The sequence below is a fragment of the Callospermophilus lateralis genome, chromosome 6, assembly GCF_048772815.1.
Source record: "Callospermophilus lateralis isolate mCalLat2 chromosome 6, mCalLat2.hap1, whole genome shotgun sequence".
Classification (NCBI taxonomy): domain Eukaryota; kingdom Metazoa; phylum Chordata; class Mammalia; order Rodentia; family Sciuridae; genus Callospermophilus; species Callospermophilus lateralis.
The window spans coordinates 105,635,068-105,707,156 of NC_135310.1; the positions used below are offsets into that span (position 1 = coordinate 105,635,068).

General features: G+C 35.6%; 1 protein-coding gene and 1 pseudogene across 1 annotated transcript; both read left to right on the plus strand.

Moving 5' to 3' along the window:
- The first annotated feature begins 22,417 nt into the window (after window positions 1-22,417).
- On the plus strand, window positions 22,418-46,701 carry Crisp1 (cysteine rich secretory protein 1). The gene is made up of 8 exons (XM_076860103.1): window positions 22,418-22,495; window positions 25,299-25,301; window positions 27,475-27,603; window positions 31,192-31,282; window positions 32,666-32,814; window positions 37,939-38,036; window positions 40,123-40,211; window positions 46,574-46,701. The coding sequence occupies exons 1-8, from the start codon at window positions 22,430-22,432 to the stop codon at window positions 46,699-46,701; spliced, it is 753 nt and encodes a 250-aa protein (XP_076716218.1). The 5' UTR covers window positions 22,418-22,429.
- A 1,119-nt stretch (window positions 46,702-47,820) lies between these two features.
- Window positions 47,821-48,904, plus strand: LOC143402553 (CXADR-like membrane protein pseudogene; annotated as a pseudogene).
- Window positions 48,905-72,089: the final 23,185 nt, after the last annotated feature.

Consider the following 72,089-nt stretch of genomic DNA (forward strand, 5'->3'; position numbering starts at 1 on the left):
AGGTGGGTATTTAACTTCTTGATGTCTGTGAATTCAGTGCAGTGTTATTGTAAGAGTTAAAGTGATTGAATATTTAGCACCGAAATATATGCCATGATAGCTTATATCACATTCATTATTACTGTCTTGAAACTATTCCTTCAACCAAAGGACAGCCACTAATGCATTATGTTTTTTTTTAAAGAGAGAGAGAGAGAGAATTTTTTAATATTTATTTTTTAGTTTTCGGTGGACATAACATCTTTGTTTGTATGTGGTGCTGAGGATCGAACCCGGGCCGCATGCATGCCAGGCGAGCGCGCTACCGCTTGAGCCAAATCCCCAGCCCCTGCATTCTGAATATATACTTTGCTTGAAAAACTTTTTGCCAAGCTATATCATATTCAAGACCAAAAACAAAACATTTACACTATAAGAATACTCATGAAGATATGTCCCTAACATTCCTTATAAATTAGTTAGTCTTCCTCTTAGCACCTAAGTTTACGTATAGTAAGCATAACTTTATAAGTTATCTAAAATGAAGAGTGAAAAGCACATTAGAAACTTGGTGACTACAAAAATCCCTGTTGAGAAAAGCTTGGTTCATGAAAACAAGAATGAAGGTTATATATATAATAGATTATTTATATTTAATATATTTAATATATATTTCCCTATAGTCTTCTTTTTTACTTTTTTTAATTTGTTTTAATTAGTTACATATGACAGAACAATAATCTTGACATGTCATACATTTAAATCAGATGGGGTATAATTTCTCATTTTTCTAAGTGTATAGGTTGCAGAATCGCATTGGTCATGCAGTCACGTACATACATACAGCAATAATAATGTCTGTTTTATTCTGCTGGCCTTCTTTCTCCCGTCCCTATAGTCTTCTTAAAAATAACTTTCCTATATTCTATATGAGTACATTATCATTGTAACTGCACACCTTGTACAACCACAAGAATGGAAAGTTATATCCATGTCTGTATAATATGTCAAAATATCTTCTACTGTCATTTACATCTAAAAATAACAAATAAAAAAGAAAAAGTAAATCTGCAATATCATTTTGGGGTTGTATTCTCATTACATAAGAGTAGATTAGCTTTAATTTCTTGATAGTCTTTGAAACTGCTATCTGTAAAGATCAAGTAACTGAGTGTTTTAAAATAATGATGATATGTCATGAGCTTTGTAATGTTTTGAACAACCAATTAAAAAAATAAAATAATGAATTGAATTAATTTTGTGTTCGTGAAAAAAAACTGCATCTTGTAGGAAAGGTATTTTTTGGGATTATTTCCCCTAAAATAAGTGGACTTTCTATAAGCATGCATATGTATCTAAAATCAGAAAAAAAATTAGAAACAAGGCTTATGTTAACTGGTCATAATAATCACCTAGCTCCCCATAGGCATGATTAGCATCCTAAAAGGCATCCTAACTGAAGTATCCTTCTGTCCAAAATAAAGTTCACCTTCACCAAGTCCAATGGTCCTCTGACTATAATTCCTCTGAAGAGGCAGTTTATACATAACATGGGTGTGAAATACAACCTACTCTTTTGGGTATTTACTTTTAAGAAAAGATATGCTCATTAGTGAAGAATAGGCTGCTTATGTGTTAATGAGGAAAAGTGATTTTTCAAGGGGTGTTCTAGCCCAAGTCAAGGCTAACACGTGCTGGCTTCTATTACATAAAGGACTGCCAAGTCTAGTTGGAAATATGACCTGCCACTGTGTCATCACCTCACATCTGCTGAATGCTGACAATAACCCATTTTGGGGCTAAGCATCCTGACAAACAGCACTTTCTCATGATTTATTTTTGGCATACCTTCAAGTTTTCATGAACACTGCCAGAAAAATATCATTTGTTCCTATAGGAATTCTTAGAATGGAAAGTAATTATTTCCTTAGTTATGGTTATTATGTAGTGACAGAAGGTAATGAAGTAGAAAATTTTGCAGGCATAATAAGCTCTTATTAATTGAATATTTGTAATATGTTAACCATAATTTCATAATGTACTCATGAAATCATCAGACAAGAAAAGCTCAAAAGAATTATCACATTAATAAGAGACAAGGGAAAAATTGCCATGCATGACTGTGTGTTATGGAGAAAGTTTTTAATTAATATAAATAAACATGACTGCTTTGTTATGCTTTATTTAGACCTTGTATTTTAAAAGTGGAGGCTTTCTGGTAACATTTTGCTGTTTATGGAGTTATGTTGTGCCTTAAAACTGGTTCTTAAGAAAAAAAGAAGGCATAATCTTTTACCCTCTGGTTTGACCAGTTCGGTTGTTCAGGCTTTAAAATTCAGGAATATAAAAATCTCACTATATTATGTGAAAAGACAGAGAAATTACAGATACCTATATAACATGGATGGATAAATGTCAGAATTCCAAAGATGTCTGTAAATAAGGACTATTTAAAAGATGAGAATTTTTACAAAAATTAAAACAGATTGTGAAGGATTGGATTACATAGTCTAAAATATCTGAAAAGTTGGATTGAGTCCCTCCACCAACTTAAATTCATTTCATTGATATCTGAGACAAAATTAAGATTTGTTCTATGGCAATCCTTTCTTGAAATAATTTTAAATGTAATTTTTTTATGTATATATGACATCAGAATGCATTACAATTCTTATTACATATATAGAGCACAGTTTTTCATATCTCTGGTTGTATACATAGCATATTCACACAAATTTGTGTCTTCATACATGTACTTTGGATAGTAATGATGCTACTGAATGAACAATGGGTTACAGGAGACATCAAGGAGAAGATTAAAAAGTTTTTAGAGGGGAATGAGAACACAGATACAACATATCGAAATCTCTGGAACACTATGAAAGTAGTTCTAAGAGGAAAGTTCATTTCATGGAGTTCATTTATTGAAGTAATTTTGAACTCAATTTTGTTGGTTCATATAAGATTGAGTGACACTGGTGCTCACCAAATATTCCTCCAGTTACTTATCCCTCTTAGCACTCTGAGGTTAGTGTGACCATTAAATATCTCTGGACAGTATGCAAATGTGAAATGATTTACTTCTAGGCTTACAAATAAAAACAGACTGATAAGCAATACTACAGCCCTTTCTTCCAATGCATATTCACTTACTCTTTAGTCGTTTCATTTGCTGATCTATAATAACAGTCCCCAAAGCAGACCTGGGGATTATTGTATCCTGGGGTGACAATATAGACCATTTTAGCATAGAATTATGTTCAGAACTGAATAGAAGAGTTGTTTGGAAGGTAAACTTTCCTGGTCTCTAGAGAGGTCCAGAAAAGACAAGAAGACCTGAGAGATGGATAAGTCAAATTCATTCCGTCTGACTTCCCATACACATAGTCCTAAATACAATTTCTTTTTCTTATAATTAACTATTCATAAAGATTTTATGTTCAATTCTCCCAAAAATATCATTAGTTAGGAACTCTAAATTTAGTGTCCATGAGATTTCCTGGACAAGATTGCTAATAACATTTATGACTTCACTTCTAGAATTTCTGGCTTAATAGTTTTAGGAATGAACCTAGAATCTTGTATTTTTCTAGAAAATATCCCATTTTATTCTCATGCATGTGAAGGTTTTCATATGATAAGAAAAACTGGCAAGAAGGATTAAGACATAATATGTCTTGGCAAGGCTTGAAAAATCTCCACAATAATGCCTGATGCAAATATTAGGTCTCCTTCTTATACCTGTCAGTATGCAAAATTAAATCATGTTTGTTTACTCTATCAGATTGCTGAAAATATTAAATCAATGGCTATATTCTTCTAGTGACATTCTTCTGTTCAATAATCATTGATTGACTTTACCTAACCCTGAACACAAGTGCACACTACCAAATGATCACTGAAATTAATGACCTCATATTGTACTAGCTTCAGGACAGCTGTTCCAGAATCTTCGAACATGAACTTATTATACTCCTCACAGCTGAAGGCAGCCGTGGCCTATGCCATTGCACCATCTGCTCAGCTCTCACTCATCGGCAGCTGCTATTCTTGCCTTGGCACCATCTGCCTGGCTATCTCTGCATCCCATCTGTACTACTTACAGGCTCTTCTAAAATTACAACACATTTCACCCTCTACTCCTAAACTGAGGAATTCCTGAGTCATTTCTTCTTTTAGATTTAGGGAAGCCCTTTGTAGAAAATCTATAAGACTCATTTTAAAAATCCCTTTTCTTCTCACACTTAAAAAATTTCAAACTATAAATAGTTATTTTTAAAAAAATGGAGGAAACTGTCTTGATTGCTGTAGTAGAAATACAGAGCTTCATAACTGCAATTATGATGATACTTGGAGTTCAGATAAAGCTTTTCCTTTAAGAAATTTTACTGCATATAAAATATAGAACGAACTCTTAAGAGATTTTGGCAATTTGGATTATAAACAAATCTGGTGACTGTTAGTTTATCCTATATTTGGTTAGCAAATATAAAGAAAGTATTATGATACTCTCAGTGGAAAATGTAAAATTAAAAAATATGAATTTATGGTCCAATTTGGGGAACAGAAATTCATATGAGGGCTGAGGTTATAGCTCAGTGTTAGAGGACTTACCTCACATGTGTGAGACACTGGATTCGATCCTTAGTACCACATAAAAATAAATAAATAAAGACATTGTGTCCATCTATAACTAAAAAAAAAAAAACATTAAAAAAGAGAAATACATATGAATGATAGAAATATGAGACCAAGATGATGGATTGAAAATTCCATTTAAACTCTCCCCACTCTCCCTTAATGCCCTCCTTTACTTATCCAAGCTAAAGACTCCTCCTCTGCAACCATTAGGAGGCTCACATATTGTAGAAGTTAAACCAGAAGACCTTTGGATTCAGCAACCCAAAGTGAAGCCTGGCACAATGAAAATTAAGAAATAAAAAGAAGAAGAGAGAGGTAGTTACATGTTGTTCTTTACATGATGAATCAAAATTCTCTGCTTGTAGAATATCAGCTGCTAAATCTGTTAACTTTCCTGTATCTTTTAAATTAGAATATTTTTCTCAGATCTGGGGAATTAGGGTGAGGGAGTCTCCACATTTTGCCACTTGAGATAATTCTTTTTTAAAATCACAATTCTAAAATAAATATAAAATGAACTTGTGACATACATGTCAAATAAAAAGCAGATCCAGATTTAGTGAAGACAGACATTTATTTGAAATTATTATTACAAGGGAGATAAAAGGGCTCTTGCAATAGGGAATGGAGACCAGAATTAAGTCTGAGCCAATTATCCTGTAGCAAAGGGTAATGGTGTCTTTGAAGGCTAGGGTGAAATAGTGTCAGAGTATAGAAGACACTATGGGATGGTCATAGGACATTTATATTTTGCTTGGTAGCTTTTTCCAAAGGAAAAATAAAATCCTCATGTCTTTCTAAAAAGGGGCAGTTCTACAATTTGGAGCAAGATTCCTACCAGAGACTGCTTCTCTCACAGAGAAATTAGAACATAGGGATGCATCTGTTGAAATAATTAAAAATAATTCTGGTATGACAGTCAATCTTTTTCCTCTGAGCACTTACATGGAAGGTTAAGTATCATCTTTCTTCTTGTAAGGGAAAGCATTAATTAATAAAACAAAGGAATAAGCCAATTGGAACTGAAAAAAATACTTGCAAAAGCATTAGTATATGTCTTGGTTCCTTTATAGAGTCACCTAAAATAGAAAGAATTTATATGATAACTGTTCTATATTCTTTCACATTCTAAAACAAACTCCTACTTTGAGAGAAATGAATTTGCTCATTGAAAATAAAGGACATAAGCACCTTCATTTCTGTCACTATTTTTCTAAATATAGACTTCACTATCAATATTAACTATTAACTCTTAACCATAATTCTTCAGCATACTATACAGAAAAAAATATGAACAGTAAAAAATGAGAATTGACTGTACCATACAAATATTTTGAAAGTTTAACCAAATGCACATAACTGAAAATGTTGAATTTTATCTGAGCCGTATGCTCATGGAAAGCAACAATTGAGAAACCCTCCCCTGTGAGGATGTGCACCAGTGCAGAGGCCAACCTGCCCTCACACAGTCTTAGGTCAGAGACCGTTCTCATGCTTGCCGTTCTCATGCTTGTGTATCTGGCTCCTTTGTTTACTTGCCCTTAGAAAAACCACACACTCCTCCTTTTCTTTAAGATGTTTCTCATTTATGAACATTCTTTCTTTCACAATCAACTGAATAAAATGATACTCTTAATAATCTCACAAATTTTATGTTTCACATAACACAATTTCATAATAGAGTCATAATAATGTATTAATAAGTTCTGAAGGATGGAAAATATTTTATACTATAAAATGAAGGCCAGAGCATTTCTCCTCTGTTGTCTCCTTGAAATAGAGACTTCATAACATCGACCTGGAGTATAAAAGATGATGAGAAATTGGCAAGGAAACAGTAAAAAAGAGACTATAAAGAAAAATCTGCATACACCACTTGTTAAAGATGGTAAGGAAAATTTCATTCAAGATTATTGTAATACAGGTTTAATTCTATTGCTCCAGAAAAGAGAGAATAAACTTAACTACACAGAAGATAGGAGGATTTTTAAATACTCGGGCCAGCTCTCGGAAAAGCATTGGAGGGTTCACCAGGTAGGTTGGTCAATGTAACTAGACCATCTGTGTTTACTCCTTTTTCATTGAAGTTAGGATCCTTTCTTCCCAGAGAGTCTATAAGACAGGGCCTTTTTTTTTATGATGATATTTCAAAGTGATGATTTCACGACCTTCTACATTTCAAAGAAGCAGAAAAAGAATTTACAATTGCAAGGTCTATAAAATAAATACTCTAAGAAAAGTGAGATAAGGAGCCTATAGTCATAAAGAAAAAGTTTAGAAAAATTGAGAGAAATGTTAAGGCAGTCTTGGTTAGTAGCTTGGTGAGTACTCTAGGAAAACATGAATTTAATTTTATCTACCAAGAGTTCACAACATGTGTAAAACATAATCAAATTATGTTAAAATCCCATGTGTTATAACAAAGGAAGTATAAACCAAATTTCCTTCCCTTTCTCCCTCCCTCCTTTCCTTCTTTCCTTCCTTCCTTCCTTCCTTCCTTCCTTCCTTCCTAACTTCCTAACTTCCTTCCTTCCTTCCTTTTCTCCTTCATTTTTGGTGCCGAAGTTTGAGTTTGAATCCAGGGCACTAAACCACTGAGCCATATCCTCAAAACTTTTTAATCTTTTATTTTGAGACATGGTCTCACTAAATTGCTTAGGGCATCCCTGAGTTACTGAGTCTGGCTTTGAACTTTTGATCCTCCTGCCTCAGCTCCCTGAGCTGCTGGGATTACAAGGCAAGCTCTACCATGCCTAGCTATTTTTTTCTTTCTTTAGTGTTTATTTACTAAACAAAACATTAGAGATTTGTTTGATAAGCAAAATATTCTCTCATAAAAGAATGCATATTTTGAACAGCAGTATGAATTAAACATTAAAAATTAAAACTTTTGCTCAGATCTGTCAAATCCCAAGAAAAAATTTCACTAAGCTATATTCAAGAGAACAATTAGAATGGTGGATTCTGTCATAGGCAATGACCTGGGAATGGAGGTATGGAGGGTCTGTAGTGTTAGATTTCACCAGCCTTACACTGGATTTCAAGGAAAAAGCTCATGCTTACTACTCTGTCATAGTCCCAGGCAAGAGTCTTACACCATGGTATGCTGATCAACATTGGGGTAGGTTTCGTAAGGGTAATCCCTTGTTCACTAAGGCTGATTCTAAGCTGGGCCACATTTAGTCTTACAGCTGTAAGGACCTGCACAGTCTCAGGGTTACACCTGGACTCATACCAAAGCTGACTACGATGCAGATTGAGACATGAATCTGCTCCATCAGGACATAGGTCTATGGCTAGTGCCTGAGCAGGGTCATAGGTTACAGGGCCAGACAGTGGTGGAGACAACCCTAATGTGGCAGATAAAGTATTATTTATAATGTTTGCACAATGACAAAAATTTCTTAATGATTAATATTCAACAATTTAGACTCTGAAGCTAAAGGGCCTACATTCCAGTTCTGCCATTACTATTCTGAGACTTTAGGTTATTCTTAGAACCATAATCAATTTATCTGTAAAAAGGAGATTATGATAGTCCCTATTACCTAGGAATATGCCACTGTAAATAGGTTAAAAAGGCTGATATGCTTTTCTTGTTTTTCTCCTTAAACATAAAATATAAGTTGGCTTGCTTGCTTTTTTTTTTTTTCCTTTTGCAGTACTCTGGTTTGAACACAGGGCTTTGCATATGCTAAGCAGATGCTCTACCTCTGAGCTACTTTCTCAGCCCTTAGAGAGTTTTGTTTGCCTGTTTGTGCTTGAGATAGGGTTATATTAATTTCTTAGGGTTGGCTTGACCTCTGTGTCAAGCAATCCTGCCTCAGCTTCATGAATAGCTACAACTGCATAGGCACATACCCCTCTAACTGGCTTAAGTAATATGTCATACCTTAACAAATTTATGCCTGATCTTAATTATTTGTATAATCAAATTACTAGGATCTATGCTTTTTGACTGTTGACAGATTATTGAGGTTTTTATAATGGAATTTATTTTAGAGTTATGTTATTCAGAACCCTGTCCTCCTGCTTTTGATCTGAATTAAAATGGTCCCAAATTTTATCCAAGGCATGATTCTTCATAAATATTGTTGATAAACACCTATTTTGGAGATGGTAATTTCTGAGGCTACTATAAGTCCAATATCAAATGATTCACATTTGCCCATGTGCCATCTTGGCTTTTGAACTGCTTGAAATTTTTGAATCAGGAAAAACTAGTGCACATGTTAACTGTCATAGGACACCTTCTATTATAACATGAAAGTCATGTTATACAAATTTTGTTTTGAGTTAATCTTTGAAGATCAAAAGGCAAGAAATGAGTTTAAAGGGGGCTCAGATTTAGTTAAAATATAAAAACCTGATTTGTTTTTCTCCTAACATTTATATTCAGAATTAAATGTTGCTACTCTGCTGGTTAACAGTTATGATTTGAGTTTCTCTTGCAGGAGACAGAAAAAATATCAGATTTTCTAAGACTTTCAGATTACCTGAAATTAACTGGTCCATTAAAGAAACATAGCATTGGGCATTAGTAGTAACCTGAAGAAACTGTATAGATAGATGATAGATAAATTATTGACTGTTTGATAGATAGATAGAGCTTCTGAGGATTAAATAGAGGGGTACTCTACCACCAAGGTATATCCCCAGCTGTTTTCTTGTTTTGAGACAGGGTTTTCCTAAGTTACCTAGGCTGGCCTCCAACTTGCTACTGATACTCCTGCCTCGGTCTTCCTTGTAACTGGGATTACAGATGTGAGCCACTGTACCTATAAATTTTAACTCTAATATTATTCAAGATCACTCTAGCTATTTTTCAATAACTACTTAAAGATAATCTGTCACTGGTAATTAAAAAGTTACATCAGTTTCAAATATGCTGAAGTTCTATCATTGATTAAAGTTGTTCCCCTTCATTTATTTGTTTTTCTTTTCCTAACAAGACATGGAAATGCATCAGAAAACTGAAAGCAACTATGTATTAAAAGAAGGAGTAAGCCCAGAAAAAATGTGAGTATTCATCCAAGAACCTAGCACAACTTTTATTTTATTTTTTAATTTTGAAAATATGTGTCTGGAAAGACTTAAACAAAGAAGCAATGATAAATGTGACAGCACAGACATGTCTGGAGATAATGCTTAATTTTTAAACTAGGAACCATTCACTGTATTGAAAGTTCACTACTGTGAATAATGTTAAACTTGGTCTTTATAAAATTTTGAGTTTTCATTTTGGCAGTCAAACCCTGCTAGAAGGCAATCAAATTAAAAGTGCTTTCCATGTTCTCCTATTAGGCTGTGTAGGGAACACAACCCTTGAAAGGATTCCTCCAACTGCAGGTTCAGACTTGATTATTCAGAATAAGGTATATATTATTTTCCAACAAAATAAAGAAGACACTGTACAACAAGGTACATTGCATTTAAAAGACCACTACTCTTTATCGCTAAGATTATGTCTCACTTATGTTGGTGGTGTTAATTAAATCATAGTAGACAGAGACAGAAAATTTATTAAAGTTTTCCAAGTGTGTCTCTTAAGCATTAAAATCTTTAAATCTTCAACCTCCCGTTTTTGGCAAAAAATGAGGTAAGTTGTGATATATTCTTGAATAAATAATCACATTTTTCTGATTGATTCCTTCTTTTAATAGGCAACTTTTTATAGATTTCTGATCAATTTCTATACATTCTTCAAATATATGGTGTGTACAGCCCTGAATAATCAGGCTTTGATTTTGACTGAATTTTTGTTATATTCAAAATCAAATGCTGTTACTTTCTGCTTATGTCCTGTGTAAACCTCTCCATTTTGTCACAAACTGCGGCCTTCTTTCCATTCATACTTGCAAGATTTCTTGGTAACCTAATTCCAGTTTGTGTTGTTCAACATGGGTGATCACCCTGTTTGTTGACATTTTGGGAGCAGCCATCTCTTTGTCCTCATTGCTATACCTATTTCCTTATGCCCTAATATATATAAATAAATATTTATGGCATGTTTTCTGATGGATGGTAATTGATCATTGTTTTAAATTAAACTTTTCTGCACTGTTTTGAGGTCTTTTTTTGAATTTTAAGTCCCTCTAACAGATATCAGACTTATAATAATTATGATAAAAATAACTCATGCTTCATGCTTGGAACAATCTACAAGCCTCAAATACATAAAAATCATGTAATCATTACTGCAATGCTGAGATTTGGAATTGTTGTGACCTGTTCTTCATATGGGAACACAAAGATAGAGATGTGAAGTGTCAGTCATCCTGTAAACAACAGCCCCAGGATTCAGACTCCAGTGTTCTGATTCTGGAGCCTACTCTTTAAGCCACTCTTCTCAGCACTTATAACTACTTAAGATGACCTTTTAATCCAAGCTTCTTCTTATGGTTTGGATGTGAGATGTCACCCAACAGCTCATGTTTGAGATAATGCATGGACATTCAGAGGTGGAATGATTGGTTTATGAAAACCTTAACCTAATCAGTGAATTATTCTCCTTATGGGATTAACTGAGTGGTAACTGAAGGCAGGTAGGGTGTGGTGAAGGAGGTGGGCATTGGAGGTGTGGCTTTGGGGTATATATTTTGTGACGGTGGATGGAGCTTCTCTCTCTGCTTTCTGATCATTATGTAAGCCACTTCCCTCTGTCATCACCCTGCCATGTTGTTCTGTCTCACCTTGAGTCCCAAGGAATGCGGCTGTGAAATTGACTGAGACTTCTGAAATTGCAAGCCTCCCCCCAAATAAACTTTTTTTTTTCTCTAAAATTGTTCTTGTCAGATATTTTAGTTACAGCAGAGAAAAAGCTGACTAAAATACCTGTGCTACAGTTTTTTAGTCTTTTTCCTCAAACTCTTGGGCTTTGGCAGAATTAGGCTATTTTCAACATGGGCCCTAAATGTCTTCTAAGCCCTACACCACAAACCATCTTAAGCAACATTTGGAAATTGATTTCAAGCAGAAAATAACCTCTTTCATAATTTGTGGGCAAAACATATAGCTCTGTCTCAAAGTAACTGAAATTGAGAAATTAGCACACATATACTTTTTATTAAATTATTTATTCTAATTTGTTACACATGATGGCAGAATGAAATTCATTTCATATTAGACATATACAGCACAATTTTTCAAGCCACTGATTATACACAAAGTATTTTCACACCATTTGTGTTTTCATACATGTACTTAGGGTAATGATGTCTAACTCATTCCACCAACATTCCTACTCCCTTTGCCCACCCCCTTCCCCTTCCTCCCCTATGCCCTATGCCCCTTTCCTCCTGTGCTCCCTCCTCGGTCACCATTATGAGTCAGCATCCTCATGTCAAAGAAAACATTCAGCCTTTGGTTTTGGGGGTTTGGCTTGCTTCGCTTAGCATTATATTCTCCAATTTCATCCATTTTCCTGCAAATGCTATGATTTTAGCACACATATATTTACATAATTGTATCAACATGATCTTTGCACCTTGGCTTTGGGATGAGTTTGGTCAAAGTCCCAGGTATTTTTTTTTTCTTCATTTATTCTCTCTGAAGGACTCTCATGAGCTGGCTGTGTTTAAACACTTAAGATCTTAGTTCCCTACAAGGCATCCCTTCCCACATAGCTCTCCTTTCCAGATTTTAGTAATTCCTCCTTCCTCTCATCCACTCAGAGAAGTGGATGACAAATTTACTTATTTTACTTTATTACTGATAACTGCTTTGTCCATACTGGTTTCCTTACACCTTATCCACACCTTTGGAAATGATCTTTTAAAAATTCATTGTTGTTTTAAACTATTAAACTTTAGGATTATTTATTACAAGAAGTAGAGAAGTAAAAACAAAGTTGAATAGAAGGATTAATATGTATTGATTTTCATTACTAATTATAAAAGCTATAAAGTTTAGCACAGAAGGGAAAAAAAAGTTCAACATGCCATAAATCCCACACTTTCTTAAAATGAATTTAAAAAAAAAATGGCTTTAGTTCTCTTTCATATGTGAGATGCATTTGAATTTGAAGGATTCTAAGATGTACGGGCCCAAATTTCTAAGCTAGTCTACACTTCTTGAGTCCTTGCTACATGGAGGACTTTGAAACATAAGCACAATTTTGCTAAATAAAGTGAAGAAGCAACTACCCACAAATGGGACTCTCACAGGTAAGAGTTCAGCCATAGAAAAAGAGAAGAGAGAGGATGTCTGGGGCCATGGAACATAAGTGTGAAGCCACTAAAATGAAAAGACAATAGAAAATTTTATACAGATATATCAGCATGAGTGGCTCACAGGGATGTTACCAAGTTGAATCTTGCTCTCCGGAGGCTGCAGCCAGAATATATGAAACTATTCTTATACACATAACATTTTCAAGTCATATTTAACATGTGGATACTGATTTCTTTTTCACTGTCTTGTATGTTTGTGTTCTCTAAAACTTTTGGTAGCTGATCCCCGAGTGAATGATTGATTTTTTAAAGTTTTATAATGCATGTATTTTAACAAACATTATGTGCTTATAAACACATTAATCTTCATTTATCTCCCAAGGGTTTTCTGGGATAGTTCCAAATTAAAATACTCTATCATGTTGTTATATCATATGTTAGACCAATGTGTCTCAATTTTTTGTTTTAGGGGGAAAAAAAGTCATTGCAGATCATTTCCTACTATGCTAAAAAGCTCAAGCAGAAAGAGAACAATCTATGAAAATAGAAAAGAGATGAACAGAAGCAGCCAACTGGCACCCATGTTTGGGGCTCACATGCAAATCAAGTTGTTCTCTGCTTTCCAACACTTCCCAAATTCTTTTAAAACCATATTTAAAGCTGGATAGCGACTCTATATGAAGTCATCAGTGATATAAATACAGACAGCATTGTGTTGGTTAGAGCAATGCCAAGAATTGACAGGACCAACAGATAAAACCAAAGCAATTAAGTTTCCATAAACACTTGACTTGGTGTTGAATCAACATTCTTCCTTATAAACAGCAGTGTAGCAAGAAATAAATGACAATCATACATTTCCAATATAAAAACCATGCTGGTCTAGTGAAGAAACATTATTCTTTTCCAACTTTCTTCTTGCAATGTAGAGAAAAAAGTCTCTCAGTAATTTGTGACTTTTCCTTCAGAAATCCTGTAAAATTCCCTGTCTTCTTAATGTTAAAGAATTTACAGAGAAGATTTGGTGTGTTTAACTTTAACACTTAAAAGCCATTTCCTAGGCACTCATTGTGAGCTTTTGGTCAAGACCAGAAAATTCTGTCTTAAGAGCCTCAATCATTTAGTTAATTTTTATGTGCTAACTCCTACCACAGCCCTAACACCCAACAACTCATGACTACCTACTTCTTACCTCGTATTCTTCTCTTATAGATAATCAGTTGATCTCTCTCAGAAAAGATATGAGTAAAGTGTTTTTTATTAAATAATGTCTTCCTTCTTCCCCAAAGCAAAATGCCAATCAACACAGGGGGGTGGGGGGGAAGAACACCAGCAAACCATGTAGAGAGACATTTCAATATAAGTACACACACACACACACACACACACACACACAAAGACAGACATTTCCCAAGTTTTCAGAATAATAAAAAACATAAACATCTGATTCAACCAGTGATTTTTCTACTTTCATATATGATTCCCCTTATATATGTGATATGTCCTTTTCTTGAAAATTTCTATTCATTTTTCTCCTTCTAACTCAATTTTACTTTTTCATATTTAGTAGAATACTTCTCATGGTAGTTGTTTCTATATTTTTGTTTGTTTATTTGTTTTTTGTTTTTTGTTTGTTTGTTTATTTTTGCATAAGTTTCTGTTAGAATGTTGCCTGCCACAGACAGTTTTCCTGATAAAACCCAAAGTTCCTTAGGAAAATGAACTATTTTTTTATTAGTCCCAGAACCTTTCAAAGGATCTGACACATTATAGAACCATTTCCCATAAATGCACTGCATGTACCAAATGCCAAGCACTAGACTTCAAATTCTGTGAGATTATACAGATTATGTTTTTGTAGCTATAGTATCTACAAGAGGGTGTGGTACATATTAATATCTAAATAGTTACTGAATTAATAAATGAATCAATAAATGAATGAAAAGAAGCCAATAAAGTGTTCCCCTTTCCTTGTTCATTAAGTCACTTTCCCTTTCAGTTTCCTTGCTGTCTGACTGAAGCTTCACTGCTAATCTTTGCAACTTATTCTCACTGTAAAAGTTTAATATTGTCAAGGTCCCCTTGAAGATGTTGAATACGTTATAAACTAGAAATATATCCACACAAAAAAATCATGATTCACAGTCGTCAGACTTTACATTGGTTTGAAATACCTGTATGCACACTCTTTGTCTCCTGTGAATCCCTTGATCTATTATAAGCATTTCCCTTGTCCTGACTGCCTCATTGAACAAAGCTTCCCAGTGAAGTATCATTTAATGGCAAGAGAACATTAATAGCTAAAGACCTGATTTCTAGTAGGACACAGATTTGCAAGCTGTGTGGATTGGGTAAGTTATGTTATGTCTTCTTAAGTTTCTTTAATGGAAATAGACATTAATAAGTGGCTAATAGCATCATTGTGATGTTAAATAGAAGATTATATGCAAAGTCTTATCCTAACACCAATGTAATCTAAAAGCAAATTCCATGGTTTCCAGTTTTAATAAATGGATTTATATATATAAAACATACTATACAAATCCAAAGTAATACAACTTGTTGAGTTCAGCTTCTTGTGGCAAGGCTTCAGAGAAATATTATTCATGTGAGACCAATTACCATGTCGTTATATAATTCTGAGAGTGCTAGGCTGACATCTTTCATGAACTGTTTGGAGCGTCTTTCAAAACAACCAGCCAGCTGAAGGGGACAATATTCAAATAGGAAGTACTCTGCATCTCTTTTTACAACTGAAGGCAAAACTGGTTATAAATATTACGGTGGACAATCCATAGGCATTTCACGGAAAAGAGGAAGAAAATTTTTTCCTTTACAAAGACTGTAAGGTTGCATGTTCTGGAAAAATTGAGAATTCATAGGGGAGAGGACATTTTGAGCTAATTATATTTGTTCTGCAGCCCTTTTATATTCAGTCTCCAATCCTTCTTCAAGTCTCCAGTGTCTTCATGCGAGGACTGGGATTCCACAAAGCACAGACCATTGTACACATTTGATCTTAGCCTTTTTCAATAACTTCTTCTCTTTGGACATTTCCTTTTACCTAATTCCCTTTTCATTACCATCTCTAGTCCATTAATATTTTATTAAGTATTCTTCTGGGCTCTGCCCTTATAAAATCTTACTTTGAATGTATATAACAAGGCTATCAATAGCTGCCTCCCTCTCCTGTTTACAGGGACCTTTAATATGTAATGCAATGGAATAAATTCAAGAGGAATAGCCAACACAATAATTTCTTTAGAAGAGATGTGACTGCACCCATCAAATAAGATCATCATAGAACTGAAATTCATGACTTAAAATATAACGCAGTTTTCACATTCAGATCTTTAGTAAATAAGGAAGAAGTTGCTTTTAAGTCTATGGCTTATATCAAAATAATTTTTACTTATAGTTGAATATGGAAATCAAAATTCATCTTTTCCCTATTAAATATCTCACTGACCTTTCCCATTCAATTGCATTTGAACCTTTGTCATAAATCAGATAATTATATAAGTGAATCTGTTTCTGTATGCCATAACATTCCATTGATCCTTTGTTTTATGCACATATGTAACTAGCACTGTCTTTGTTATGGAAGCATTATAGTAGTTTTCTTGATACCTGGTAACTTAAGTCCCCCCAGCCCTGTGATTCTCCAAAATTTTGTCAATGTTGAATTTTCTTCTGGAGGAAAATTCCTTCATGAAACATTAATTTAGAATAACCAGAATTTCTGAAATAGAACACACACATGTATACATCACATATGTACATAAGTGAAGCATAAAGGAAAAAGACAAACTGAAACAGACTGAATTTGAGGAATCCCCTCCCTAAATTCAGAGCAAATTCTTCCTGTGAGAATGGAAACTAAATGGCTGAACTCCCCAAACTGACAGGCACAAAAGCAGTTGAAAATGGACATTGACCCCTTCTCAGGCCTATGTAGGACTAGCAATCTAAATCTACATACGAGTATTTCCTGCTTTTTGTTCTTTCTGCCCCCCTTGTCCTACCAAATAAATCTGGATATGCATGTCACCTGTTTTTTGTCTCTGTGAAATGTAACTGCTTCAGAGAGAGAGGCAGGAGAAGCAAATTGAATTGCTTCTCCCCAGTCTGATCAAACTGCATAAAGTTCATTATTCATTTTTTCATCTTTTTCCTATTTCTTATGAAAGTAGGCAGCTGAATCCAGCCAGCTAGAATCCAGGTATGGTCCCACATATGGAAATTACTAACTTTTATTTAAACAAAAGGTATAATTAATACACTTCAAATATAAGACACAGACTAAGAAAGGTATTTGCAACACATCTGGCTAATATCTCATATAAAGAACATTTAGCAATAAGAAAAAGATAGTCAACATAATCACAAAAATGGACATAAAAAATTGAATAGAAACTGCAAAAATAATGGTATTAAGTGGCTAACAGATATATTAAAATGCATTCAATATCATTAGTCATTAGAAAAATATAAATAATAGTACACAAATATGATGGATAATAGTGAAAGTAAAGAAGACTAAAAATACAAAGAGTTGGTGAGGACATAAAACTGGTAGAAATATGAATTGATAAAACAACTTTGGAAAAACATTTTACAATACCTTTTTAAAGAAAACACGTATACAATATGACTGGTTAATTATACTCTGGAGTATATAGCAGATACCAAAAAAACAGTCACAACAGTGTCTGCAGAGAAAATGTTTATAGAAATTTTTCATATCTCCAAACTAAAAACAATCACAATACGTATAAAAGATAATGGGCCCAAAAATTATATGGTATATATCCAGTGGATTATTATTGCAGAGTAAGAATGATCCACAGGGCTGAAGAAAAAACAGGGGTCTGCAACCAATTCTTTGGGACCTCACAGCAAGAATATCAATCTACTGGGACATAGTAGCAGGCAGGAGTTTATTAGAAGGGAAAGGCAAGTGGGGGGGGGAACGGGACACTTTTAAGGGAGAAAGGAAGATAGTGGGTCTTCTCAGAGAGGAGAGAGATGGTGCACCCCCCTCTTGCTCCATTTTTATTGGGGGTATGAGGGAATTTTCCAGAGAGTTCCACCCAGATCTACCTCTCAACTTTTGACTGATAGCAGGATTGTCTCAGACCTTTAAATCCCCACTGCTTATGATTCTACCCCATGGAGGGGAAACTTTTCTATTTTAATGACACACTAAAGATCCAAAGGCAATCCTGGTCACCTTAGCCTACACTGATTGGTTCTAATTGTAACTTGTTCTTAACAGATTTTATGGTTGGTGGGCTTTGCTTCTAATAATTGTCTTCCTGAGTCCTGAAATCTAGTTTGTATTAAGGTCATAAAGTACTCTCTCAGGGTAACTTGTGGTTTTTTTTTTTATTGGCTGAGAGAACTCTTTGGGCCAGCTGTGGATAATAGGTTGCTGCTGAAGAACATAGCGTATCCTATTGACTTAAGACATGGAAGGTCCAGAGTGGGCTCAGGCAAATTGCTTTTTAAAAGCAGTACAGTAGGTGTACACTATAGAATTATCCCCTTAGCCTCATGTTCCCACTACTCAAGTGTGACTACTACCTATCAATATTGAATAGCTATTAACACACAGGAACTTCCTCATAAGCAATATGTATCCAACTCCTAGCCACAATATTAAGTAAAAGAGATTTCTCACTAAAATATATATATTCTACTTATACAAAGTTTAAAAACTGATAAAATTAATCCATAGTTATAAAAATCAGGATAGCTTTTACTCCTCGGGGTTACACCCTGGAGAGAGCACAATGACCTTCTTAGGTATTAAACATATTCTATGTCTGTACCTTGATTTTGGTAGTTTTTGCACAACTATAAACATACTTACGAATTTATCAACCTCTACACTTTTGTGTAATAGATAATGGAGGTTAGCAGATTCACTGAATCAAAGATTTAAAAATAGAAAAAAATATTCTTTGTATAGTTCATTCTTATCAATTCTTTGATCAAGGAAAGAAAAAGACTGTTCTTCATGCAAGTGCTTTTGGAGAAGGTCATGGTCGAACAGTTTAACACAGTAGAATGCATTCCCAGGGCATGCCAAGGGGCAGGATGCAATTCTCCTGTCTTTATCCTCATCCTTGATCTTTCTTTCTACAAAATATTTACTTTCAAGTGTTTGTATTCTATTTGTCAATAATAAACACAATGTTAAACTAAGGGTAAGAAGATTTTAAATAGTTTCTTAAGTTTGGGGAAGAATATTGGCTTAAAATTGCCTTTGGCATTTGAAATAATTGTGCTAAGAAGGAAACAATGCTAATAAAGCCAATAGGCTGTTGCTTCTGCTTCATCTTTAATACTCTTGTTCATAAGAACTGATTTTACCTGAGTTCAAGCAACTACATGATTCATTGGTCAAAATGTCTAAATAGTTTTCAGCCTCCACGAAAAAGAGAATCATTTAGCAAATGCTGCAGGTTTAGCCCTGGCCAGACTCTGCACATATCCTGTTCCAATGTTCTCATGAATAAAACTCAAATCTTCTTCCACAGGATCTCTTACCTGGACCATTTACATTACTTACACCCACAATCTCTGTTCAATATGAGTCCTATTCTCCAATTCTAATTTACATATATGGATCTTTGTTATCTCTGCCTATTGTCTGCTCTTTGTTATTCCTCCTGTCCCATGCTCTGACTCCCAAATTTTTGAGCTAACAAAACACTAATACTTGAACTTCAGAATACTTGATCTCCTATCCAAAAGACCAAAGTCTGTACTCTCATAATGTGGGGTCAACATGGATAACCTCATGATCACCTGGATTCAATCCTTATTCTTCAATGCTTAATATACTTCTTATGTCTGAGTATGAATTTCTTTTTTTTTCTTTCTTGTTTTGACCTAGTTGCTCCAAGTGGCTATTTGAAACTTTTTCAAACCAAGGGGGTCCTTCTGTTTTCCTTTTGATTTTGTTTTCTGAGGAGCTTTAGGATGAGTACACACATTCTACCCAAGCCAAAACTTGAGCTAAAAATTCTGAGGGTGCTTTCGTAGCAATTTCCCTTCTGCATAGGTGTCCTCATCTTTGATCCACCCAAGTTCTTTGAGTGAATCAAAAATTCTAGGTAATCATAATCCCAGTTGATGCCAACTTTCCCATAATCACTTTCAAGAGATCAGAGTGTTTTCTTATAGTTTCTTTCAATGCTTGCAGAGGTTATAAATTGTGGCATTAAATTATCTCTATGTAGTATTGTATCAAATTTCTTATGCATATATTATAAAACAATATTTTTTATCTATTTGTAGCAAAAGATTTTATATTCATAGCTATAGAATCTCAGATATATATATATATATATATATATATATATATATATTTCCAATAATCTGAGTAATATTGTGTGTTTTCCAATGCCTTTTGTCAGAATTAGAGTCCTTTTATAAAGCATAGTATGCTTTCAATTTGCAGTTATGAATTGCATTAAGGATATTAATGTAATTCATAACAATATTAGTTAATGATAAAGAGGTTCTTTTTTTTCTTCTTGAAGTCCGATGAACTTGAATGACATCTGTATCTCCAGCATGTTGGATTTCATTTTAAACAAAAAATAGCTGATTTTCAGAGAACTGTGGATTTAAAATGTCATGGAGAATAAAACGTAGCACAAAACACTAATACTTGAACTTCAGAATCAGTACGCTTTTTATTTTATCACACAGTTTTAAATTGACAGATTGTGATGGAGGAGCATGTGTGTCAGTGAATTCTAACATTTGAAAATACAAAGTCATCTATCACATATTTACAAAGAATGTTAAATATTAGAAATAAATTTAGGGTGTACTTAGAAGTAACATTAGATTTACATTATTTATATAATTCCAGAAAAAAAAAAGCTCACAGACTTCAATAAATTTTCAATTCTGGGCTCCAACTCCATGACAACTAATGAAAAAAAAAAAATCCTAAAAATGGCAGGGGCCTGTGTGCAAAAATGTTGATAATGGCATTAATTATATTAGAAAAAAATCACTTTATCCAAAAATTGAAGTAAATTGCAAGTTGTTCTACATTTTTTTCAAAATAACGCTCATAATGAAAATGTAATATCAATAGAAATTCTAGGAAAGTAAGGTAAAAAATTCATATTGATTATATTTTCATATGTAAATTCAACTAATTTATGAATTTTTACATGATTGTAAATCTCATAGTGTGAGGGTAGTGAAATTTTGGAGAAAGAAAAGAAGGGGGAAAAGTAGATGAAAGTGAGAGACAAAGATGAGATTGTTTGTATCTGTGTGTTCCCTGAAAGAACCGATTTAAAGAGTATCCCTCTTATTAAATGTGCTCTTCAGTGGGCAGGGGAAGTTTGAAAAATGTGGCCAACCACATCATTAGAGGAACAAACATGAGTTCTCTTCACTATTTTATTCTACATAAATTATTGAACTTGCTCATTAAAAATGTGTACCCCATAAAATGAGAACCAAAGTGCTAGGCTTTTCTGCTTCACATTCAGCAGGATGGATGGATTCAGAAATAAATTTGATGTATTTTAAAAAGAAAGTGCCTATACTACTAGAGTTTGCTAACTATATCGTGTAAAAATAAAGGACAGTGTACTGATTTTTCTGACTCACAAAGACAACCAACCATTCTTAGGAGAGTGTCAGATATATGAAACATCTCTAAATCACATACCCAAATTGCTAGCATCAAGATCACATCTCTTGGGCTGGGGATGTGGCTCAAGTGGTAGCACACTCACCTGGCATGCGCGGGGCGCTGAGTTCGATCCTCAGCACCACATAAAAATAAAATCAAGATGTTGTGTCCACCGAAAAAACTAAAAATAAATATTAAAAAATTCTCTCTCTCTCTCTCTCTCTCTCTCTCTCTCTCTCTCTCTTTAATAAAAAAAAAAAAGAAAGAAAGATCACATCTCTTCTCTGTAAACAGTGCTGAATTCAAATCTAATCTTGCTGCTTTCTGGTATTAGTTTCCCCTTACCACTGTGACTAATTATCAGAGACTTAGGGTTTCAAAAATTTAACACAAAATTATTATCTTATCATTTTGGAAGTCAGAAGTCCAAATGGGTCTCACTGGACTAAAATCAAGGTTTCAGTAAGAAAACCATAGGGGACAGGTGTTCCCTGGACTTTCCCTGCTTCTAGGCAAGATGAATTCCTTGATTGCCATCTCCCCTTCACTTTCAAAGCCAGCAATGACTGGTTGAGTCTCTCATACACTTTGTCATGAACAAAGACTCTCCTGGTTTCCCCTCCCACATGTAAGTAACATTGCCATCACCTTGGACCCACCTGGGTAAAACAGCACCGTCTCCCCACTCTTAGTCAGTCTGTGGGTCAGCAATTTGAATTCCATCTGCTACCTTAATTCGCTTTTGCCACCCAATAGAGCATATTCAAAGGTTCAGGAGATTGAGACATTTACAATTTTGGGAATTTCATTATCTTTTCAACCACAATTCTCTATTTCTTTCTGGGGTCCTGGTAACAAACACATACTTTGTTCTGCGGAAATTGCAGACACATGTAAAAGTGGTTCAGAAATGCTTGTTAAAAACATGGTTGTATGAGTTGAGAATAATCTTTTCTTTTCAGGAATGGCAACCAAATACTTCTTAATTTTGGCAGTTGCTGCTGGCTTCCTGCCTGTTTTGGAGGTAAGAGTATGTGAGGATGGTGAGTTACAAAGTTACTTTTCAGATGAGGATAAGCACTAACCCTTTAATATAACAGTGTTTCAGTCTCTGTTATGAGGAGATGTCAACAATTACCCACTTACTTCTCACAGTAATTCTATTAGACAAGTACAGTTTTTCATACCCTATTACTGATTAGAGATTCAAAGAACAATGAGATTAAGTACATGGTAAAGTTTCATGGCTAAGAAGGGGGTGGCACTAAAATTAACCTTGTTCTATTTAGCTCTGTGAGCCCAAGCCTATTTCATTTTTTTTTTTTTGCAGTGATACAAAACAAACAAAAACAATTGAGAATATGCAAAAGGAACTATTTCTTTAAAATATATCCATTTTCCATGACTAAATGAAAAACAAAAACAGACAACACTGTTTTTGTTTATATTCCCAGACAAGTTATTACATCAATATACCAATTGAGCTATATGATTTATTATTATAGTAAAAAGTTAAGCCATTAAATCAAATATGAAACTGGAAAGTACCAAGGACAAAGACAGGTATGAGGGACTGCTAACCATGTTATCAATATCAAAGGACTAGCTCTTTACATGTTAAAAATAAGAACTTTGGACTAGGGATATAACTCAGTGGAACACTTGCCTAGCATGTGGGAGGCCCTGAGTTTGATGTCATTCCTACACAAATAAATAAATTAATTACTATATAAATACATAAATTTTAGAAAAGAACTTCAACAATCACAAAAAAGAAGCAGAACACTCAGTGATATGGTAAAGAACATGTCCCAAATAATTTATGATCTGTCAATAATATTCATCTTTAAAAAACTCCAATGCTATAAAAATATTTTAATTTATCAAAATCCTTTCAAAATAAATAGCTTTGTCAAAGACAATGTTTGTGTGTGTGTGTGTGTGTGTGTGTGTGTGTGTGTGTGTATGTTTCCACAGGCCAGGTAAGAGAAGTCACAAGTAGAAGGTATTTGATTAAAGAAAATCTGTATGCTTTAGGCTGTTGGGTATAGTTTGGAGCTGGGATCCTATCACTCACCCTGGTCTACAAAGGCAGACCAAGTGTCTACTACCCAACAGTCCTCTAGTAATAGGCTGGAAGTAGAGTGTTGAAGATGTTTTCTTCTTCCTTTGATTCACTCTTTCTTTCTTTCTCTCTTCTCTTCTCTTCTCTTCTCTTCTCTTCTCTTCTCTTCTTTCTCTCTCTCTCTCTCTCTCTCTCTCTCTCTCTCTCTCTCTCTCTCTTTTTCTTTCTTTCTTTTGATACCAGGGATTGAACTCAGGGGCACTTAACCACTGAGCCACATCCCCAGTCCTCTGTTGTATTTTATTTTGAGATAGGATCTCACTGAGTTGCTTAGTGCCTTGCTTTTTCTGAAGCTGGCTTTGAACTCACCATCCTCTTGTCTCAGCCTCCTGAGCCACTGGGATTACAGGCATGTGCCACAATACCCAATCTTCCTTTGATTCTTAACCCTTTTTAGTTCCCCAAAGGGGAAGGGCATACTTCACACTTTGCAATGAGGAAAAGCTAACTTGAAGCTGAGGCACAACACCAAAGAAAAAGATGAATGGCAGCGAGTCAGAAATCTCCCTTGAAGACCTAAAATTAGGTTGTTCAAGCCACTTAACCCAAACCCCAGGAGATGGGCTGGCCCAGGTTGCCATAGGAGAGAAGGAATCAGTGCCACTATTTACAAGCCTAGAGCAAAATGTAGATAGGAATATATCCTTCCATTCAAGGTAACCAGAACCTGATCTACTTACTGATCAAGAATCCACAAAGACAATGATAAGAGCAGAAGGCAATGATAAAATGAAATGTATACATTCCATAGGCAGAGTCTCATTGGAACACTTGCATATAATTTTATAGACAGTTTGCTCATAAAATTAAGACTTCAGAATTTTAAATTGAAACAGGAAGATTAGACAAATTAAACACAAACATAAATGTACTATATAAGCTTTAAACATGAATCTCAGTTAAAATAAATTATAAGATGTGCCAACTTGTAAACAAAGCATCTTATGCTTTCTTTTTTTAGATTTTAAGTAGAAAGGCAATAGACTAAATATCAGGCCTGAATTTTATTTTTAAATTATCCTAGTATCAGTTTCCTGGGGTATTAGTCATCTAATAGGACAGCAATTGCTTGACTATGGAGATAAACAGTTTTCCAAGAGAATCTGGAAGACAACACATAAAAAGACCTTTGAAGGAAAAGTATAGGGAGTTGTGGTCAGTTATTAGGAAAATTCAATATTGTCTGAGGAATTCGGCATCTTCTCTGAGAACCTGGTAGACCTGAGATCTGAAGGTGAAGTTGGTCTTGCAAGCTATCAAACGAACAGGCACAGACCCATATTCTAAGGCAGGATGGGAAAAGGCACAGTTAGTATCACTAAAGGGACATCACTGTGACTGAGCTAGAGAAAAGTCAGGGTGCATAACATAAATGGAAGCCAAGAAATAAGCAATACCTTGTTAAAGATTTCATCTTTCTGAGAATTGTAAACTGTTCGTGAGTACAACAGGAAAGTGTCTCCATGGTGCCTGTGCTTTTTATTTGGGTAGGTAAAAGAATAGCAAGGGGAGTGGAGAAAGAAAATAAAACCATACAGTACTGCGGGGTGGGGGGGGCTCTGGGGGGCCAAGAGAAGGCCAACCTATAGTAACAGTCGGTCCAGAAGGAAGAAGAGAAACCTGAGAGGTGGTAGAAGAACAAAAGGTGCTGGATGTGTCTTATACCAAAAGAAAGAGTATTCCCACACTGAAAGCATAATCAAAGGAGCCAGTGGGCAATAGACTAAGTAAGATTAAGCTCTTAAACAATATTGGCTACACAAGTTGAACTTCTATGGAACCTTAACAGGAATTGATTCTATGTAGGGTTTCTCAGCTTCAGCAGTATTGACATATTATTATGGAATAATAATACTAGTTGTGGAGGGCTATCATGGGCCTTGTGGTAAGTTTAGTAGCAGCATCCCTGGCCTCTATCCACAAGAGACATGTCACCAAAAAGGAAAGTGTGGTACAGATACAGAGGGTGGGTTGGTAGACTAGGCAAGAGAAGTGGAAGCAGCTCTCTCATCGCGTCTCTTTACTGGGGAAGTACAATATTTCACAATCCATTGAGAAAAGGTTGGTGTGAATAGAAGAAAATGCAAAAGTTCTTCAATAATGTTGTAGAGAGAGACCAAGTGAGTTAACCAGGTAATTAAGTAGAATCAATGAGAACAAATAAGGGATAATTTGAAATCATTCATATTGATTTGAAGGGACACCATTATTTGTTATTTAATAGAATTTTTTTTTCTGTCAATACTCAACTGACAGTGCCAGCAGAGGAATTGTTACTCTTATCCAAATCTGTGGTGTTCCAAGGTGGGATATTTGTAAGTGTGGGTGATAGATGAAGGATTTCATATTCTAGAAAGTCAGTTATTGAAATGAAAGAATATGGATAGAAAAAGAGGAAAAGACAAAAGTCGACTAGCAGAGACATATGTATGATAAAAAGGCTAGATGACATTGAAGAAAGAGTGGTCAACCATAACAACTTGGAACTAGAAATCCTGACCAGGCAGGGAAATACACTTGATCAAGTCAATTGAAAGGTTTGGTATTTGAGGACAATATGAAATATGTTCTATGACAATCAAAGTGGGGAGATGAAAAGGATTGAAGGAGAGGTTTAACAGCAGAAGAGTTCAAGTGCCTAAGACCGCAGAGATTTGGAGAATTACATGTGGATGTTAGAGTTCATTCAGGTAACTCAGAAATCTGGGTAACAGGATGAATTTGTTTTAGGAGGCACAATCTCTGCGAATGAGAGGAAACAGCAGAAAAACCACAATAGGAAATTACAAATATTCAAGGATACTTGGTAGCAAAAGTGTCATGTATTTTAGTAGAACTAGGGTTTCCAGAAGAGCAAGGTGACTTCTAACCTTAACATAGTATGTGGATTCTTGTGACTCCCCAAAGTCTCCCCTAGTTTAGACCAGAGCTTCATGTTATAAGAGAAGAAAATGGCACCATATGAGTCTACTTTCAATGAAAACGGTGTCTACAGGACAGTCTCTAGAGGGGTATTCTGGCTTCCATATTTACGCCCTCTTCCCTTCCACAAACCTGGTAATATAAAATAATGACCATCTCCCTCATTTTTTAAGGTTATGAAGTATAGACTGATATATGCCCCCCAAATACTCTTTATAACAATTAATACTAACCTAGAATATTTTGGCCACGTTTTTTTTTTTTCTTAGTGAGTCGCAGAATAAAAGGTAAGCAAACTCAAAGAACAGTCATGTGACGCTTTGAATTCTATTTTATACTTTCTTACATGTGTGCAGACAGACATTGTTATTTTCTCACATAAAAGAGAAAAAATACAGAATGTGAAAGGATAGCACTTAAGGCTTCACACTCAATAACGAATGTATACTTTTGAGTTCTCCCAGAAATGTACCATTAGATAATTTAAGTGCAAGTTGTTTATTTGGAAAGCAAATAAAATAGTGGGGTGAAGGGTGGTGGACTAGATGCATAGAGAGTGAGCCTAGGAAGGGAAATAAGTTGTAAATGGGATAATTTCAAGATGAGTTCCATTATGTTCCCTGTTGCCTAATAAAAAATGTACTTCAACATGTACCAATATATAAGTCACATAGTAGAAAAATTTTAAATCACAGAACAATCATGCACTATTCTGAAGATTACTGAAACCTCAGCCTGACATTTAGAATTCCTTAAAACTCACACTGGAGAAATAGAATATACTAACTACACATAACATGAACTAACATACTAAGGCACTATAGATTCCAAAATGCCCTGGATCACTGTTTATTCAATATAAATTCTAAATTTACTTTGTGCACAGCTGTGCAAATAATGTGCCATGTGCAATAAGTTCCAGTTGAAAGAAGTAACATTAATAAATTATTTTCTGATAACAGACAAAAGTATCCAAAAACCTCTACACTAAACTCAACACAGAATTAACAGCTGTCCAAGAAGAAATCGTCAATATACATAATGCCATCAGGAGAAGAGTGGTTCCACCAGCGAGGAACATGCTGAAGATGGTAAGATCCAGCAGTAATGTCCCAAGTGAGGGATTAATACTCATGGTATTGACCAGGATCTTGTTGGGTTCTTGAACTTTCAATATACTAAATATACATTTGTCACAACAAACCTAGCACTTAGCAAAAGAAGGAGGTAAGTAACCTTATAACAGATTGTATAGTCAGAAATGATAGAGCAGCAATTTTGACTCAGACAGTTGAGCTTCAATTCCTATGTACCTTTGGACAGTGTTCCTCAAATATTAGTGCGTTTGAGAATCACCAAAAGAACTCAGTAAAGTGTCACCTGAAGAACTTGGTAACACACAGGGTCCTACCTATCTGATGTTCTGATTCAGGATGTCTGACATGGAACTATTTCAAGCCCTCAGCTGAACTGATGCTGATAGTACATAATAACTTGGATTAAATAATTATTCAGGCATTGCATAGCTTTCTTCATCTGGAAGATGCCCAGAGGCTATTGGACACTTATTTGAGGATTAAGATGTCCAGATTCAGTGCCAGTTGATGCTGCCAGTGAAGTACTGGCAAATCTATTTTCAGTTTTATTGTATTCCATAAAGGGTTAGAGGAATTGTGCTTCCACTATAAACCTGGTGTCTTCTGCAACAAGACAAACTTAGGGAAGTCTTGGGTATATAAAGTGAGTATTCTCAACTTTACTACCCAGAAGTATCCTCAGGTTTGTGGAAACCTCAGCCTGCTCCCTTGCAGTGCAGATTGTGGAGGGTGATTCTAACAGACAACTTTCTCTTGAAAATGAGGAAGAGGAAGAAGCAGAAGAATACTGAAAGGATTTTGCAATTTATTTCTTGGACATCGTAATATTGAAAATGTCATTTGAAGAAAACAAATCCTTAGCTTTTATAGGTATACTTGACTCGTATTGCGGCTACCAGGAGTATGATGTTGTTAATAAGCATTTTTTAGTACTTTATTACATTAACTTATTTAATTCTCACAATAAAATCATCTCCATTTAAAAAATTATAATACAGAGCCCCAGGAAAATTAAGTAGCTTATCTAAAATTCCAAGTGCTGGAGCTCAGATTTTGTTGCCATGGGGCTAGCTCCAGGGACTCTGCTCTTTATCACTTCCCTGTCTTAAGAGAAACAGGATTCAAACTCCTTAGCAGTCAGATGAGCAAATAACTAAGAGATCCAAAACACATTAAGGAATGAATGGAAGTTATAATCTCATCTTACAGAGACCTTACTACTGAAAATGAAAGGTGAATACAAAAGAAACTTTAGAAAAGTAAGTAAGAACACACATATTTAAGTATTAAGGTTCAGTTATTCAAAAAGTAGTAAATTAAATGTATTAGTAAAACTGATTCATGTTTTAAAGGAAATATGGGGGTTGAGATGTGCCTGAAACCATAAATAGGACATACATAGGAGAAAATTAATAGAATTAGCAGCAGCAAAATTAAGGAATGAAAGAAATAGAAAGAGTCAAATAAATGCCAGGAAGACATTTTCCAAAAAGAAAATAAAAGTCATTCAATTTAATTTTATGTTTAAACATAAGATTTTAGCATTCATAGCTTTGGACAACAACCATGGGAACTTATTTGTGACACCATCATTAATCAGAGTAATGTCCCAGACAGCTTCAAAGTGATCTGAACTGAAGAATGGGCAATGAGTTTTGGAGGTAGTTTTCCCAGATAAGATAAAGAGATTATGAGATGGGTACTATCATGTAGGATGCTCATGGAAACGATATCCAGATTTACACCTGCCTGTGGCAGTAGGGAGAGATTCTGTATAGGGAGGATTTTGTTGATGATATCATTACCAATAAGCCTCAGCTTATTTCATGGGAAGCTGAAACACTAGGAGGTTTCATTGAGTTGTCCCAAGTTGGAGAAAGGTGGCCTGGTATTGGCATCTACCAGCTTTTGGAAGTGTGCTGCCCCAGAATGGGAATATGTTCACAGATAAGGACAATTTTCAGAATCAGAAAATAGAGCTCCTATCAGAAAGATTCCTACCTGCTGAGCGTTTGATTCCTTAAGATTGGAAAGGAACCTCTGTAGAGCATCACAGCATTCACTACAAAGTGTTACGTACGATCTTAGTCAAATGAGGTCCATTTCTAGGCATTTATCAAAATGATCCCAATAGACAAGTTTTTTTTTTCTTTTCTAGTCGGTAAAATGGCATTCCCAGTGCCTAAAGCTACTATGCTATGCACTGATCATATCTGTGGTCACCTCTGTTCCTTCAATGAGACAATGTCTCCTCCTCCTCCTCCTCCTCCTCCTCCTCTCCTCCTCCTCCTCCTCCTCCTCCTTCTCTCTCTCTCTCTCCCCCTCCCTCCCTCCCTCACTTCTTCCCTCTCTCCCTCCCTCTTTGCATGAAATAATTAAACCCAACAAAACCATGTTTTCCCACAGTGCCAGTCTGAAGTTACTCCGTGAAGTAGTAAATTCAACCTGAAGATTAATTCTAGAAAAGTACCACGAGGTGGCAGCATATACTCATATAATAATAAACTTCTTCCCATGCCCAGGACAGTGTTGCAAATGAGAGTTTCATCTCAAGAATAATTGAATGATTACAAAGAAGTTCATTAGGGAGTGGGGGTGGGGAGAACCTTACATCTTTTGTTGGTAATGTATTATATGTGATATAAGGACAATCTTAAATGGATGTATATCAGTAAGGATGTGTTAAGGATCTCAGTTGTTATAGTGTCACACCTACTGACAGCTCCTGCCTTAAGCCTTACTTGGAGAATAGCTGTTCCTGAGCTTCAGCCAACAAAATGTCTTGATTCTACACACCTGACCTACATTGATATCTCAGAGTGCACACTGGAACCAGACTAGTTGATACAAATTCCTTGTCACTTGCTGGTAGTGTGATCCTTAAGAGTTATTCAAAATTTCTGTGCCTCAATTACTTTTTACTTACAGGGAAAATAATAGTACCTCATTTGTAAAGTTGCATCAAGATAAAGTGAGAGAAAACACATGCAGAATTGGTAAGAGATTCTAGCATATGATGTTATCTATTGTTCTGAGATTACTTATAATTTCAGGTAGAGATGTATGACTGTATATGTTTCTAATCATATCTATAATTTGTTTATGGAACACACAGCATAAAATTTATAATATTACAATTGTATCGCACAGATTATCACACTAAACTTTTAAAACATGTCTTAGGACATGAATGATGGGTCACATTTACAAATACAGAAACTGAGATGCAAAGAGGTAAAATAACATGTTGAGGTGAAACTATCAATAAATTATTGGGCTAGATTTTTAATTCTTGTTTGTTTTCCTGAAAGTATTCACTTAATTTTTTTTATTGCTTCTGAGATAGAAGCTACTGCTGAGTGTTATTCTTAATTTTAAACTTTTGAATTCAAGGGCCAATATATTGAATTGTAATTTTTTCCCTTTTCCCTATTAGAATATTTAAGAGTAATGTAATTATTTAAGTTTTAATTTACACAAAGATATTACAAGTCTTAAATTCTTAGAAACAATAAATAAGCATCTTATGATGGAAATGTGAATGACATTGTGTGCTTTTTTTTTTTTTTCTTGCCACTTTAGAAATGGAGTGAAGAAGCTGCAGGAAATGCTAGAATTTTTTCCAAGTATTGTGATAAGACAGACAGCAACCCCCTTGAGAGGCGAATTAAAAGTACGTATATATGACCCAGCATCTTATAAAAACCGGAAAGTAATCTCACCAAGCACGTGGATTCTTCTGTCACCTGAGAAGAATAACTTACATCATCCAGGCTCGGTGGCGCACGCCTGTCATTTCAACAGCTCAGGAAGCTGAGGCAGGAAGATTGTGTGTTTAAAGCCAGCCTCAGCAAAAGTCAGGCATTAAGCAACTCAGTGAGACCCTGTCTCTAAGTAAAATAAAAAATAGGGCTGGAGATGTGGCTCAGTGGTGGATGTATATCAGTAAGAATGTGTTAGGGACGTCAGTTGTCATAGCATCACACCTACTGAGAGCTCCTGCCTTAAGCCTTACTTGAGTTCAATCCCTGGTGCCCACCCAACACCCCCCAGCCCAGCAAATAAACAAACAAACAAAGAATAAGTTACATCATCTACTCTGTATCTGTACTTGCCCATACATGGAAGTAAACTCTGACCTAGTGTAAAGTTTTATTTTTATTAATTTTTTAAAAATGTGCATATTCTGATTTCCAAATATTGAGTTCTATCCATAAGTAGAAAAGAACCAAAGCCCTCGTTATTATAGAAGACTAAGTGCAGCTAGGTACCCAGAAGGTTTGTACCTTAAGAGTTACCCCAGCTACCCAAATATCACCCTGGGAATTTCCTTAGCAGTGGAACCCTAACATAGCTGAGAAATGAGTTCTGTGAACTCTGTTGCGCTACAGAACACCCTTAGGTGATCAACAAGGAGCCTGTTTAGGCATATCAATTAGATGATTCCTACACAGTTATTAGTACTTCCTACATAACTAAACATTCATGAGAATCTTTTAAATACTAAATAGTAAAAAAATATGAGTGCAACTTTACATCTACAGATTATTAGGATTTGTAGTCCAAATTCTATTGAGCAGTGAAATAGCAACATGGGTCTTTCTTTCCCTGAAAGAAACAGATTATCCTTCAGTAGTATGTCTGGTCAATGGATATGCCTTAAGTAGGTGGCTAAATAAACAAATATTCATGTCAAGATCCTATGCAGCCTAGATCCTGTATGTGGCTGCTTTGGAGCCAAGGCCCTTTTATAACTCACAGGCTTTTCTTTGGTTTCACCCTTTTCCCTCAGAAGTAGCAGAGACTGCAGTGTTGATGGATTTGATTTCAGAGCTCATTATCTCGTATTCTCAACTTCTCACCAAACCCGACACCACATGCCCAGCGATCTATGAGAAGGAAGACTGACAGAAAGGATACAATTGCCTTTACCTTCTCTTATAAGATGCTGCCTAGATCATCAGTGAACCAATTACCAAATAAAAATGAGGAAAATCTCCTTATATGACGTTCTCAAAATTTAAGAGTGTAACTCAGCCCTGTTTCCTCTTTTCAGATACCTTTTGTGGAGAAAATACACATTGGGAATCTCATCCTATCTCCTGGTCTCACATAATTAAAATCTGGTACAATGAGTCTAAAAATTTTGTATATGGAGAATGGACACCAATAGATGAGGAATCAAGAACTGATCATTACACTCAGGTAATCTGTGTTCTGGAAGATACACACAGTGTTTAAATGCCTTTAAACACTATGAATAAAAGTCAGGTAGGAAACAAATGAAAATCATCATACCTGATTGCTAGACTATTAACTCAATCTCCTGAGTTCCTTTTATAATTGAGAACAGAAGGAAGTGCAATGTGCTCCATACCTGGTTTAGAGAAGTTGCTTACCCTCTTGGTTTCCGTCTTCATTCATTTGATTTTTCAGGAAGTTGCAACATCCTAAAATATGAATCTCCTTTATAAATTATTTGTAATTTAAAAGGTGTAAATAATAGCACCTTGTAATAAAAGAATCCCCTTATTTCCAACGTTAAGCTTTGTGGTGAAATATTTATAACTAAAATATCACCACTTTAACCATTTTCATGCTCTGCAGCATTAATGCCCAGTAACATGGAGTACATTCAAATTTCTGGGCTTCCATCACTGGAACATTCCATCTTCCATACTGGAACTCTGTACTCATTAACTCTCCTCTTCTCTCTCCCACAAACATCTGGCAACCACCATTCTCCTTCCTATTTGTCTGGATTTGACTCCTCAAAATTGTTCATGTATTGGAATGATTCAATATTTGTCCTTCTGTGGCTATTACTCAATATAATATCTTAAATCCATGTTCATCTATGCTGTAGCATGTGTCAGATTTTTTTTCATGATGTATATATCACATTTGGTTTGCCCATTCGTTTATTTGGTTTATTTACAACTTTGGGGTATTGTGAACAATGCTGTTACTAACATTAGTATACAAATGTCTGTTCAACTCCCTGGGGTCAATTCTTTTGGGCTTATAAGAGGAACTAGTAGTTTATATGCTAACTGTATGTTCACTTATTTGAGAAATGAGCATACTATTTTCTATAGCAGTTGTACCATTTTACATAACTATTGTAATAGCCTATTTGGAATGCCATAATAAAATACCACAGGATTATGGATTGAAAAATAGCAATTAATTTTCCCACATTGTGGACACTTAAAGACTGAGATCTTAAAAAGCAGAGTTTCTGGTGGAATCTCTCTTTCTGGATTATAAACAATCACTATACCCTGAAATGGTCTTTCCCCAGTGATGAAGAGAGAGAAACAAAAAGGTAGGGGAGAAGGATCAAGGGGAAAAGAGAGAGAGATGGATCTAGTGTCTTTGCAAGAGGGTCCAACTCTTGTGATTTCATTTAAGTTCTTCCTTAGCAATCACATCCCCAAATACAGCTATCACGCTGGATATTAGGACTTCATAATGTGAATTTGGGGACCAGGGGACACAAACATTCAGTTCATCACATTGCATCACTTCCCTTCTCATAATTCATGTCTTCCTCAAATGTGAAGTTCCATCCTAACCGCCCCCAAAGTGCTAACCCATCTAGAATCAATATGAAAGTTTAAAATTGAGTCTCATTTGAATCTTATCTAAATCAGATATTCATAAGAGTAAGGCAAGATTCATCCTGAGGCAAAATTTCTCTCCAACAATGAATCTATGAAATAAGATTATCTACTACCAAAATATATAATAAAAGAACAGGAGAAAGAAAGAGATACTTCTATTTTAAAAGGGAGAAATGGAGAAAGAGGAATGGATGATGGATCCCAAGCACATGCAAGGATTCCAGATCAAGCTGCCTTCCAGACCCACTTGGGTGGCAGCACCTCCTCTTGGGACCTTTCATTCTAGTAGGGCAGCCTCATTGCATGGGTCTCAGTAAAAGGTCCTGCTGAAGTGGCTGTTGTCAGAAGTCACTTGAGGAGACCCATCCTTTAAAACCAAGCAGGAAGCATCCTTGTCTCCCTGACCTGTAGTGGGGATGGCAGCCCTGGTGATCTTGGAATCATTTTGGGGGATCATTCTTCCTCTCCCTTGAAAGATAAAGCATGTCCATGACTATACCATCCCATGGTGGGAGCTCATATCAGAACAAGTACTCACAACGAAATCCAGGAAGCTGAGAGAGAGGGAGAGGGACAGGGATCTCAACATCTCCTCGGGGGCATGTCGTATGCCCCAGCACTTAAAGTTCCACAGCACCTCCCAACCTCCACCCAGGGCACCAAGCCTTCAACACAGGGCCTATTGGAAAAAGCTATTCTTTTTCAAATGACAGTTATTTTATTCCTTTCAGTCAAGGATTCTAGTTCTCAGTGCACAAACACCTCAGGTTCAGTCAAGGATTCTAGTTCTCAGTGTACACACACCTCATGTCCTTGGTTAAAGGTTTCTAAGTGTTTCTGACTTTTGATGTTTTTAAAATCAAAATCACTTTCTTAGTTTCCTGTTCATAAAACTTATCCTTAGTGTTATGGAAGGCTAGGACAGTATTAACAGGAGAGTAGAAGGAGTTCAGAACATGAAGGAAGGGGGGCTATAACAACTGAGGCTGTTAGTTATCTACTGCAGTTTACATTTTACTTTAAATGAAGTGACAAATAATTAGATGGTCAATGGAGGGGGAGGATTAATCTGATTCATGTTTTTAAAAGATCATTTGGCTGCCATGTAGAAAACAAGTTCATGTCTAGAAATAATTTTAAATATCGGAATTTTCCAATAACATATAAATCAACAAAATAATCCCAAAAGAGATGATTTAAACATTAAAATGAAAAAATAAAATTCTAAAAGCATTATTATTCTAAAAGCAAGGAACTTTAGATGTATCCATTGCTAAGTTTCATAAAATCTGAAGTAAAATCTGTTTAAAATAAGCCCAAATTAAAATTAATGTTGAACACTGACAAAGTTAAAACATTTAAAAATAATAGACTTAATCACATACGAATATCAATGTCTAAATTCCTACAACATCTACATTCCTATCAATATCTACAATACTAAAGAAAACATTAGCTAATAGCATTGCTCTTTGAAATTGATAGCCTGGACATAAAATATATATCTCAATAATCCAAGAGTATCCTAACATATGGCTATTTAGTCATATAATTTTTGTCATTGAAGGATTAGCAGATGCCAATAGAATGGATTGCTAAAAATTGACAAATTTGAAACATCAGTTTTTACCTTTCAATTCTTTCCTATGACAGTCAACTTGACCCACTAATTCTGTAAGGAAAACGTAATCCCTGCCGCTCTGATAGAGCAACTTAAATTCATCAACTCCAAATAATCTTGCTTTACTTTTGTCAAACTCATTCAACGCCCTTTAAAAATATTTTTATTGAAATTATTTCTCTCATTGCTTTTTTTTGAAGAAATTAAGAGAACAAATCAAAGAAATTTGCCTTCATTTGCTTAAAATTTTAAACAATAGAAAACAATAACATTTTTCAATTGTATGCGGCCCTGTAGAATGTATTAATGTAATCATAGAACATGAAAACTTAATGAAAAAAGTTACATCTTCACTTTTTTCTTAGCTATGGGTGGAAGGAATGAATAAGTTAAATTCAGTCATCTTACCGATAATTAATGTGTAATGAGAACATGAGAAAAATAGACATTCTACTCTATTTTCATTATCAAATTACTTCTCTAATTAATCCATTAGATTCATAGTTCAGAATTTCTTAAGAAACAAAGACACGTGTTAGAATGAGAGGAGAAAACTGCACACATTGAATCTGCATCATGAAAGTTTTGTATCTAAGGTAGAGCAAAAGTTTGGGTAAAGGCATGTCCTCACTAGCAGTAGATAATTCAAAGCAATATGGTGGAGAGAGATGGACAACCATAAAAGCTTTTTCTTAGGGGAAGAAAAAATAATTCTTTATCAAAATATGTCATAGAAAGTCATTCTGACCCAGAACAGGAAAAAGGAAACATGAGCAAATTGTTCAGGACTTGCTGAGTGAAATCCTATCAGGCTCACATAGACACAGTCAACAGGGAGTGGAAGCAATCATATTTTTAAAAACATCTCTTCCAACAACCTAAACCTTTGTTTCTGGTTTTGTCTTGTTTCTTTTTTGCGGTGCTGAGCACTGAATGCAGGGTCTTGCACATGCAGAGGAAGTTCTGTACCACTGAGATGCCTTCCCAGCCCAAGGATAGCATTAATATACACTTTTTTAAAAATTATGAAAAGACACTTTGAGACAAAGCAAACTGCCAAATATCACCCAGCCAAGAAGTGATAGGGATGGAATTTAAACCTAGTCACTTTGCCTTAGAATGCTAAGTCAGTATTCTACACTATTCCTGCTCTCTGACCAATAAGAAAATGTCCTTCCCTTGATGATTATTTATATAACCACCAAGAAGAATTAACCATAGTTGATGGTAGCCACTCATGTTGATGATAGTCCAGTCATGGACATATTAGTTCCAACAAAAATAAATGAGGGAGGGCTGACCTAGAGTCATGCACTGGAATATACTGGATAATATGATGAGTGTCATGCTCAGCCATATACAGTCCATGTACACAATGACATCTATGTCCCTTTTGAAGAACAACCTATCCACTGCAAAATGAGTAACATCCCTTCTCCTTTTACCTATACTCCTGCTCTACCCATTTCATTTCTCAGAGAAAATGAATATCAAGGGCTTTTTTTTTAATTAGAAAGAACATTCAGAAATGCAGAATACTTCTGAAGAAAACTGCCGAAAAAGAGAGAAAACACAAACAATCAAGTTACCCTTGCTTGCCTATCAGATGTGATTTCCTCTGCCTGGCTTCCATTGTCTATAACCATGCGTGTGCCTATGTATGTGTTAATAGAAACAAGGGACCATGTTTCTATGGCTTCTGAATAAGCCATGCTCAGAGCAAACCTAAGGCAAACATGTTGATTTTTGTTTGTTTGTTTGTTGTTGTATTTGTTTTTGTTTTATGATATTGAAGATTAAACCCAAGAGCAATCTACTACTGAGCCACATCCCCAGCCCTTTTTATTTATTTATTTATTTTATTTTGAGACAGGATCTTAGTAAGTTATTTAGGGCTTTGCTAAAATGCTGAGGCTGGTCTCAAAATGGTAATCCTCCTGCCTCAGCCTCCCCAACTGCTGGTATTATAGGCATGGGCTGTGGCATCCAGCAGTTGTTCACTTTTAACCATGGATAATAGCGCTGCTATTGTAGTCATTTAGCTGAATGTCAAATTTGTAATAAAATACTCTATTTTTGCAGGTAATTTGGGCCTCTTCTTATGTCATTGGTTGTGCTGTCTCATTATGCCGCAAACAAGGTGTACCTCAGTATCTCTACACTTGTCATTATTGCCATGAGTATGTATCACTGCTTCCCACCACTTTTAAAAATGTATCTTTCTTTACAAAATATAACTGAGTTTTTCAAACATTATGAAAGAAAACCTATTTTTTTCCAGTTAGACCTTCACAAACACAGCCAAAAAACTCACAAACACATCTATATTTTACATCATATTTTACTAAATAAGTTTATATTTCATTAAGAGAATAGAAAAATTAAAAACAATTGAGCAGTAGTCTCCCTATGTGTCAGTGACACCTAGGGTAAGTATTATGTTAGGGAAACAGATTTGAAGTAGCTCAGGTAGTTTTAGAATTCAAGGGCAGAAATGGCAGTGGAATCTCAATAAAGTAACAAAGAAAAAAGCCGAGTGTTATTCTGCGTTCTTAATTGAATAATATTGTATGTTTTCTCTTCAGAAATTAAGTTTGTATATCATAGAATCACAGGTACTAAACACAATTCCTAGAAAAGTTAATCTAATTGCTTCAGCGAGAGGCAGGTGTACTTCTTTGCCTTATCAACTTTGGTTGTGGAGTTCAATCTGATAAGAAAAGAATGACTGTAGGAACTCACCTGAGTGACTCCAGGGATAGCTATCAGAATAGGGGACGTTACTCACAGAAGCATATAGCCCTCTGATACTTGACCATAAATATCACCTTGTATCACTTCTGTTGATGGAGTTGAAAACAAATCTGCAAGATTCCTTCAGCCACTTGCATTATCTGGGTCAACACACTTGATACTGTGAGCTCAAACATAGCCTTTAATCACTGTCTCCCACATGTGGACCACAACAAAGGATTGTTTGATGTGAATCAATGAATGTGAGTTGGTTGATAACATGTTCCATACTTAAATTCAAATGGGACCTATAATATCATTGTATATTCACCAGAATATAATATATAATAAGATAAAATATATTCATATAATAGGCCTATATGAATTACTATGTCTTCCATGTCTTGATTTCATTAGTTAAAATTTATTGGGATTTTTTTCTAATAATTTGATCTGAAGACCATAAGATCTATTTATACCTACAACATATCATTTGCACTACTTCTTTGCAGGAGTTAGTGGTCTATGATGAATTTCCAACAATGTAAAAAAAAAGTATAATATGTGAATAGCTATAATGGGAAATTTTCTCTATAAAACATTAGTCCATATTGCTGACTAAATCCTTTATTAAATTTAGTAATAACTTTCTTTAATAAAGTAGAAGTTTAATAGTTAATATATTAAAGAAATAATTATAAATTCAATAAGGTTTTTAAACCAGAGCACACAACTTTTTTTAAAAGTTGTATTAATTAAGAACCAGACATTATCTACATTTTAAGTTTTTAGACATCTACAGGTAAGAGTTGCATTTTTTTGAAATTTAAAATATCTCAGAACTGGAGGGTTTTTGTCTCCTTTTTCTTTCCTTACCTAAACACTTTATTAACACCCACACACATTTTTATTGTATAAGTATAATTGTACATAATGATGGGGTTTGTTGTTACATATTCATACATACACAGAATATAACAATATGATATGTGCTAGTGTACATTCCTCCTTTAATATCCCAGGCATTTCTACCAAAGTCACTAACATGTTTCATAATTATAATAATATAGTGCAAGCTAAAATTCAAACACCTCTCATTCAAATTAAGTAAGCTTTTTTTTTTTCTTAATAGTGTTAAGGACCATGCCCTTTTCCATGATGAGTTCCTACTTTCTCATGGTTATTAATAAAAAATAGTATTTTATTGTAATTAACTCCAAAGTCATACTGTTTGTTAGGATTTAACCATTCACCAGTCCCAAGTACTGTTAGGACTAGAATATCAAAAGAGAGATGCACATTGCCTGAAAAATATTCTTGTGATCCTCAGAATTGCTAAGTGGTATATGCTAAAAACATACTCCTATCTGTAAGTCTAGAAATCTCATACCCACCTTAAAAATTATTGCTCATTGCTTAAAAGAATGTTTACAAAATTTGTTTCTAAAATTGGTTGTATTCACTTAGTAAAATTTTATGTACATTGTACAATGATGCATTTTACTAAACAATATTTACTTTCTCTTCTTTCAGGGGAAACGATCCTAACACAATTAATGTACCTTATAAGAAGGGCAGCCCATGTGAAGATTGTCCAAATAACTGTGAAGACAGACTTTGCAGTAAGTTTTGCAAATGCTGATTGCTTAAAGTTGACCCATGGGTTCAGGAACCATGTGTTCCACTTTTGTACAACTTTGGATTCAACCTAATGACAGGATACATCAGCATTATTTCTCCTTACCCTTCCATCATTCTCAGAGTGACCAAAGACCATTGATTTAATATATTCCTATGAAAATTAGAATGTCTGAGTATGAGAATTTGAGTCCTCATTAAAAGCTTAAAATTCCCAAGTAGAACCAATGTGCATAAAATATTAACATTAGTATAGAATGTTCCCAGTTCTCTAAAAAGCTCCTGAGCTCCCTTCCTGCAGCCCATAAATTATCATATTGCTTTTAGTTTACTAAAATTCTAGAAAAGGTACTCGCTTTCTGACTTTTCTATTTTCTTGACTGCTTATTATGGCATGCAGAGTTTTACTGAGTAATTCTTGTTCTGCACCTGCTCTGAAACATCTAAGAGTATCTGTTTTGTACGCAGTGATGAACTTTTCCCACTTATCTCTCCTCTTGCTTTCCGTAGTCTCTGGTAAAACCACTCTATTTTCAATTACTTTAAGAACAAGCTTTTTATTCTATATATGAGGAAGATCATACAGGATTTGCCTTTCTGTTCCTGGCATGTTTCACTTAGCATAGAGAACTCAATTCCATCCACATCATGTTGCAAAGAACAGGATTTCACTCTCTTTTGTGGTTAAGTAGTATTCTCTTGTATAAATGTACCATATTTCCTTTATTCACTGATTAGTTGATTGACACATAGATTGTTTCCCTTCCTTGGCTATTGTGAATAATACTGCAATGAACATGGAAGTCCAGGTGTCTCTTCAACACACTCATTTCATTTCTATTGGATATGTACCCAATAGTGGAATTGCTGCATTATAAAGTACTTTAAAAAAAATAAAAAGAAATGAGGAATCTCCATACTCTTTTGATTAATGGTTACCTTAATTTACATTCTTTTCAGTGCATAAAGTTTCCCCTTTCTCCACATCCTTATCAGCACTCATTTTGTTGTTGGAGCATCAAATAATTTTTCTTCATTTTCTTCACATTCATTCAGTTTCTTTAAAATAACTGTTTTAACTTCTTTATCCAAAAGTTTTCCATACTAATTACTGCCTGTTCAGTTTCTGGTACCTTATTTTTGACTGTTAGGTAAGATTGGTTTCATAAAAGTCCTTCATGCTTACTGGCATATGACATTTTCTTGACATTGAAGGAGTGGATTTTTATCCATCTTCCTAATCTGACTTTATGCCTCTCCTTCCAGAAAGTCTAAGCATACTGCTAATTTTTACTATAGTTTCTGTTACATCAGCACTGAGTAGTACACAGATTCAGATTGCCAAGATTCTGCTACTGCTACATGATCACTGTTTCAGTGCTAGAGGGTTTGTCCCAAATCCATGTGTTGTTCTGAACCAGTCTGGGGAGTACCTACAAAAGCAGTCAGTCCCCACAGGCATCTCCCTGTCTAAGGTAGCTCAGATGCCTACTCCACAGTTACTGGCCCTCAAGTGTCATGGGAGGCTGCTTGTCACTTGACCATATCATGGAGGCACTGGCCACAGGGTCCTGAGTCATGACTTGGTGCTATATTTCCTGTCTTTTCTCAAACAAAAGTCTAGTATAGTCCTTCTCCAAGTCACTGAAAGATGAATCAAGTATGTGACTTGCTGGGTTTCTGTTCTCACGACTAAAAGGCTCAGGGGTTACTCTGGTTGAACTGGGCTAACTGGGCTGCATGAAATAACCACGCAAGAGACACAAGTACCTTTTTCTTTGGGGTCACTGTGATGGCTCCTGTGACCTTAAGGGTCTGCAGAAAGAGAGAGAGTGAGCACATGCTGATCCCTTTTATTGAGGAGAAGCTATTCAAATGAGGCAAGGGGTCAGGTTTCAGGGGGCTGAGTCTATCTTCATGATGTCCACTGTTAGCAGGTTAACTGACATCTAGGTAGCCACACCCAAGGGAACAGTAAGAGAAGGGGACACACACAAGGTATTTCCATGGAACATTCCATCCTAAATAGGGCAAGGGGTAATCTTACAAAGGAACAGGTGAGCATAGCTCTCCCCATGGAGCTGTAGGAAGACACGGCCAGGCACAAAGACACAGTCACTCCAACCCTAGAAGAGCAGGGAAGTCTAGCAGCATGGGTGCCTGATGCCACATCGCCCAGCAGGGGAGTTAACTCAGTCATAGTGCAAGGTTGGTCTCCCACGGTGACTTAGAAAAGAAAAACCATGACACATAAAAGTAAGCATAAAATTAAAGAAATATATGCATATACGTATAGGCATTATTTGTCAAAAACAATGCTAAGAATTTAAGACCTGGATATGCAGACATATTGTTTAATTTTTACCAATAAAATTTATGAAAATATCAATTTCTATTTATTAAATTGGGAGGATTATATAAATTAAAAATTAAAGAAAAATATGCATTAAAACTTAACTAAGCAAGAAACATGTTACTTATAAATTTTTTAAAAATCTCTGATACTATATTTCCCAAAGTGTATTACATTTAGAACATAATAGAATAATGAAAGGCAGCTAATTTAAAGGGTAATTAGTAATAATCTTGGCAAATTATTGGTCATAAGAAAAAGAAGCAGAAATACACTGCCAAATACACAATGGTTGGGCTATAAAATGACATCTACATCTCCCTGTGGCACTTCCATAAGTCTACTATAGTCCTTCTCCAAGACACTGAAAGATGAATCAATTATGTGACTTAAGAAAGAGAAAGCATATGACACATAAAAGTAAGCAAAACATTTTACACATTCTTATAATCTTAATGCAACAATCTCATCTTTTAAAGAGATGCAAAATCAGTATTTTTAACAAGAATGAGTGATGGATTTTGATGAAGGCATTTTCTGCATCTATTTAGATGATCAAGTGATTTTTTTCCCTTAGTTCTATTTACGCAATGAATTACCTTTACTGATTTGTGTATGTTGACCTAATGTTGTAACCCTGGGATGAAACCAATTTGATCATGTTGTACAATCTTCTTAATATATTTTTGAACGCAGATCACTAGTATTTTATGGAGGGATTTTTGCATCTCTGTTCAATAGGGATATTGGTCTGAGATTTTCTTTCCTTAATGTGTCTTTATTTGGTTTTGGTAGCAGGGTGATATGGGCTTAATAGAATGAATTTAGCAGTGTCTCCTCCCTTTCTACTTCATTGAGTAATTTGGAGAGGACTGGCATTTGTTCTGTAAAGGTCCGGTAGAACTCAGCTGAATATTTATCTCATCCTGGGCTTTTATTGGTTGGTAGACTTTTTTAATGCTTCAATATTGATATATTTAGCTTTTCTATATCCTATTAAGTCAAATGAGTAGGTCATATGTGTCTAAAAATTTATCAATATCATCTAGATTTTCAAATTCATTAGAATATAACTTTTCAAAATATTCCCTAATAATCCACTGGATTTCAGAAATATCTGTGGTGGTACCTTCTTTTCATCTCTAATTTTGCTGATTTTACTCATCTATTTTTTTTTTAATTTTGGTTAGTTTGGCTATGGGTTTTTAAATCCTGTATATCTTTGAAAAGAACCAAGTGGTTATTGCAATGATTTTTCTTTTGTAATTTTTAAAATTTTCTATTTCTTTAATTTTGGCTCTGATTTTAATGATTTCCTATCTTCTACTTGTTTTGATATTAGTTTGTTTCTACTTTTCTAGGTATTTGGGATATATCATTACATTGGTTTTTTGGTGGCTTTTTATTTTTTTTAAGTGTGGGCACTTAATGCAATAAACATTCCTCCTAAAATCTGCCTTCATAGTGTCTCAGAAATTTTGGTGTGTTGTATCACTATTGTCACTTAATTCTAGTATTTTTTTAAAAAATTTCTCCTCTCATTTCTTCTATTATCAATTCCTCATTCAAAGGATTATTATTCAGTTTTCATATGTTTATGAGGCTTCTATAATTTCTTGCTGTTGATTGCTAATTTCATTTTATTATGTTCTGGTAAGATACAAAGAGTGATTCTATTTTTTTAAATTTTCTAAGATTTACACTGTAAGCTCAGATATTGTCTATTTTGGAGAAGGTTCCATGTGCTACTGAAGAAAAGTGAATTCAAATTTTGTTAAATGAAATATTCTATAGATGTCGTAGGTTCATTTGGTTTGTAATATTTAGGTGAGAAGTATCATTATTGATTATACATCTAGATGACATATTGATGACAGGAGTGTTGAAATCACCCAGTGTTATGGTATTGTTGACTATCTGAAAGTTAATGTTGAAGAGTGCTTGTTTTCTTGATTGTGTGTACCAAATTTGGGCATAAATATTTACCATTATACTTTTTGTTGAATTGTTACTTTTACCAGTGTATAGTGATCTTTGTTGTCTCATCTGAGTAATTATTGCTCAAAATCTATTTTTTTGGATATCTGTTTAGTTACTCCTTCCTGTTTTTAAACTCTATTTTTCAAGAAATATCAGTTTTCTTTCCTTTTACTTTCAGTGTATGAATGTCTTTGTCTAGAAGATGAGTCTCTTGCAAACAGCATATTTTCAGAGCTTAATTTTAATTCACTCTGACAGTCTATGTCTTTTAACTGCAATATTGAAACCATTTATATTTAGTGTTTCTATGGATAGAGGTCTAATATTTTCTGCCATTTTAATTTGTTTTGTATTTTAATTAAGTCCTAATTTTTATTTGCTTGACACCTCTTCTAGTGGTTTCATTCATTTGAGAGCACTTAGGTTCGTTTTTAAGTTCTTCTATGGATAGAAATACTTTCAGTTATTTTCTATAGTGGTCATGCCTTCTATTAGTTATCTTGGAAAATCTTTATTTGTCCTTTAATTTTTAATGACTGCTCTTCTGGATATAAAAATTTTTTTTAGCAATTGTTTTCTTTCAGAGCTTTAGTTCTTTTTGTAGGTCTTCCTGGATTTTAAAGTCTGAGTTGAGAATTCAGAAATGAGCCTTCAAATATTTACCTTTAAATGTTCTCTGTCATTTTTTTATGCATAGCATAAAAATATTATATACTATATAATTATATCTATATAGACAGCATATCTATATTAGATATTTTGATTATAATGTGTCTTGGATAAGTTCTTTTTTGATTCACTTGAGGTTTTATATGTTTTCTATATGTGGATTCCCATCTAACTCTTAAACCTTGGAAACTTTTCTGCTATTACTTTATTGAAAAGTTTCTAAACACCGCTATCCTATATCTCCATGCTCTCTTCAATTCCAATAAACTTTTAAGTTTGACCCATTACTGTTGTTCCTGAATTCTTGTATATTCTGATCATGGTCTTTTATTGTATTTTATTTCTCTTGACTCTTCACTGAGTGTTCAAATTCTTGTACCCTGTCTTCAGAGACTGGAGTTCTGTTTTTTATCTAACTAAACAGTTAGTGATACTTCCAAGTGAATTTTCAGTTTAATTATTGTATCTCACTTCTTTCCAGGAGTTCAGATTGGTTTGTTTTCTGAATCCCTATCTCTTTATTGGAATCATCTTTCATCTTCTGTGTTTGCTTCAATTCATTTCTGAGATATTCTTTAAATTTATTAATCATTTTAATATTCTATAGTCTTTCTCTGAAATTTCATCTAGTTCCACATCTGTGGGGTCCTTTGAGGACTTAAACATTTGGGAAGACTTGTTTGCCTGATTGCTCATGTTTTCAGAGGTTTGGGATTTGCATATCTGTTTAGATAGAGTCCTCTTCCTCTTTCAGTATATCTTAGTTTCAATGCATAGGTTCAGTATAGTACAAGTATTAATTTTTAACTTCCAATGCTTGTAAGTTTGCCACTGCAGAACTGTTGATTAAATTCATACTTACCGAGCTGCTCCAGCACTGTGGACTTATCTAAGTTGCCATCTTCCTTTATTGCTCTTTATTCAGTTTTTAGATACATTGTATGTTATCTTTAATAATACAAAGCAAATCCATAATCATTAAGAAATATAGTGTAAATTAATAAGAATGAATTAAACTTTTATCATTTATTTTATATTGTTAATACTATTGGTACTTTCAAAATGACAGGGTAACTGGAAAATTATTCATCTCTGATGTCTTTGAAGGTAAATGTATCAAAAAGTCTGTCATGGAAAAAACTCATTTTAGATTAAGACAAGAATTTTATATTTTCCTTCATGGAGATCTCATTTAAGTCATCGCTTATTTTCTATTCAGAATTAATTATTCTTGCTTATCAAATTTAATTAGTTACTATTAATAAAATTTATCTATGTCTCTAAAAGAATGATCTCTTTCTTCAGTGACTGTGATTTTTTAAAGACAATACTATTTTCTTTCAGCTAATCCCTGCCTCTACTATGATGAATACAATGACTGCGAGACAAAAGTAAAAATCCTTGGATGTAAACACCCAACTGTTAAATTATTCTGCAAAGCTACCTGTCTGTGCAAGACTGAGATAAAATAACCCTTTGTTATGTGCAACTAGTCTGTGTTTTGAAAATTAGATGTTTTCTGGATCCTCTCTCTCTCTCTCTCTCTCTCTCTCTCTCTCTCTTTCTTTTTGAAATAGACATCTTAATATGTGGCCCAAGCTAGTCTCAAAGCCTAAAATCCCTGGAGTCAAGTAATATTCCTGCCTCAATCTCCAAAGTTGCAGCATCATACATTTTTTACCCTATTTACTCAAGTGATGCCTGCTGAATTTAATTTGTTTTTAATTGCACTCGAGGTCCTAATTTTTAAGATTTATTTATAGATATCAATATATTTTCATCAATGCCACATTACTATTCTGATACATCAGGAAACAAAGCTAGTTTAAAGTTTCTTATTACTTGAGGGAAAGGTCAAGAATAACATATTCCTCAAATTTTAAAATGCGATTTACATTTCCTACATTGACATAATTCAACTAATGGTATAACTTCATCTCTTAACAATTATCTGTGTTAAAGCTGTGTATTACTTTTTGAGCGTCTTTCTATTTTCTCCACTGATATCAACCAACCTGATGCTTGTCTTCCTTACAGAATTAACTTAATTCTTTACTTTTAAATTTTACCTCTATTTTAAATCAATCATTAAAACAAATTCCACAAAGTAAAAAGAGTCAAGTCTCAAATTGCAGGGAAAACATCACTGTTATGGTTGAGTGCTGGGAGCCATCAGCCAAGTAGGTATGACAAGTTCCTTGCCAGCGTACCCCCATGTTTCTTTAGTGGAAGGACTCGTGGAAATAGGACATTTTGCAGCGACATTGCATGTAAGGTGACCTTGCTCAAGGACCAGGGCGGATCCGTGTTTAGGGTGTTCCCGGTTTAGGATAATTGAGTTTAGGGTGTTCCCTGTTTAGAATAGGGCGTATCCTGCTGCCTGAGTTCCCCTTGAGTTCTCACGGGACTCAGAATATATTTGGGAGATAGAAGCCCAGTGGAGTGTGGATTTGGGCAGAGAACGTGGATTTCCCCAGAACGTGTTTGTAGAAGGCCGGTGTGAGTTTGGGAATAAAGAATTGCTGTTTGAATCTACAAAGCTGTGAGTGGCTCGTGATTTGTGCCCAGCCAGAATGCATCTGAGAATCGGGATGTCCCTCCTCCTGTTCCTCTTGCTAGTTTCCTATTATGTTGGAACCTTGGGAACTCACACTGAGATCAAGAGAGTGGCATCGGAAAAGGTCACTTTGCCCTGTCACCATCAACTGGGGCTTCCAGAAAAAGACACGCTAGATATCAAATGGCTGCTCACTGATAATGAAGGAAACCAAAAAGTGGTGATCACTTACTCCAGTCGTCATGTCTACAATAACTTAACTGAGGAACAGAAGGGCTGAGTGTCATTTGCTTCCAATTTCCTGGCAGGAGATGCCTCTCTGCAGATCGAGCCTCTAAAACCCAGTGATGAGGGCAGGTATACCTGCAAGGTGAAGAATTCAGGGCGTTATGTGTGGAGCCACGTCATCTTAAAAGTCTTAGTGAGACCAAAGGAAGTGATCTGACTCTGCAATGTGAGTCATCCTCTGGCACAAAGCCCACTGTGTATTACTGGCAGCGAATTCCAGAGAAAGAGGGAGAGGATGAACATTTGCCTCCCAAATCCAGGATTGACTACAACAACCCTGGCAGAGTTCTGTTGCAGAATCTCACCATGTCTTCTCTGGGCTCTACCAGTGCACAGCAGGCAATGAGGCTGGGAAGGAAAGCTGTCTGGTGAGAGTGACTGTACAGTATGTACAAAGCATCGGCATGGTTGCAGGAGCAGTGACAGGTATTGTGGCTGGAGCCCTGCTGATTTTCCTCTTGGTGTGGCTGTTAATCCGAAGGAAAGACAAAGAGAGATATGAGGAAGAAGAGAGACCAAATGAAATTCGAGAAGATGCTGAAGCCCCCAAAGCCCGGCTTGTGAAACCTAGCTCCTCTTCCTCAGGCTCTCGGAGCTCACGCTCCGGTTCTTCTTCCACTCGCTCCACAGCAAATAGTGCCTCACGCAGCCAGCGGACACTGTCAACTGAAGCAGCACCCCAGCCTGGGCTGCCCACCCAGGCATACAGCCTAGTGGGGCCAGAAGTGAGAGGCTCTGAATCAAAGAAAGTTCATCATGCCATCCTGACCAAAGCAGAAAACACACCCAGCATGATCCCCAGCCAGAGCAGAGCCTTCCAAACTGTCTGAATTACAGTGGACTTGACTCCCATGCTTTCCTAGGAGTCAGGATCTTAGGATTCTTCTAGTCATTGGAGTTCAGTCACCAGCCACACAACCCACTCAAATTAGATAAGAGGTCATTTAAGTACCAGTGAACATCACATGGAACAGATTCAGATGAGCACTTTACTTATACACCACCAAATGAGCAAAAGGATGTAAGCTGATCATCTCCAAAAAGGCACCTATTGACCTTTAGACCAGAGTTGGGGGGCAGAGGGAAATAGGAATACAAATCTGTCTACTGACCAGGACCTGTGGTGAGGAGGTTGGGGAAAAGTGAAGTGAATGCTCCTAAAACTACTCACCAGGGATGGTTTGTATCAATACTTCAATTCACTACTGTCAAGAAGAAATGATGTGTTTTTCATAAATTTTCTATGCATTTCTGCAAAATGTCCTATTTCCACGAGTCCTTCCACTAAAGAAACATGGGGGTACGCTGGCAAGGAAATTGTCATACCTACTTGGCTGATGGCTCCCAGTTGAGATATGAGGTGTCCACTGAAAATTCATGTGTGAGATAATAACAAACATGTTCAGAAGGGAAATTATTAGATTATGTGAATTGTAAACTATCAATGGATTAATCCACTAATATGCATTACTTGTGTGGTAGTTCTGAGGCAGATAGGATGTGTCTGGAGAAGACAGATCAGTGGGGTCATGCTTTGTGGTTTATATTTTGTCCCTGGTGATCAGAATTTTTCTCTGCTTCCTGGTACTTGGCCTGAGTCCCTCTTTTCCTCCATTACCTTCCATCATGATTTGGCCTAGCCTGTGTGCCCAAGCTATAGAGTCAGTGAACCATGAGCTGGGTTTCTGAAACCATGAACCAAAAATAAACTTTTCCTCCTCTGTGCTGTTCTGGTCAGCAAAACTGACTAACACAATTGCTTACCTGGAAGTGTATTAAATGTTTCATTGCCATTCCTGGGTAAACTTTTGTGAAGCATGGAGAAAGACAAGGTTTATGGGCCATTAATTTAACAACATATGTATTTGGCAATGATTAATTACAAGGTGTACTACATATATAGGGGATAATATTTTCCTCATTTCAAAAATTGGAAAAGATATGCAAAATATTATGTAGTATTTTCAGGAAGATAGTCATCCATGAACAGGTGTGTACAGTGAGGACAATGAAGAGAGATAATTTACAGAGGAAATTAAACATATACATCAAAATGAGTATGTATGTTATGGAACTGGGAATAACAGGGAACTTTATCAATGAAGACAAGCATCTGGAAAGTGGAGACTGGTTTGTCAAATCTCTCCCATAGTTTATTATATCCCCTTAAAGAAACTATTTATTTCAAATGTCAAGTCATAGCTATATCATATGATCAGTCTTCATGACCCATATAGAGAAAATTCACTAAGGGTTATACAAACACTCAAACAAAGGGCAATAAGCCACTAATTAATCAAAAGCATGTATGAGAAGTAAGACAACAATGAAGGGACTCAATCTGCTTAAAAACGCAGACTGTGTGAGACGTATGCCCTTCTCCCTGGAGACAATTCACTCAGTGCCTAAGCTGTGGGAACTCACCTTCACCTTTTCCAATAAACCCCTGCCTCTTACTCTGTCTAACTCACTTGAAAGCCTTCCTGTAAGATCAGAAAGACCAATCACTGTGGACCATTGTGGTTGCTTCACATGTGCAGGACCTCTCTAGAAAAGTACTAGAAATAAATAAGTCCCTAAAGAAACATGAATAATATATTGTTAGTGCCAGATGAACACGAGCAGGTTCTGTTTGTAAAATTAGGGAAGACTCGGGTTAGAGTGATGAATTATTGATGAATAAACAAAGTTGTAAAACTATGTTGAAGGTTTAAGGTTGTTTTTTTAATGTTTTTATTAGTGCCTTGTAGTTACATATAATAGCGGGGCGTTCATTTTGACATAATGTTTGGCATTTAAATTGCCCCATTTCAATCCCCAATGTTATACTTTCCCTCCCCTCCCCACTCCCCATATTTCTCCTTTTTAATTGGTGCTTTATGGGTATATCTAAATGTGAAATTCACCTAGTATATTCGTATATGTACATAGTATGATTTTATAAAATTCATCCTGTATTTCTTCCCTTTTCTCATTCCTTCCCCCTTTCCTCAATATCCTTTCTCTGTTTCACTGATATTCCTTCTATTTTCATGATATCCACCTCTCCTTTTTTTTTTTTAACTTTGTTCTAGCTTCCTCATATAAAACATTTGACATTTGACTTTCTGAGTCTAGCTTGTTTTACTTAACACAATGTTCTCCAGTTTCATCCATTTACTAGCAAATGCCCTTAAAGGTTGTGTAAGACTCCATTATGTATATATATCACATTTTCTTATCCCCTTCATCTGTTGACAGGCACATGGACTGGTTCTATAACTTGGCTATTATGAATTGTGCTGCTATCCACATCGATGGGCCTGTATCACTGTAGTATGCTGATTTTAGTTATTCTGGACAAATAGTAAGGAGTGAGATAACTGGGTAATATGTTAGGTCAATTCCTAGTCTCCTGAAGAATTTCCATCTTTCTTTCCAGTTGTTGTACTGATTTTCATTCTAACTCATACCAACAATGTATGAGTATGGCTTGTTCCCAGCATCCTCATTGACATTTATTGTTATTTGTTCCCAGCATCCTCACCAACATCTATTGTTACTTGTATTCTTGATAATTGCCATGCTGACTAGAATGAAATGAAATCTCAGTGCCGTTTTGATTTGTATTTCCCTGATTCCCAGGGATAATGAACATTTTTTTTTAATATATTTGTTGATCATTTATACATTGTTGAGAGCCACAGCCGAAGGGGCCCCAGCAAACTTTCAGACTGCCAGCTGATGAGCTGAAGGGGCCCCAGCAAACTTTCAGACTGCCAGCTGATGATTGGCTCACAGCAGCCCCAGCAACATCTAGCTGATTGGCTCCTCTGCGGTGATGCTCATTGGACTGTTTCCCTGCCCTTTCAGACCACGGAGCTGCTCATTGGGGGACTTTTTTGGCTCCGCCCATGTGACCCAGCCAATCGGCCTCAAGAGCAGGAGGATTGTGGGAGGAAGAGGCTGGGTTGGGGTGTGGCTTGTGGGAAGCTGGTGGTGGCAGTTGGGGTCTGAGGGTTTTTTCCTGAGGAGCTGTTTTCTTTGGCTTGTGTGGTTCTAAAAATAAAGTTAGTTTCTTTTGACAAGTGGCTCCTGAATTGTGCCCAGCCAGACTGCGGCAATACATCTTTTTTTTTAGAAATAACTAAATTATTTTACCTATCTATTGTTTGAATTATTTTTGTTATTGTTAAATTTTATGAGTTCTTTTTGTATTCTGGATATTAATCCCCTAGTCCAGGAGTAGCTGGAAAAAAATTATGCTTTTGTTTCCTTTGTTGGGCAGAAGCTTTTTTTATTTGATGCCATTCCTCTTATTAATACTTGCTTTATTTCTTGAGCTTTAAGGGTATTGCTAAGGTAGTTTGTGACTATATCAATATGTTGGAGTTTTGATCTATTTTCTTCTAGCAGTTGAAAAATTTCTGGTCTCATTCCTAGGTCTCTAATCCACTTTGAGTTAACTTTTGTGCAGGGTGAGAGTTGGGATCAAGCTTTGTTAGTCTACATATAGATATCTAGTTTTCACAGCGCATTTGTTAAAAAGGCTATTTTTTTCTCCAACATATATCTTTGTCACCTCTGTCAAGGGTCAGATGATTGTAAGTATGTGGATTTTTCTCTGTGTCTTGTACTCTGTTCTTTAGGTCCTCATGTCTATTTTGATGCTGCTTTTGTTAGTATAACCTGTAGTGCAATTTGAGTTCACATATTGTGATATCTCCAGTGTAATTTTTCTTGATTATGATTGCATTTACTATTCTGGGTCTTATATTTTTCCAAATACATATTTAAGACTCTTTATCCTAGTTTTGTGAAAAATGTCACTGGTGTTTTCATGTGGATACCACTGAGTCTGTATAGCACTTTTGATAAGATGGCCATTTTGACACTATTAATTCTGCTTATTCAAGAACATAGATGGTCTTTTCATTTTCCAAAGTTTTTGTAATTTTTTTCCTTCAGTTTTTTTCTATAGTTTTCCTTGTTCCATAGTCTTTCACCCCCTTAATTATATTAATTCTCAAGTTATTGTTTGTTTGTTTCACTTTTTTTTGTACAAAGGATTGAATCCAGGGGTGCTTGACCACTGAGCAATATCCCTTTATTTATTTATTTATTTTATTTTGAGATAGAGTCTTGCTACATTGCTTAGGGCTTTGCTAATTGCTTTGAACTTGCAATCCTTCTGCCTCAGCCTTCCAAACCTCTGGGATTATAGGCATGAACCACTGTATCTGGCTTGTATTTTTTTTGTTGAGACTATTGTGAAGAAAATAGTTTTCCTGATTTCTTTCTCAATATATTCACTATTGGAATATAGAAAATCTATTGATTTTGTATATTAAAATTATATCCTGTTATTTTGTTGAATTTGTTTATCAGCTCTAGAAGTCTTCTGGTGGAGGTTTATCAGTTTTGTAGATATAGATAGGATCATGTTATCTGCAAATAGATAATTTTACTTCTCATTTTCCTTGTTGTATCCCTTTGATTTCATGATAGAGTTTCAGAGGATATGTTGAATAGGAGTAGTGAGAATGGGCATCCTTGTCGTGTTCTTGTTTTTAGAAGAAATGTTTTCAGTTTATCTCCATTCAGTATGTCATTGGCCTTGGGTTTGTCATATATAGTCTTCACATGTTGAGGTTAACTTCCTTAGTTTCTCCAGCATTTTAAACATGAGTTATACTAGATTTTGTCAAAGGCCTTTTCTACATCTATTGAGATAAATCACAATTTTTGTGCTTTATTTATGTAGTGAATTATCTTTATTGATTTGCAGTTGTTGGACCAAACTTATCTCCCTGGATGAGCCCTCTTGATCATAGTGTACTATCTTTTTAATGTGTTTTGAAAGTGGTTTGCTACAGTTTTATTAAGGATATTTTTTTTTTCATCTGAGTTCATCAGGGATATTGGTCTGTAGTTTTCTTTCTTTGAGGTGTCTTTGTTTTTAGTATCAGGGCTATACTGCATTCATAAAATTTACTAGAAGTGTTCCTTCCCTTCTATTTCATGGAATGATTTGAGAAAAACTGACATTAATTCTTCTTTTAAGGTCTGATAGAAGTTGGCTGAGAATCTATCTGGTCCTGGGATTTTCTTTGTTGAAAGAATTTTAATTGCTTCTTCAATTTCATTGCTTGATATTGGTCTGTTTAGGTTTTCTGTATCTTCCTGGTTCAACTTGGACAATTCATATGTGTCTACAAAGTTGTCAATGTCTTCTAGATTTCTAATTCATTAAAAAATAAATTTTCAAAATTGTTTCTAATGATCCTCTAGATTTCATACATGTATGTTTCTGTGATGATATCTCCTTTTTCTTCTATTGTTTTGTTGGTTTGGTTCTTCTCTCTTCTTTTAATTAGTATGGCCAAGGGTTTCAAATTAAGGAGTCTTTGTTGCATTGATACTTTGCATTTTTTTTGTTCTCTATTTCTTAATTTTGGTTCTGATGTTAATTATTTTTTGTGTTCTACTGATTTTGGAATTAGTTTATCCTTCTTTTTCTAGGGACTTGAGGTATAGCAGTAGAATAATTATTTGGGATCTTTCTTTTTTTTTAATGTAGGCACTTAATTCTATAAATATTCCTTTTAGTACTATTTAGTATTTTCCTTTTAGTTTTATCCTTTAAGGTTTGATATGATAAGTGAAAGCTAAATATATTTGTTAAAATTTTGATAATTAGTTTAAATTAGTACAAAATTATATTTTTATAATTTTGTACTAATTTATAATTTTATAATTTTTTATTACCATTTCCATTCAATATTTTGGAAAAAAGTACAATTTAGGCACTTTATGAAAGCAAGCCATGCCATTGACTCCTTCTGTATCATACAATAGTGTCTAGCCCAGATGCATAAATTCTATTTAGTTACAAGAAAAGAAAGTATTAACAAATGATTTTGAAGCAGAAACAATACTGCTTCGAACAATGTTGGAGTCTGCTATTTCACAGTAGTAAACTGATTCTAGGTTTATAATGAAGAAGTTCATGGCTGGGCAGTAATATCACCCAGTGGTGTGAAATCCGGGAACAGCATGTACTTATGTTAGAGGAGGTAGCTAGGTAGACATCAGCAGGAGAGATACGAAAAGAAAATTCAGGGTCTGCTCCTGAGCAGCACACAACTGGCCATTTCATTGCTCAGACACTACCTTTCTTGTGGCTAGAGAGCTCCCTGTCAATCTGGAAAAAATGGGCAAATTCTATTTGGGAAAATTTCCAACAAGGCAAAATTGGTGCAGGTGCAGTAACTCTTGGCAAGAAACCTCATCCTTTCTTGAAGACAGTCCACTCCACACACTTCAGTGTCATATTTCACTAAATAAACCCCTCATGTTTTTTTTTCTGTCTCCAGACTGAAATATTTTCAAGGAAGATGTGTCAGTAAACTTTGCATGCCTGTGGCCAAAATACCTGACCAGAATAACTTAAAGGAGGAAAAGTTTATTTTGTCTCACAGTTTTAGAGATATCAGTCCATAGATGATCAACTCGATTGTTCAGGGTCCAAGGTGGTGCAGTATATCATGGACAAAGTGACCAGAAGAGGAAAGCTGCTCACTTCTTGGCAGACAAGAAGCAGAGGGGAGGAAGGGAACAAAGAGCACAGGAGCTTATGGGGGGGCACCTCACCAAACTATCACAGAAAACAAGAACCAAGGAACCTGTTCATCTCTTGAGAATTACCCATGACTATAAGCAAGACAATTCTTCTTTGTTCTCATCTGTAATCCAGATATAATTATAGAATCTACTGTATAGATTTATGGTAATGGGTAAGTGAATTAAAATGTATAGAGCTTAAGAAAATATCTGGTGTTTAAAAGGTGCTGTTTTTGTCCAGCTAGTAATTAGTTAAATAAATGGTTAAGACCCACCATCAGAGAAGTACAGAGAAACAACCACTTGCATACACCACTGGTGGACCTACAAATTTTAAAAAACTTGCATAAATACAATTTAATAATATCAAGTTTTGTAATTTTATATGAGAAAAAAGGGAAGTAGAAGAAAAATTTAAAATTATGAGTTTTTAGTGCTGTAAAGTATCAATATATTCAGTGATCAAGAAGCCCAAACTCTTGCCTTTTTCAAATGAGGACATATATATTTATGAATGTGAGCATTAGTGAGACATTGTAATTAGTGTAAGGACACTAAAGCCTAATACATGATCTCATGATCTTTGTTGTGTCAGTGGGATTGTTTTTCTTCGATAAATGCACTCTTTCCTTCTGAAAGTATATATAAAAAAAAGTTCTTTAGGTTTCTGTAATGTCCTTCCCTTAGAAATAACATGAAACATAAACTACAGTTTGCTTCAAAGATGAAAATTGGGTGACCTTAAATGTGCTTTATTGACTAAAGATCTTCATGAAAAGATGAGACAGATGATGCAATTATTTTAACGTTCCCCAATACCACTCCCGTGACCACAGCTTATCATGAGTGTTTATAGATCAGCAGCACATGGAGAATCCTATAACATACCTCAGGGTCACTGTTGGGTAGAGATAATGTGATCATGGGACAGGTGCCCCAAAACTGGTGTGTGTGTGTGTGTGTGTCATGTGTGTACATGAATTAATCAAGGCCAACAAGACCTGTGGAGAAAACGTAGAAAAAAACAGCAGTTGGGATCAAAAATTGATTAGGTTATTGGGTCACAGTGGGTAGCAGCAAGACATGAAAATGGACCTATATCACAAAGAATGGTGAATGAATGCCAACATGATTCCCTGAGAAGACAATACACTTTTAACTCTGTTCTAAGAGCACTATCATATAGTGCTATATTATAATCTATGATACACTATATATATTGGTATTTTATAATCTATGTAGCTTCATAAGGAGACAAAATAATGGGATCTTCCAAGATGTCCACACTGACAAGTGCCTATAGTAGGGTTAATAATGAATTTTCAAAATGTACTCAAAGCCTAAATATTTGGGGCATCATCGAAAGCACTTTATTTCCCTTAATGTAAAATGGCTCAACTGTCCCCTCATTGCCAAGGGAATGGAGGTATCAGATCATTTCTGGGCTCATACATGCCAGAGTATGCACAGTGGTGCAACCTCTACATTTAGATCAGCCCAGAAGTCTAAATGCTGGCTTCCTCATTGCCACACAGAATGAAATAGAGTTTTCACCAAGGACATCTCCTACATTTATATCTGCTTATTTTTATGGGAAGAAAGTGACAAAGCAGCATAGACATTTTACTAGTGTGGAGCCAACAGTCTCACATAGAAATGGGATAAATTTTCATTCGTATTTTCTTGAATTTAAAAATCAGAATTCATTACCCCTTAAACACAGAAAAGTGACTCCACAAGACCACAAGATGGCAGGATATACACACTGCATTTAGTAAGGCTCAACAGAATCATCTGGTGGTTTACTTAATCGGTATGGTACCTTATTTGTTTTGTTTTGTTTTGTACAGGAGATTGAACCTAGGGTGGCTTTACCACTGAGTAACATCCCCACTCCTTTTTATTTATTGAGACAGGTTTGACACAAGTTACTGAAAAACTCTCTAATTATCTGAGACTGGCCTCAAAGTTGAAATGCTCCTCCCCAGACACTAGGATTACTGGCATGAGCCACTGTGCCTGGTTTAACCCATGAAATGTTGATGAGTCATATACATAATTGCCTTTTGTGTATTAACAACTCTACAATTATTTGTAAAATTTTACAAGTACTGGAGCTTCCCTAAATGCAAAATGAACGAAAATCTTGGAGATTATCCAGTGGAGAATGTCTTTTAAAAATGTATATACTTTAAATAAAGCCCAATAGTCTCTGAAAGGTATGAAAATTATTTAACACCAACAAATATCAACTATATTTAAGTTTCTGGCTTGAAATTGTGCATGGTGAAAATCACTGTTTCAAATACTTGCTGCCTTTAGGTGTTTAGACATTTTCAGTATCTGAGGTGGGGAACTGACATCCAACAATTTCAGATGACTTCCTCATTGCCACACAGAATGAAATAGATTTTTCACCCAGGCCTCTACTTCTGAAATTCAGTGGCAATTAAATAATGGGCCACTAGAGGGAGTAATAATTACATGTTTAAAATATTCTGACACTAGCCTGTAGTTATTTTCTTTTTCATTTCTTCTTATCATTCTACAAGCAGGATTTGTTGTGGGCCGATCGCTCAGAAAACACTCTCAGTCCAAATTTTGTCCAAATTGGAGTCTTTATTAGCCATCTGTCATTGCTCCTCAGCAAGATGCTGTTCAGGGCGCAGTGCCCCACTCCGTGCACATAAGCCTTTTAAAGATAAAAAACACTTCCCCCTGTGCAGGGATCTGCAAAGCAGAGTTGGTTACAGAGGCTAAAGTTAGCAGTTATATGGGCAGCTACAAGGTTGCAAGGGTCTGTCTGCAGTCACTGGGGATTTTTTGTTGGCAGTGGTGTTGACATTTGTGGTTGGGTAGAGGTTGTAACAATTAAAGTTTCTTAATTGTGTTAACTGCCCATTCTAATTAAGATAGTTTCTTTTAAGATGGAGTCACTGAGACTAAGTTCTTAACAACTACTTTTAACTTAAGTGACTTATAACTAGAATAGCTTAACACTACTTATCCTATAATTCTACCTTATCTTATTGTTATCTTATAGTCTATAAGGTGCTTACTGATTAGGCCAGGCTATTGTTATGCACTTTTTAAAATGGCGAACACACAGAGCAGTCCACTGGCCTGTAGTTACTTGTCTCTAGTGTTGCTTCTGTTTCAGTAGAGAAACTATCAGTATGTGCACAGTGTCCCGGGATCCATTCTACTCTTTTTTTTTTTTTTTTTTTAATGAAAATTTCTTGAAAATGTATCCCTGTGATATTGTCCAAGATTCAAACTCAATTTACTGAACTATGGCATTAATCTTCCCCTTCCTCGTTCTAAAGCTATTAATATTTAAATCTAAGTGTGCTGTTATATTTTTTTTTATTTGTATCATCAGTTTGATGTTCCTCTGCTCTTTTTCCTTGCCTTCCTCTGAAGTAGTTGAATATTTTTGATGATTTCTTTTCAATTTATTTTCTAAAGTTTATGAATATATACCCTGGTGTAATTTTCTTAGTAGTTTCTCTCCTTCTTTCTATACATAGGCATCTAACATATATGAAATAGAAAATTATACATCAATCTAGTGGTAATGAGGCTTTAATACTTAAATGTAGTATAGAAAGTTCCCTTTCTTGGAATTCTAACAATGATTATTTGCTCTATTGACACTAAACACCTCTCTAAAAATTCTTACAAGTTTTCTTTCAACCAACCAAATTTAAGAAACTCATGAGAAGTATACTCTAGTATACTTTACCTTATTTTAAAATCTATTTCTTTTGCTGTTCTTTCATTTGTGGGATTCCAAGCCACCTTCTGTTAGAATTATTTTTCTTTATAGAGAACTTCCTTTAGCCATTATTTTAGAGCAGGTTTGATATTAGCAAACTATAGTAGTTTCCCTTCATCTGAGAATGTCTTTTTTTTATCCTCATTTCTGAAGGATATTTTCATTGCGTATAGAATAGGGTGATGGTTTCTTTGTATTATTAGTATAAGAAAAAGGTTGTTTCTTCTCTCTTGCTTTTGTAATTTCAGAATGTAAGTCTCCTTCATTGAATTAATGTTTCCATATAATTAATGTCTCACTTTTGATGCTTTCAAAGCTCCTCTTTGCCATTGTTTTCTAGAAATTTAATTGTGATGTGTTGGGGGCTCTCAATTGGACCCCAGAGAAACCATAAGTAAGTGGGGAGGTCTTCTCTCTGTGTAGGACTAGGTTTGGGCAAGTGTTGACCAAAATGTTTCCCATTCTATAATTCCATGCTTTTGCTCCTCTACTTCAGAGAGTGTACTATGCTTGGTAATTTTGTTTGTTTGTTTGTTTGTTTGTTTGTTTTGTACCTTTTAAAGATTGAAGTAGAGGCTTCGGCTGTGCCAGTTGTGTATAGATACAGGACTCAATTGCTATGTTCTTCCTCGAGTTTCAGCATTCACAGGCACCTCTTCTTATACCTTCAGGAGTCTTCTGTTGCCGCAGTCTGGCTGGGCACAATTCAGGAGCCACTTGTCAAAAGAAACTAACTTTATTTTTAGAACCACACAAGATAAACAAAACAGCTCCTCAGGAATAAAACCCTCAGAGCCCAACTGCCACCACCGGCTTCCCACAAGCCACACACCCAACAACCTCTTCTTCCCACAATCCTCCTGCTCTTGAGGCCGATTGGCTGGGTTGCATGGGCGGAGCCAAAAAAGTCCCCCAATGAGTAGCTCCGTGGTCTGAAAGGGCAGGGAAACAGCCCAATGAGCATCACCGCAGAGGAGCCAATCAGCTAGATGTTGCTGGGGCCGCTGTGAGCCAATCATCAGCTGGTAGTCTGAAAGGGCAGGGAAACAGCTCAATGAGCATCTCCACAGAGGAGCCAATCAGCTAGGTGTTGCTGGGGCCGCTGTGAGCCAATCATCAGCTGGCAGTCTGAAAGTTTGCTGGAGCCCCTTCGGCTGTGGCTCTCAACATCTCCCCCTCTCTGTTTAAACAAGAAGCATGTGGCTTAGGGACTGTGTCTGCCTTAGGTTGTCCAATAGTACATATGGTTCTTACCCGTTATTGGATGAGCTGACCTCAAGGCGTCAGCCTCCTGTCTTAGGTTGGTACCATAGTAATTGGATCTTACCCGTCATTGACTACCAGTCCAGTATACAGCCACACCTGTGTAGAGGTCTTCGTACCAGCGGGGGGGTGAGGTTCTTTGCCTCACCTCTGTTGGCCCCCAAATTTTAGCTGAACGATCATGATAAACAGAAGGGAGGAAGATACACCAAGCCAGCTGACGGCTCCTTTTGGAAAAATTGTATCACTGATGACACCATCAGCATAAATACCCCAACACTACCAGAAGTTGCTGCACCAACAGATAGTTCACAATGCATACAGGTGAGTTCACAATGCATATAAGTGATACATAGTCCAGGCAAGTTCTGCAAGCAGTTCAGTGATGGCTATTGCAGAAGCTGTAGATTGGTTTTATCTTTGTCTTCATGCACTGGGATGAAGATAGGAATTCTGACAATAATGGCTAAAGAAAAAATTATGTAACATTCCAGAAAGCACTAAAAGAAAACAATTTTCTTAACAATTTACATTGTCTTCACCGGCACTGGGATGAAGATAGGAATTTTGGCAATAATGGCTGAAGAAAAAATTATGTAACGTTCCAGAAGGCATTAAAAGAAAACAATTTTCTTAACAATTTACATTATCTTTAAGAGAATTATTAAATATAATGAAAAGGAAAGGTGAAAGTAAACAAACAGATCTGTTAACCTCCTTTTTTGTTCACATTTTAAAACAATCTTCAACAGCTGTTTACCCAATTTAAATTAAACCATTTAAATCACGTGAATAAAAAAAAATTATTTGGATCCATTTTTTCATGAGCGCTCATCATATATGACATATGGACATACGTACATTCAAACACAAAACACAAGTGTGCACACATAATACATATGACACATAACATAATAGTAAAGGCCTTATAACTTTTTACAGGTGAAATCTCCATTGCAATGTTTAAAAACTCTATAGTCAAAAAATAGAACTGATCAGCAAAACATTAACCTAGGTCTGTATGAGCTCAAAAAAAAAATATGGGAAAGGGCAATAATAAAATAGATATTGAAAAAAGCATTCTGGTTCTGTCACAGATGTAAGAATAACCAAACTGGAGTTCTGGATATCACATCTTCTTTTTGGTCTGTAGAAATCGCTTTAGTTAATCTGTCTGGAATCCAAATCAGCTGCTGTTCTTCCTGTGGAAACACATAAACAGACCCCCGATTCCAGGCAATCACTGGGTCAGGATCTTAGTTAATCTCTCTGGAATCCAAATCGGCTGCTGTTCTCCCTGTGGAAACACACAAACAGACCCCCGACTCCAGACAATTACTGGGTCAGGACCTTTCCATTGTCCTGTTAGAATATCCTTCCAAAGTACCTTGGGCTTATGTACATTTTTTGGACACATATGCCTTTCCGCAGCACTAAGCCCTGATGAATCCAAATTTAAAAAGTTTAGAGTAAAAAGGGTTATTTTAAGTTTATCTTTGGGGAATATATACCCCTTCCCAATTCCTTCTTTTTGCTTTAATAAGTACATTTTAATAGTTTGATGAGCTCTTTCAACTATGCCTTGTCCCTGTGGATTGTATGGGATTCCTGTTATATGAGTAATGCCAAATGATGAGCAAAATTGTTTAAAAGAGGTAGAAGTATAACCAGGGGCATTATCTGTTTTTAACTGTTTTGGAACGCCCACAGTGGCAAAATTTTGTAAGCAATGAGCTATAACATCTTTAGTTTTTTCTCCGGCATGAAGGGAGCCCATCAAAAATCCAGAAGAAGTATCAACTGTAACATGCAAATATTTTAATTTTCCAAATTCTGGCAAGTGTGTGACGTCCATCTGCCAAATATGGTTAGGTGTCAATCCTTTAGGATTGACTCCAAGATTAACTTGTGGTAAAAAGGTCACACAATTTTGACATTGTTTTATTATTTGTCTAGCTTGTTCCTTAGTTATTTTAAAACGCTTTTGTAAAGTATTAGCATTGACATGGAACTTTTTATGAAAATTTATAGCTTCTTCTAGTGTAGAGAAAATATGTATGTCATGTGTAGTTTTATCTGCTAAATCATTGCCCAAACTAAGGGCTCCAGGCAATCCTGTATGTGCCCTGATATGTCCTATAAAGAATGGATCTTTTCTGTCCCAGATTAGACTTTGTATAGTGGAAAGCAAAAAGAAAATAGTAGAGGAAGGGGAAATCCTACCAGCATCTTCAAGGGATACTATAGCATTAACTATATACTGACTATCGGAAAATAAATTAAATACAGAATTTTTAAACATCACAAAAGCCTGTAATACTGCCTTAAGCTCTACCTTTTGAGCTGATTGTTTGGGTACTAAAAATGTAAAAGTTTGATCAGGTGTAACTATTGCTGCTGTACCATTATTTGATCCATCAGTGAATATATTTGGAGCATTCCCGATAGGTGTTTTTCTTGTCATTTTTGGAAAAATTACAGGATGCGATGACCAAAAAGACAATAAAGGATTAGATGGTAAGTGGTTATCAAATGAAACATTAGATTTGCACATGATTATTGCCCAAGTATTTAACTCATTAGCTAACTCATCAATTTGATTCATAGTATATGGAGTAATAATTTTATTGGGAGAAATTCCAAACACTCCTTTTGCTGCTTTTATTCCTTTGAGTATTAATTGTCCTACAGCCTCAGGATACCTAGTAAGAATAGTGTTAGGAGAATAAGATAAATGTATCCATAATAATGGGCCTTCTTGCCAAAATACTCCTGTAGGAATATTTTTTGTTGGTAGTACAATAAATAATAAAGGCAAACTTATATCAATTCTATCCAAATGCATATTTTCCATATATGTTTCAATGATTTTTAATGCCTTTCTTGCTTCAGGCGTTAACATTCGGGGTGAATTTGGATCTGATGGACCTTTTAGGATATCAAATAAAGGTCCCAACTCTCCTGTTGGTATACCTAGATAAGGCCTTATCCAATTTATGTCTCCTAATAACTTTTGAAAGTCATTAAGTGATTTGAGTTGATCTACTCGTATTTGAATTTTTGGTGGACGGACCATGGTTGAGGATAATAGAACTCCTAAATAATTAATTGGAAAATTTAATTGTACTTTATCTATTGCTATCTCTAGATTATAATTTTTTAATAAGTTTGTAAGTGTGGCATAACAGTCTAGCAATGTGTTTTTAGCTTTGTGTGCTAATAATACATCATCCATATAGTGAAATATTTGTAGTTCAGGATTTTGATTTCTAAGTGGCTGGATTGCTTTGTTAACATAAATTTGACACATAGTTGGGCTGTTAGCCATCCCTTGAGGGAGTACTTTCCATTCATATCTCTGATCAGGACCTTCATGATTCAGAGCAGGGATAGTAAATGCAAAACGTGGACTATCCTCAGGATGAATTGGAATTGAAAAAAAACAATCTTTAATATCTATAACTAAAACATACCAAGTTTTTGGCAAAGCAGACAATTGAGGAATCCCCGATTGAGCAGGTCCCATAATAACCATCTCATTATTAATGGCTCTTAAATCTTGCAATAATCTCCATTTACCAGATTTCTTTTTGATGACAAAAATGGGAGTATTATGGGGAGATACAGAAGGTTGTATATGTCCTTCTGCTAATTGTTGTTTGACCAGATCATGGGCTGCTAGTATCTTTTCTTTAGTCAGGGGCCACTGAGGAACCCATACTGGTCTTTCTGATTTCCAAGTAATTTTTATTGTCTCAGTGGCCCTTTCTGAAAATCCAACCCATGTCTGTCTGTTCCTTGATCTATTTGTATTGGTGCTGCTATACCTTGTTCTTGTTTTCCTAATCTTTTTCCTTTCCTAAAACCTTGTCTAGTCATAATAGTGGGTGCATTTTGGTTGATGTTATTTGTTAATGTCAAACCTAATTGATCTAGGACATCTCGTCCCCATAAATTTATAGGAAGATAATCCAATACATATGGCTGTATAGTTCCTTCACATCCTTCAGGATCCTTCCAATCTAATACCATTGCACTTCTATGGGGATTAGTAGCCACTCCTAGGCCTCGAAGCGTTTGAGTGGCTTGTTGTAATGGCCAATGTTTTGGCCATTCTTGACGAGAGATGATGCTAAGGTCTGCACCTGTATCCAGTAGCCCATTAAATTCATGTCCTTGAATATTTAGTTTTAGCATGGGGCGAGAATCTAAATTTAAAGACAGCATAGCCCAATCTACACCTGTGGAGCCTAATCCCTTGGAACCTCTTTCTATAGCACGACTGGAAAATTTATCATGTAGGCTTGGTATTATTAGTAACTGTGCTATTCTATCTCCTGGTGAAATTACTGATATACCATTTGGAGAACTGGCTATAATTTTTATTTCACCTTCATAATCGGGATCAATTACCCCAGGACTTATCATAAGTCCTTTTAGAGTAGAAGAGCTGCGTCCCAATAATAAGCCTACTGTTCCTTTGGGAAGAGGTCCTTTCACCCCTGTGGGAATGATTTGAACTCCCATCTCTGGAGTTAGTACTGATCTGGCGGAGGCGCAGATGTCCAACCCTGCGCTCCCTCTGGTTTGTCTGATGAGGGATCTGATGGACCATGTGTCCTGGGCACTACCCTGATGGGGTTGCTGGGTTCCTCCAGTGCTCCGTATATTTGTGGTTTTGGGCCCCGGAGCATTGGGCCCCCCTGTCCATTTTTTGGCAATGGAGCCCAGTACCTTTCTCCACGATATCGTGGATAAACACTTGGTCCTTGTTCGTTTTTTGATAATGGAGTACCCTCTATGGTGGTTTGAGAACGGCATTCATTAGCCCAATGTCTCCCTCTACGGCATCGTGGGCAAATACCCGGTATTCTACTCCTTTGATACCTAGTTTTGTTAAACCCTCCTCCTATGGGGCAATTCCTTTTAAAATGTCCTGTTTGTTCACAATTGTAGCATGTTCTTGGCCTGGAATCTAAAGCCTGTTTTACTGCAGCTGCCACAATTTGCCCTTGTTCATTAATGTCTCTGGCATCTAAAGCCTGTTTTACTGCAGCTGCCACAATTTTCCCTTGTTCATTAATGTCTCTGGCATCTAAAGCCTGTTTTACTGCAGCTGCCATGACTTGCTCTTGTTCATTAATGTCTCTACATAATTTAATATATGTGTTTAAATCTTCATGTTTCCATGGTCTAATGATATCTCTGCACCAACGATTCGCTTGGTCATAAGCCAGTTGTTTTATTAATGGCATTGCTTGTTCTGTATTCCCAAAAACTCTGGTGGCTGTTTGAATAAGCCTATCTACAAATTCAGCATAAGATTCATTAGTTCCTTGTATTATCTTAGATAATTGACCTTGTAAACCTCCATGTCCTTGTAAAGTCTTCCATGCCTTAACTGCATCTACAGCAATTTGTAAATATACACCAGGATCATATGCAATTTGTTGGTGCTGACCCTCATAAGGTCCCTTTCCTAACAACATATCTAGATTTCTCTGAGGATAACCAGCTGCTGCATTTCGCCTAGCCGTCTCCTTGCAAAATTCCTCATTGGCAACCTTCCATAACAGGTATTGTCCTCCATTTAGCACAGCTTTACACATATTAGCCCAATCTGCTGGCGTCATGTTCAAGTTGGTAATGGATTCGACCAAGCTTACAGTGAAGGGTGCTTGAGGACCATAGGTTGTTACAGCCTCTTTTAGCTGCTTCACTGTTTTGAAATTTAAAGTATGGTAAATTCGCTGCCCTCCTACCTCAAATACAGGGCATGTTAATACTTGAGATCCTGTCTCAGGATCTGAACTATCCACTGCGTGGGTTGGGGGCCTCTCAGCATATGAAGGTGGCCTTGTCAGTTGGACACTTACGCCCTCTGGTGATAGAAAGGTGTTAGTAGCAATCTCCTGTAGAGGTGGTGCTGTTGGTTGGACACTTAAGCCCTCTGGTGATAGAAAGGTTTTAGTAGCAGTCTCCTTTTGTAACTTTCCCCCTGATGGCTTTTTCTGCTCTAAACTTTCTTTCTCTGTCTGATTAGCTCGAAAGACCTTCTCTTTTACTTGAATCTTTTCCTCTTTCTGACTAACTTGAGAGACCTCCTCATTTACTTGAATCAATATATCTTCTCCTTCCTCTACCTTTGTCTGAATTGAAGGTTTTGGACTAAGAAAACCAGATACCAACGCCCACAATGCCAATGTGCCAGCTGGCAGAGTTCCTGGGCTGTTCTTTTCTATTCTTTTTAAATCTTCACCATGATGGTTCCATTGTGATATATTTAACAACTCCTCCTTAAAAAGCCATGGGCTACATTTTTGCATTGTATCAACGTATGCCCTGACTGCTCTTGATTTTACTGGGATGCCTCCTTCCTCTAACAATTTACTTAACACTCTTTCGGTTTGTTTTTTACTAATTTCTGATCCCATATTTCTACTATAATACAACCCAACAAGATGACGCCAAACAAAACCGAGACAGAATGAAATAAAAATGGAACAACAAAAATTCATTATAGCCTTTCTATCCTCCTTACATGTGCATCCGTCCTTTCTCCCTATCTGTTCCTCAGACGTAAATAGTTTTTCCTCAGAAGTGAGCGGTTTTTCTTCCGTCTCACTCATCTCCAGGGACAGGCAACTTAAAACAAAAATGAAGCAAAACAAAAGAGGAATCTTAAAATGGCTCCCCATCCTCTCACCCTGCCCTCAGGGGCGAGCGGTTTACTTACCCTCAGTCGCTCCCCGTTCGAGCCACCAAATGCTGCAGTCTGGCTGGGCACAATTCAGGAGCCACTTGTCAAAAGAAACTAACTTTATTTTTAGAACCACACAAGATAAACAAAACAGCTCCTCAGGAATAAAACCCTCAGAGCCCAACTGCCACCACCGGCTTCCCACAAGCCACACACCCAACAACCTCTTCTTCCCACAATCCTCCTGCTCTTGAGGCCGATTGGCTGGGTTGCATGGGCGGAGCCAAAAAAGTCCCCCAATGAGTAGCTCCGTGGTCTGAAAGGGCAGGGAAACAGCCCAATGAGCATCACCGCAGAGGAGCCAATCAGCTAGATGTTGCTGGGGCCGCTGTGAGCCAATCATCAGCTGGTAGTCTGAAAGGGCAGGGAAACAGCTCAATGAGCATCTCCACAGAGGAGCCAATCAGCTAGGTGTTGCTGGGGCCGCTGTGAGCCAATCATCAGCTGGCAGTCTGAAAGTTTGCTGGAGCCCCTTCGGCTGTGGCTCTCAACATTCTGTAATTGTATTTGAGTTATATTTGGTATTTTCTCTTTTAAGAGAGAGAACCTGGAAGAAATGGACCCATCTTGCTCACTATTCTGCAAATAAGTCAACTTTTTTAAACTTTCTGCAGACATGAATAGAGATTTTTTTCCTGAATTCACTCTGGAAATGGGTCATTTATCTGCTCACGAAAAAAGATAGATGTTTGATAATCTTCTGTTTATATGATTTTTAAAAAATTTCCCAATCTCATTAGTTGATTAAGACCGGATACTTAAGTTGAGAATATCTTCTCTTTGGGTATGCGTGATATCCTTCATCTTATAATATATCTTATATATTTGGAGATGATTTAAACATGTTTAAGAAGGAACAAACCATGATGGCATGTGATATGCATAAAATCTTCCAGTGGAAAGAATTTTAGCAAACAGTTGTTTTCTTCTGAACAATGAAATATGAATTGTCTGAAAACTTTATTGGTTTTACCTACTTTCATTTATTGTGATTGTTTGTTAACTTTTTAAAACAATATTCATACCCTGCATAATATATTTGCATATACCTGGCATGGAATGCTATAGTCCAGATATTCTAAATTGCAGATATTCTAAGAGGAAGTTCTTACAGTATGTGATCATTTATAAATTAATCTATTTTCTCCTTTGTAGTAACTTTAGAAAAAATTCTAAACACCAAAGCTAAATAGATTTCCATTAATGGTACCCATGGCATAAACACAGACAGACAGGATTGGAAAACATAAGGCACAAAGTGACACAACACCACAGAACAACAAGGGATTTCTTCCTTAGAGCATAAGAAGATTACCATTAAATAAGGATGAGAGGTGCATGGGAATGGGAGAGAGAAGGGGAATTGCCCAGAAGATGGTAGGAGACCCTCATTGTTATGCAAAATTACAAATAAGATGGTGGGAAGAAAAAAGAGAGAGAGAAACATGTCACAGTAGATTGGGTAGAAAGAGGTAATGGGAGGGGAGGGGAGAGGAGTGGGGGATAGGAAGGGCAGCACAATACAACAGACACTAGTATGGCCCTATGTATAAACGTGGCTGTATAACCAATGTGATCCTGCAATCTGTACACGTGGAAAAATAAGATTACGTACCCCATTTGAATCAAATGTATGATATGTCAAGATCATTGTAATGTTTTCAGAAACTAATAAAAAAATTAAAAAAAATAACACCAAGGTATTATTTTTTATAAACAATAGCACAACAAACAATATGTAATCATAACTGAATCACATCGACAGGACTACACTTAGATAATTTTGAATTTTTCTATTGTGAAAAAAAAATGGCCATTTACTACCATTAGTTGCATAATAATCTTCATCTCCCTTAGCAGGTACCATCTACTTGTTAGAATTTTTAAAATCTTCCCTGAAACTCCTTACAATAATGGGCTGAAAGAAATTCAGGACCCCTAGACTCAACTGATGCTAATTTTTCAATAAAATATTTCCACATCATGAACTTCTTAAAATAATTCTTTTATACTTAGATAAAGTAAAATTTAATGTAATTTTACTTAGAGTAAATCAAATTACCAAAATACTGTCTACTAAATAAACTCTTTCCTTGTTGATTTGTGTTGCCAATTCTATCATAACTCAAGTCTCTAAATACACTTGTATCATTCATAACATTTTTTTCTGCCCCTCTGGTCTGTTCAGCTTGTCCCTTGTCTATGCCTCAATAATTTTATTAATTAGGCCTGGTGTTTGTCTTTATATCTGATGGGTAAATGGCACTTATTTTATTTTCATTTTGAAAAATTCTGCTATTAAAAAAATAATTTTTAAATTGATACCTTCCACCTTCTAAAAATTCCATCTTATTGGATTTCAGTTGCTATTAGATCACACTTGCAGATTACTTGAGGAGAAAATTTTTGTTTTAATTGTAAGTGATTCTACCTATGAACATGGTGTTTGGATTAATCCCCCAACCCCCAGATTTTCTTTTAGACTCTTTAAAAGAGAGAGAGGGTAGTATCTTTTCCTCGCCCATCACAAAAGTTCTGAGGAAAACACCTATAATAAAAGTCAGGTTAACAAGAGGCAACAGTATACATTTATTTTAAAAGTAAGACATTTGATATGGGAGCCTTCAGAAGTGAAGAACCAAAGAACGAGGAACCTTGTGTTTTTATGCTGAAGTTTGATGACGAGGGTACAGTCCTACAGAAGTATTGGGCAGAGGGCAGGATCTCTGGATCATAAATTGGGGAGAACTTAGTGCCATCCGTGTTTGTGTTTGGATTCTTTGTGTTTCTGCTTTTTTCCGAGATCAGGGCATTCTTTCTCCTGTATATACAGTGGGAATCCCACACATGAGGTCTTCCTACCTCAGAGGACAAGGGCAGGAGATAACAGTGGCTTTAATGGAATGAAATTAATTGTGTTAAATAAATCCTACAAATAATTGAAAAAGAATGCAAAAAGTTGCAACAAGATTACATATATTGTAAAAATTAAAATATTTGTGATATTAGTTTAAGTTAAGAAGTGTTTCTAGAAATACTTTCCAAGCAGTTTAAAAAGGAGAGGAGAGGAAAATTAAGGTTAAAAAGTAAAAAAAAAAAAAAAAAAAAGAATGAAAGAAAATAGCACGATTATTCGCAGGAAAAAAGATCTGATCATGTAGGTCGTTTGTATATTTTTCCTATTGAGAGTCTTATATAAACTCATTGGTTAGTTTATATAATTTTTCTATTAGAAAGTTTTATGCCAAATAAAAAGTAAGGTTGTCAAAATAAGTAATTTGAATATCCAGGCATTCATTACTATGAAGTATTATAAAAATCACTGTTTACAATTGCAATAAAAACTAAACACAGTCATCAGTACTTTCCTATACATTGGTATATACTAAGATTTCAGTTCTTAGTTTACATAACTCAGTCATCTGTTTCTAAATTTCAATTTTTCCAAGTATTTCTACCTAGAGTTTGTTATTCAAGACAGCCTGTGTCACTTAAATGTTCTGACATTTCTGCGAACACAAATATTTTTATTTCATCTTCTCATTTTTGATTGCAAGCCATCACTGGATAAAATTTTTGTTGCAAAAGTAATTTTTCTTTAATGTTTTTAAGATATTTCTCCATTTTATTTTATTTGCCATGTTTATTTTGGAAAATCAGACTTATTTCTTAATCTTTTCTTTTGGAAAGGGTATGATTTCTCTTTATGAAAAACATTTAATTTTTTTTGGTTTTAATGTTCAAGTTCACTATCAATTTTCTTGACATATATGTGTTTGCTTTAAATTTGACCGTTCTATATTATGTTATGCAGACATTTTTAGAAATTGTCATTTATGAAAGGTATTCAAAGTTTTCTCACATATTTTATCTCTTTCATTTATACTTTCACTCTAATCACCTTTGTATGACAAATATAGGCAACTTCTTTTTAATTTCCATACAACCTGACTGTATTCTCATTTTCTCTCTTGGTCACTTATCAGTGATTCTGAAGGAGTTTCTTTGGGAATATTTCCATTCATTAATTCATTCTTTAGTTACTTTTATATGTGCTTTTTTCTGAACTTCATTCCTTTTATTTATTTTACCATTTAAAACAGTTTTAATATTTTCCAATTGTTAATTCACAAATCCTTGATGATCATTCAGATTTGTAGTTTGTTTATTTCTCTAAGGAATTTTGTTTGTTACTTTAAAATAGTTCTGCTTCCTTTAGAATATGATGTCCTATTTTTTGATATTTTCACATTCTGCTGGAGCTCCTCAGATACTTTTTTTTCAATCAATATGTTTGCTGACTAGTTATGTCTGCAGAGATTAGGCAAGAATATATGTTAGCTTTACTTTTTTTTTGGTGTGTTGGGTGAAAAATAAAGACATAATAATTCCTTTTTTTATAGTTGATAGTCCCATACTCCCTATTCTCTTTTCCAACAGACAGATATTTTCTATATCCAGTGAAACTACTCAACCAATCTAACAACATCTCTTCTTTCTGGTTGGTGACATCCTTTTTAATTGAGAAAAGCTAGAAGCTTCCAGATGTAAGTGTGTTTGTGTTTTGGTTAGCATTTTCTCAATGTTGGCTCAAATTGGCAAAGTAAGAGGA

Bases quoted from the DNA above. Each gene is read 5' to 3' on its own strand.
- Crisp1 (XM_076860103.1), top strand. From the start codon at position 22,430: ATGGCAACCAAATACTTCTTAATTTTGGCAGTTGCTGCTGGCTTCCTG. The intron at 38,037-40,122 runs GTATGTATCACT...CTCTTCTTTCAG, and splicing joins ACTTGTCATTATTGCCATGA to GGGAAACGATCCTAACACAA. The intron at 40,212-46,573 runs GTAAGTTTTGCA...ATTTTCTTTCAG, and splicing joins CTGTGAAGACAGACTTTGCA to CTAATCCCTGCCTCTACTAT.